This window comes from Dermacentor variabilis, chromosome 1 (assembly GCF_050947875.1).
Source record: "Dermacentor variabilis isolate Ectoservices chromosome 1, ASM5094787v1, whole genome shotgun sequence".
Lineage (NCBI taxonomy): Eukaryota > Metazoa > Arthropoda > Arachnida > Ixodida > Ixodidae > Dermacentor > Dermacentor variabilis.
The window spans coordinates 234,219,244-234,291,332 of NC_134568.1; the positions used below are offsets into that span (position 1 = coordinate 234,219,244).

Consider the following 72,089-nt stretch of genomic DNA (forward strand, 5'->3'; position numbering starts at 1 on the left):
AAGGTATATGTGCACTCTACATGACTGTGTGTGCAGTGATACTTTTTTTATTCGCAGGCGAAATGTATCACACTGTCGCTGGTTTACGACAGGCAACCGACGTCACTCTGAGCGACGACGTCTCGCCGGGTTGCTTTCCATTGGCAAGCAGTTATTTCTTTCTCAGTAACAGCAAGAAACCGAACTTTAACGCAAACCTGTTTTTGCACGGTTATGAGCGCAACAGTTATACGAAAAAATATATTTGTTTTAAGTTAATTAGGTTGTATTTATTATTATTATTATTATTATTATTATTATTATTATTATTATTATTATTATTATTATTATTATTATTATTATTATTATTATTATTATTATTATTCATGGTGTATGGTTAATTCCCTTTTACGCCAGCCTCATCGTTTTCTGTTTCCATAGTTGCTTCTCCATCTTGCATTCCTTTTGCTACCACATATGTCTGTACATTTTGCCTTGCGTGTTACTCTTTAAGTGCACCAGTACAAAGGCTAACATTTTATTTATTGATTGATTGATTGATTGATTGATTGATTGATTGATTGATTGATTGATTGATTGATTGATTGATTGATTGATTGATTGATTGATTGATAATCTAATAATATAGTCGCGATGTTCTGCACAACTAGCTGCCACACATAACAGCGAAAGGAAATTAATAGCCGCCAGCAGCAATTCGGTGTTACGACGTTCCGCGTAAAAATATGTTGCTCATGTAATCTTTCTTGCCTCGAAAGAACCGTCAAGACTGGTGAAGAATATGAATGGCCACGATGTCATAATCATGACGCCATCAACGTATCTAATCTACGTAAGGTTACTAGGCCAGCCCCCCCCCCCCTCGCCCCCGTTTTTTTTTTCACGGTGGATCAATGTGCACAGGTACCACGATTTATTAGCAGTACAAAACACATTCTCCATACAGGCACAGGGACCCCGTATATGTCCAGTTCAGCATATACAGATGCTTCCGGCATAACTGATCTCGTGTATAACCGCTAAGTTATAGCAAGTGCCGCACGCTAAAGAACATGAGTGCTCGAGTTTTTTTTACTGTTTTTTTGTTTTCCCGATGACCAGTTTTTTCGCAGCCTGATTAGAGTTTTGTTGAATCCTAAAAACTACCGAATAAGCAACATATAAAAAAAATTAAATTCTCGTATTTGCCAAAATCATGATCTACTTATGAGGCACGCTGTAGTTGGGGGTTCGGCTTAATTTTGACCACCGGGCGTTCTCTAACGTGCACCCAATGCATATTACAAAGTCGTTTTGAATTTCGCTCCCATGGGAATAAAGCCGCCGCGGCCGGGAATGAAACCGCGACCTCGAGCTCAGCGGGCCAATGTTATATCCACCGGGCTATTGCTGCGGTTTGGTAAACATATCGAGACAAGGAGTCGTTAAAAGCGCTGCCATGCATACGTCTCTCAACGTCAGCTATACGCGCTTAAAACGGCATCGAGCGCCTGCCGTGATATTCTTGAAGCGCTGAGCGGCAATGAAATGATAATTGTTGTAGCCATATGAGGGTGACACTCTCAATGAGGACACTCTCAATGAGGGCACTCACTGACCTTATTACCGCGCAAAGAGGACAGCGCGAACCAAATGATTATGCGTCAGAAAGTGCAGAATTGCTAATATACTGCAACCACTGAATACGCACGCAACTTGGACGATGTGCACGCTGTAAACGCACTTGCAAGCGCTAGCGGCTTAAGAATTATTAAGAACTATGGCCTTATAGGTTCAAATAATTATGGTATTGACAGCCATTTAATGCTGGAACGCGTAGAGCAGACGCTAATTGTCAGCAATACTAAACTATATTTCATTTAATGAAATTCTGAATGCACTTCATAACAGTCCGCATCCTGACATTTTTGGTTTGAGGAGCTTCCAGGGTCTAAAACATGCAGTGCATCCGGCATTTCCGTAGGCACTGAGAGACTGAAACGCCAACCTAGGTGTTCTGCGGCCAAGCACCATCGCAGAGCTATCGTTCAGTACCGCACAGTCCGCGCGCAGCGCCACATGTATCGTTATGGGAAACCTCTAGCATTGCCTCCGAGATTACTAACCTCGTCGGAGAGCATATCCTAGAGGAGAATCGTGCGTGCCGCTGTAGTGCCGCCTGCTCGAATGTCTTCTGCCTGCCAAGGGGTGGCGCCACGATCGTAAAGCGCCAGTGAGAAAGAGGGGGGATGGGTCGGTTAGGGGGCAGATGCAGGCGGCGAGTAACGGGAAAGGAGAAGTAGCGGTTGCAGGGAGGCCGAGCAGCCGTGCGGTGCTTGTTTTGTTGCCGCATCGTTGTGAGTCTGGTCGCTGTCGCTTCGTCCCCTGTCACTTTTGCAACACGGCATGCGATAGCGCTCGCGCCGGAGAGCCCCGCTGTACCAGCTGCAAGCGGGGAAGCTGCTCGTGCGAGCCGGACAAGCATCACGCAGCGGCCCTCACATGGGACAGGCGAGCCGATGGTTTCCTCCGCGCACGGTCGTCTGCTATCGCTCCGTGGCTGGGCCCCGGGCGGAGAGGACGATGTCCCGCCCTGCACCGTCGTCGCTGTCGAGCATCGGCCGCCACCTCCGGCCGGAGAGAAGTCGGCGCTTGCCGCTGTCTTCGGGTGCGATCGGAACTGGCTGCTTAAGGCACTGACCACAATTGCCGTGCTTGGGGGTCTCGTTCTCACCCTGGTATGGGGCAAGCTGTACGTTCGCGAATGCCTCGTCTGGCTGGACAGCCAAGACAGCGAGACGGTGTGCCTCGTCTTCGTGCTCATGTACACCTTGGTGGCCTTTCCGCTTACCTGGGGCTACATCCTGCTCAATTTCGCTTGCGGCTACCACTTCGGTCTCGTCCTCGGAGTCGCGGTCACAGCCGCGGCCGCGTCCGTCGGCATCTCGGTAGCGCACACGGTCATGAAGCGCTTCTTCCTGGGCTTCATCATGGCCCGGCTGCTGTCCAGTGAAGTAGTCCGCTCCACCTTGGCGTTGCTTGACACTGGCCACGCCTTCAAGGTGGTCATCATCTCCAGGCTCACGCCCATCCCTTTCGGCCTGCAGAACGCTATGTTCGCGGTGAGTTCCTCTGCATGTGTCCCTCTCGATCCCGCATCCTGGCAGCGAGTACGCGCGCAACCAACGCGGAAGCTGACCGAGTTGCGCGCAAAGCTCGCACCTTGCTGCAGGCATACTGCGCACCAATGTGGCCGTCGACCGCGCCAGCAGTATGCCTGCACTGGATGCACCTTTGCAGGTCTTCCCGCCCTTGATAACTCTTGGTGTCTGAAGGGTTTTGTTTGCCTCAAGAATACTCGGAGTATGTGAGAAATGTGTAAGCTGCGAACAGATTGCAAGGCGTAGTGTTTCGTACACTGGCGGGAACAGTTAGTTTATGTCTGCATAGAATGTTTTCAAAAAATAGAGGGTAGAGGAGTCTATCATGCATGGCGCGGCGATGTAGAATCTAGTCAATGTACAAAAAAAAAAGGAGAGAAGTACGGAGTGCCTTGGTTTGCTGGTTGTTTTTTTTTTTTTTTTGAAGTTAATGCTTCCGATCAGTCCGCAGTGCAAATTATCGAGACGTGACATTTGGTCGGATGGAGGCCAGATTGTATATCTCCAAGCTGTGCAGAATGTGCGTAGTCACTTGGGTACTCTTCTTCAACATCATGACCGTCATTCACTCTTCGCGAATAATTCGCTATCGTGAGCAACGGTCATGCTTTGGCGGCACCGTGCATTCAGCGCAAATCTCTGCCCGTGAAACTCATGCTTTATACGTCCCTTTAGCATGGGTCTTATTCAAAGGTGTAAGGGACCGCACTTCGCAAAGCAACCAAGAAAAAGCTCTGAGGCTACAAAGTGACGGCGGTGTATGAGCGAGGCAGTAAACGCGCAACTTTGAATATGGTGTGAATGAGTGTAGTGCCCTCCGAAAAGTGACTATTTTCAATATACTTTCAACGTACAATCCATTCTCGTCACTTAAATTGCTGTCGCACTGACCTCCAGGCAAGGAACCCGAAATTTCAGGGGCTACATTTCGGGCCGTGCAACATTAACAAAAATTCCATACCTTTGACGTGCTGTCGAAGCATTCATTAGCAGAGTGTATATTATGAACTAAAACTATTGAAGAACCGAGCATAGTAGTTACTCTCTATAAGCGTTATAGGTCGTAGCAGTCGGCACAGACTCACCAATGAGTACTTATAAGGGTGCTATACAGTAGCCGCTGCTGAGTACTTCTCGTTAACGCAAGCGAACCATAAGCGTATAGTTCAATAAGATTTCTCGATGGGCCAGTTGGTTAGGTCACGGTCTAATAAACGCATATCGGCGAAAAGTTAAGGCAAGACGTAGAATATGGCAAGGACGGGAGGGAGCCCGTTCTCTCTTCCGTGCGTGCTCTTTTACAATATATATATATATATATATATATATATATATATATATATATATATATATATATATATATATATATATATATATATATAACGGCGCCGCGGTAGCTCAATTGGTGGAGCATCGCACGCGAAATGCGAAGGGTGTGGGTTCGGTTCCCACCTGCGGCAAGTTGTTTCTTCATCCACTTTAATTTCCATTAGTTTATCGTTTCTTTATTTCATTTATTAAGCACAAGTAATTTCCCCTATGTTGTCCTTGGTGTCAGTGTTTGTTGGCTTCTTATGATATGACTACTAAAAATCGGGCCCCTCGGTTAACCCCCTTTCTTCTCGTATATATATATATATATATATATATATATATATATATATATATATATATATATATATATATATATATATATATATATATATATATATATATTTCTATCATAAGAAGCCAACAAAGACACCAGGACAACATAGGGGAAATTACTTGTAGTTATAGAAATGATAAATTTAGGGAAATGGTAGTGAATAAAAAAACAACTGGCCGCATGTGGGATACCGACCCACGTATTCGCATTACGCGGGCGATGTTCTTACCAATTGAGATACCACGGCGCCGTTTTCTCATCCACTTTCTACTGCTGCTACTACTACTATAACTAACCCTGGGAGTATTAGCCGGCGCCATCACTCACAAGCCTTTGCGGTGGATGTGGAACATCCTTTCTGCCGCAGGCGTCACGTGTACGTGAACTTTTTTGGGCAACTGGTCAATAAACCCACGCGTGCTACTTGAAGGCATCAGTGTTGCCGGATTCGAGGCCCTCGTTATGTAACGAACGTGAAGAAAGAGGGTTAACTGAGGGGCCCGATTTTTAGTAATGATATCATAAGAAGCCAACAAACAAAGGCATCAAGGCCAGGATGGGGAAGTTACTTGTACTTAATTGAATTAAAGAAATGATAAATTAGGAGAAATGAGAGTAGACGATATATATATATATATATATATATATATATATATATATATATATATATATATATATATATATATATATATATATATATATATATATATAAGTTGTGTTGTATGTGAAATTTAGAAGATGGTTGAACTGCACCGCCTGAGGTGGCCTGAATTCGCACCTGCAAGGTCAGTTTTAGACAGGGAGCGGCCACTACACGGTAGAACTATTACTGCAAAGCACATGACGGGTACAGATCGTGACTCGCACAGCGCCAGAGGCCGTGTGTATGTAGTGCACACTGCACACACCGCCACGTCGAGGGTGGAACGCCGTGCGGCTGCTGTGCGTGCTGCACGCCGCAGCGACCGGGGCTCCACCAAGAAGGCGGCCGCGGCATTTTTTTCCGCGGACCATTTCCACGCACGCTCGTCACAAAGCCTTAAACGCGACGCCGGCCGAGCTACACAGACGAAGATAATGGGGCGCGTATCTTCTACATTGTGTGCCACACGCACCGTCGGCGTTGTCTTTTCCCAGGTGTACGCGCGTGCGTGAGAACGAAACTGTGTAACTGCACGCGACGATACTGACGATGATTACTGTAGTAATGGTAGCGGACATCATTTAAAAAAAAAATACAGAGGATTCGAGACAAACACACTCCTATCGAGCGGCGCTTCTAAGTTGTTTTTGTATATAGTTTATGCCATTCACTGCATACTCAAAAACCTCTGTCGCTGTTGGCGTTCAACTCGAACTGCCGCTCGCGTCGCCTTTAGCCGAGGAGCCACGGACATCCGTCACCAGCCGCGGTTGCTCGGTGCCTATCACGCTGCACTGCTGAGCGTCATGTCGTGGGTTCGATCCCGTGCCCTTCCGACGGGGACGGATGTGCGAAAAACGTTCGTGTTCCGCGCGTTGTGTGCGCGCTGTAAAAACAGCACCGGATGACCGAAATTAGTCCGCAGTTGCTAACGTACTGTACGGCGCGCCTCATAGACAGATCGTGGTTTTGTAACCCGAAAAGAATTTAACGTGTTGTGCTGTGCAGCGATTACAAAAAAATGACAAACTTTACTTATCGAGCTTCGCAGCAAGCGGCGGGCATCAGAATTTGCGCGGTAATCATCGTTACGATTATTAATTAGCAAAAATGTATAGTTTTCCTAATTAATGAATTTCGGGGTAATGTTGTAATTGCAGTAGTTCAAGTCAACAGGCGCTGAATGCACTAAACTGCGTGCATGGCATTGCTATTCCAGTTAACATGCTTCCGCACTGTGGAGAATTTAAGTAAGCAAGACTGTTAAGTATAGGACAGCAGCAGCAACTGGAAGACGGCAAATTTCGAGTCACTGTTTAGCAAAGCCTGTAGCATTTCTTCGTTGTCGCTATTTATTCGCGCTTCTATATAGTCTCGTATATTATTACGCCGCAGCAGCATCGGTTACACATAGTGAAACTTTATAACGTGGGTTGTAACTTCAATGCAATAGAATTTGAAGTTGCCAACAATGGGAAACACTGCGCATTTTTTCTTATACAGGGTGGTCCCAACTATCATGCACCGAGATTTAAAGATATGCAAATGCCACGTAGCTGGTGATGTTGTTTGGCGCCGCTTGGATATACTCAGATTATTTTTTTTTCATTCCGCCTAATGACATAATTGTTCGTAATTAATTAGTCAACTTCTCAAATATCATAGTTAGATTAAAAATGTCAATGATAAAGTTATAGAGCAACATGAGAAACTCGCGGTACAGCTTTATGTTGCTCGATATATACGTGTTGCGTAAAGGTGTTTTTCCGAGCGTTAAAGAATTAAGCCCGCGAATACGCGCAAAAGTGCCGCGCAACTGGCCACTCGAGGCACTTGTATTGGCGGGCTTCTTTCACGCTCTGAATACCGTTGACACGATGCACTTCGTTCGGACACATTGTAGCGCGACGCCAAAGCAAAACGGCATGTTGAATAATCGAGGCACTTTGCTAAACGAGGCTTACGGAATGGCACATAGCGGAAAAGTTTAGCTTTGCCAGAAAATGGCGTAAAAGTGAAAGAATTAAGGGCGGCGACACCACCTTCGCGTACACGAAGTAGCGCCTGGATCATCACAAGCTACGGCTACATGTAACTTGAGGCGGAGTCTACTTTATTACAAATGTAATGATGAAGATAGCCCAAGCGTCGCTGCGGCCGCATGGCTCCTGAAGTGAGGAGAACAGCGACCAAGTGATCGGTGTCGTGGCCTTCCACACACACAAAAATTATTGAAAAAAAAAAGATAATGGAGTCACAATGCAAAATGAAGAAAAGTTCAGCCTGCAGTCTTGTGGACATTTCCTGCAGGAAGACACCAAAATCTGCTAAATCTGTGGCGTTACGTAGCGACGTCATCGACGCCATGGACGTTCTGGGGGCGAAATTCGAAAAGGGAAGCTTGGCCTCCGTTTTATCTGCTAACCAGTCGCCATCTCTCTCTCTCTCTCTCTCTCTCTCTCTCTCTCTATCTATCTATCTATCTATCTATCTATCTATCTATCTATCTATCTATCTATCTATCTATCTATCTATCTATCTATCTATCTATCTCTTCTTGGGGGGGGGCGAAAAATAAAGCCTTCACGGCCTGGATTTGACCCCGAGCATGCAACTTTACCCACTCGACAAGAGCACCTTGGTTCCCTTTGCTGGACCACATTTGCTCCGAGACAGATTTGAACCGGCGTCAAATGGGGAAGAACGATCTTAGCACCAGGTCGCGCCTGTTGGCTGCGCCCATGCAGGCGCTTCGCTCCGTTCCTCCGTCATGCAACCAGTCGTGCAGTCGTGCAGGCAACGAAACCGCTGATCAAGGCGCCAGCCGAGCTGCAAGCTGTGCAGCAGGCGGTGTTTGTTGCTCGCGCGGCCTAAGTGTTTCTCTTTCCGCGACCACGTGCAGGCCTCGCGGGAGGTATACGATGGTGAGCAGCTGCGCACACGAGTATCGTTTCGGAAAGCTTAGGTGATGCCTTCAGCAGCCCAGTACGGCCACTATGTATAGATGCCTGTCTACAGCTCCGTCTTCCATCGGGCCTACCACTGCGTGGCTTTACTATCCCGTGTTGCCGATGGTTGCAGGAACGGCAACACGAATATGTGATCTTGAATGAATTCTGGGGTTTTACGTGCCAGAACCACGATTTGGTCATGAGGCGCGCCGTAGTGGGGAACTCCGGATTAATTTTGGCCACCGGGGGATCCTTAACATGCCCCCAATGTGTGGGACACGGGCGTTTTCGCATTTCGCAATATGTGCTCTTACACGCGCGCACGCGCGCATGCATGCAGGCAAGCAGGCACAGGCACACGCATTCCCGGATTCCCTAGCGTATAGCTAAAAGATCGCGCACCTCTTCTGTGGTTTCCCTCGTTTTAGAAATCTTGACCACCGTCAGCTAAATGAGAGGTCATAATTATTTGGCACGTGGTCTCGGCCAACAACCGCGCGAAAAATAGCCGCTGCTGTGTTTTTCTATAGTAATATAGGCTGACCTTAACTCGTGGCTCTGGTAGTTCTCCCTTTCCAGCCTTTCTTTCCCTCAGCGGCAACCAGATGTTTGCTCTGGTCAACATACATGTATCTCCTTTTCTCTCTCTCCATCTCGCCGTATAGATTCGCTTAGCCGTATTCCACGATGGACTGTTGCTCGCACAATATAGCGGCCCTTACGAAAAATAGAGGGAAACCTGGCGCTATTGAATTTACCTGAGCTGCGAGTATGGCGATCCATCGAGGACGGGAATGGTCGACAGTAACAGTGGCCTCCGAGATGGCACCGCAGTTGCGTTCTCGGAAGCCACGCCTAAACTTCGTGCTTATTCTGGCTACGCAAATGGCCTTGTGACTTGGCAGGCTGATCATATTCGACAAAATATTGCATTCTAAGTGCGACAATCGGCAACGATTATACATCTGCGCAGAACCCTGTTACCTTCGTGCGTTTAGAAAAAAAGAATGACCATTTGGAAATCGAGGCCAGTGAAGAAGGCAGCTAAAGCGCAATAAACGAAGTCACATGAACGAATATTTCACAGATTCACGTATTTCCCGTCATTTTAGTGGCAGTTGAACGAACGTGGCGCCGGAGTTCCCTCGAGTACTTTCAGTAGGAAACTTTATGGCTCGCACGCGTGAGCACGTGAGTGTGGCACAAGCGCTTGCTTTTTTTTTTTTTTTTTTTTTTGCGCCTGCTTGTCACAGCAGCCTACGAAAGTTGTTCCACGGTGTTCCGTAAATGAATATGTGCAACGTTGTGCCAGCTTGCGCCGTTCGCCAGCTAATCAACTGCAGTCCGATCCACAGATATATTCACAAATATTGTAAAAGAAAGCGAGCTCGGATTGTACCGCATCTCGAATATCATATCGTTCTCCCTGGCGGTTGGGACTTGTGCACTTAGATTTCCGTCTCCGATTGGATTTCGCCCGCTGTCTGTAGCGCGCGCGCGCGCTGAAAATTGTCGTTGAGAGAGATCTAGAGATAATCATCTTTATTCGGAAACCGTGTCATGGTCTTACTGGCTCTCTTATATATTATACGCGATGGCTATGCAGAAAGGACTGCAGGGCCCGTTCTTGGTGCGCGCATGCGTTTCTCTGCCAACACTGCGCAGGCGCGCTGCGTGACATATACTGCAGTGCCGCCCCGCTTACAGTCGCAGTCTCCACCATGTTGTGCAGGTCAGCCACGAACACACGGAGTATTCGCCCATCATCTATCACTCGCCACTCTGCTGCACCTGTCACCAATGCCTCTCTCCTCCCCACCGACAGCCACGCAAAGTGCCGTGGCAACGGTGTACCACTCGAATGTGTTCGCTTATTCGTTCTCCTCTCTCCGTTTACCCCAGAAGAGTGATGTGAAACGAGACGCAAGGTGAAAAACGTGCGTGAGCCCATATTGACGCGTGCCATCGTCGCGTGCCTGCAAAATGTCCCATCACATATATGCATGCCGAATGGGGCGGAGAAGCATGGCATCGCGCGCGTATAGCGAACATCGCCTGTCTAGCGTGTACGCCGGTTCACTTCCTCTTTCTTTTTTTCTCTCTCTGAACCCTCGAGTGTCAACTTCGGGTTGCGTGCGTTGCTGGCGTGCGACCGCCGGTACGTTGCATGCCAGCGTCGCCTGCACGAATGAGAAATAAGCGGACGCAGCCAGCGCACGCAACTTGGGGGTTGCTCGCGGGTGTTGCTTAACCAAAATGGGCGTGCATAACGCGATAGAAAAGGGCTTCCAGCCAGACCACCGCCTCTGGGCTCAGCACTTACAAAAAGGAGAAACAGCGCACTGTAAGCACTAAAAGTGACGGCTGTCTGGGGTTTTTCTCTTTTTTTTTTCCTTCTTCTTCTCTTTTGTTCCATGTTGCAGCCGCGCGTGGGTGCGTCTAGTTGAAGTTTTGGTGAGCTTGCGTTTTAAGGGCAGTTATCAAGAAATAACAACAAAGAAAGGAACGTTGCTCTCCAAAATGAGGGCACGCCGCAAACCTAGACAGTTTTAATTTCGCTGCGCAGTGCGACCCAGCCTCAAGCATCCGTGCCGGCTGCGTATATATATTTATAGTATACGCATACATATAATATATCCTCGCTTATCCGAGATGCCGTGCGCAATTGCGGCTTGTGGATGGAATTTCACTCGCGTTTTCTATTCTTTTTTTGTTTTTGCGGTATGAGAACAGATGCATTCAAGCTGCGCTTCTCCCTCTACCAGCAGCACCGTTGAGCCCACTGTGTATGCAAACACTGCACAAAAACATGGAAGAAAGAAAAGCAGTTTAGAAATTGTCTCTGAAAGCGCGCCACCCGCTAGTAGATGAGTAAATAGAGAAGAGAAAGGCGCACGCACGCACGCACGCACGCACGCACGCACGCACACACACACACACACACACACACACACACATGTTCGCAAGAAAGTGGTGGCTCGGTAACCAGGGTTGCCAGATTGTGCTATTAATAGCCAAATTGGGCTGCTTTGTATGCAGGTTGGCGTCGAAAATTCCGAGTTGGCTACATGGCTATATTTGGGCTGTTTTTGCCTTAAGGACTTAATCCGAGTCTCGAGGACACGTCAACACTGATAAAATTCTGGAAGGCCGGTTTATGAAAACTGAAAGCTCATTGCTGCTACAAAGATATGCAGGCAATCTCGAAGGCTATGTTTTTAGCAATGTCGGCGCTGGGAGGATGGCGCTAAGTCATGGCCGCCATATTTATACGTCATTCCAGCGTTAAGCTCTCATCTTTTTGTTCTGGTTTCGGCGCCATCTGCTGCCGCTTCACGTGTGGCTTAGTAAGAAAAACGGGGCGCTGACAGTAGAGTACATTTTCCGTGCCGGCTGCTATACAGCAAACTATTACGCGTACTTTACACAACAGCTCAAGTATTCGCACGCATGTCATAGCGAGTGATTGTCGCCTATGGACCTTCAATGTTTATCAAGGGTTCTTCGAAGCCTATTACTTGGTTTTTTCCCCAAATCACAGCGTTATTTATTTACCCGGTAAATTTACGAAAAAATCCGCAAGTCACTTTACACGAGAGACGCGATGGTTCTAGTCTTTATGTACATGCTAAGCGAATTGCAGTAGTCTCGACTGTCGATCAAAACGAAATATTTTGCTCTATAGTGTGCAAGCATCAACAAGCATCAGGAATGCAAAAAACATTGCCGGAAATCCAATGTTCGCCCTGCTGTCTGAACTCACTTTGTGCCTCCTTGCGCAGCCTTTTTCAAATGCACCAGTCCAACGCTTGTTCAGCCAGGTTTCGTTGACAAAGAATGATTCGAGAAACCGCATGTAGAATGAAACACTGCAAGCTCTCCTTCACGTTAACTTTTGTCTGACAGGGAGTGGGGACTGCTGCAAAGATTTTCAGACAGATTAACTGTATCTATCGCGTTTCAGCTCTGCAGTTCTGTATGGTCCAAGTGGCAGTAGAAGTTAATTCAAATGGGGCTAGATTGTGTATTTAATCCATTGCCGGAAATCCCCCGTGTGATAAGTATCAATTGGGACTCTACGCAATTTTTTTTCGTTCTTTGTTTTAGTCAAGCAGCTACGCATTACCTGAAATTTACGATTGTTTGATGGTACTTCTTGAACGTTGCATATTCTTACAATGATAAGCTCTGTAAATATATGAAAAACGATGTTCGTCCACAGTGAAGATGGCGAGGCAATTGCTCGGCAAAGGTCGGTGAGTGATTGCCTTGCCAACGTCACGGTGATAACTCGCCGGTTTTCATACCGTACTCCTGCGACAATTTTTTTCCCTTTAAATTTTATGCGTACGAGTAATTGCGATTATGGCTTACCTTTTATATGCACGTACTTTATCATCATTGTAATTCCTCTTTGTTCGTGTTAAGTCATTGCCTTGTACTTTTCTCACGCGTATTTTCCAGGTGTAAGGAGAAAAAAAAACTGGGTTCGATATACATAATAGGTGCTTGTGGTACTGTTACGCCCATGTTTTATTTTTGCACGCATCGGTGGTTTGGCAAAGAGTTCTTGCCAGTTTGTAAAGGTAGGTATAGTGTTTTACTGACTTCCTATTCTGATCTATAGTGCTTGAATTTGTTAGACAAAGGGGTTTACTTTGTACTTAACTTCATGACAGCCGTGCGCGATCCATATAAATCGGTTTTGTGTGTTCCCTAGTAGAATTACATTTCTTTTCTTTTTTTTTTCAAGTCGCACTGAAATAAGGTACACAGCCGCCCTCGGAAATTTGGCAAAACACGCATTTGTGCCTGCCTTCACAGAAACTTACGCACGCGTTTTCATATTGACCGAATCTTACCTGCGAATTCCTGTTTAAATATTGCGCAGCTCAACTCTTTTCGATACTAAAACCACCTGGATTATTGCCAGCGCCGTAATCCAGGTATCAACTTCAATTCACCTCTTCTGTTGTGGGCCAGCAGGTCCTTCCGTTTGTTCCCACTCAAAGGCGAATTGCAGTCACAACTTCCGCTTATTCGCACGAGGAAAACGCGAGAAGGTTTCAAGTTTTCTCCAGAGCCCAGTGTGCCTCCAAGCGGCAGCATTTGATTACTCAGCGTTGTTTGGATCGCACCGCTGGTACGATCTGTTGGGAACTCGGCGCTGACGCCCGTGGTTGTACCTGGGTCGCAAGCCCCAAGGGTAGCGTTGGCCTGGCGGCCTGGGGTACAACTGGAAGCATCCGAAGGTCCCGGCAAAGCATGAGTCGACTGGTAACAACAAAACAACTTGTTTATTTTAACATCGCAAAGAGTTGGCGGTCAGGTTGACCGAAGTAGAGAGACGGGAGAGCACTTTACTCAACAGAAGAAATCGGAGCCCTCCTTTTGGCGTCCGGGGGCAGCTGTTTTTATACTCTCGCAGTTGAGGGCAAGAAGGAACCCCTCAAAAGACGAGCACGTGAATGTACAATGGGCTAATGGTGACGCACACTGTCGTAGCGCTGCCGTAGCACCATGTCGAGCACGATCTCGTAGCACCCTGTCGTAGCGCTGCCGTAGCACCATGTCGAGCACGATCTCGTAGCACCCTGTCGTAGCGCTGCCGGTCGGGCACAATGACTGTAATGAGAGGATGATCCTTTGCGGTCGCATCGCCGCAGTCGCGCCTGGAAACACCTGCCGATGAGCGTTGCGGCGACGACGATCGGGCCAAAATGTCTGCCGCCCCGCCGCAGTCGCGCCGGCAAAACCACGTGTCGCAGGCGAAACGCAACAGACCGCCCCGCCGGGGGAAGGAGATCCCGATGGACAGGGGACTGCATCCGCTGTCCGGAGGGATGTCGCTCGATGATGCTCATAACCGAAGTCGGGCGTCCCTCGACGTTTCTTGAGCGCAGCGCACAGAGAAGGCCTCGTTCTCTCGTTCAGGTTCGCACGGGACACTGCAAAGTGACTTCGGGAGAGTTCACATTTTTGTTCTCGTTCCCGGCAAGCGTTAGAACTACGCTGAAACTCAACCGCTCAGTCAGCAAGCACGGCACAACCCTCACTAAGCCCTGCCAGGCTCTTTCCCCTTTTTATACCCCTGCCTATTTCCCTACAGTAGTCTAGCATCACTCAGAACGCGTCCACAAATTGGAAAATTGCACTAGAAAGCATATCATCACTTTGAAACACTAAACAAAAGCAATATGTTAAAAAAAATCCTGCCTCAGGAAGAAAAACATCAGTAACAAACAATTTTGAGGCTGATTCCTACGTTAGGGGCTTCGACTTAAGCCATCGGCGTTACCGTTGAGACTCCCCTTTTTGTAACGCACCTCAAAGGAATATTGTTGTAAAGCGAGGCTCCAGCGCAGGAGGCGGCCATTTTTGGGAGAGATGGTCTGCAGCCATTGGAGAGGGCAGTGATCCGTCTCAATGATAAACCTCGAGCCGGCTAGATAGCATGACAATTTCTGAACGGCCCACACGAGACACGCACACTCTTTCTCGGTGGCGCTATACGCCTGCTCACGACTGGACAGCTTACGACTAGCATACAGGACGGGGTGTTCTACTTCTCCATTTTCCCGTTGGCACAGTACAACGCCCATGCCTCGCTCACTAGCATCGCACTGAACAACGAACCCTTTTGTATAGTCTGGCGATCGTCGCACAGGCTGGTTTGTTAGGGCACTCTTTAGGGCGCTAAAAGCTCTTTCCTTTGTCTCGTCCCAGACGACTGTTTGAGGCTCTGTTTTTCTTAGAGCATCCGTCAGGGGAGCCGCGATATCAGAGTACCTAGGGATGTACCTCTGATAGTAGCCGGCGACACCCAAGAACGACCGAATATCGGTCTTGGTGCGCGGTTGCGGAAAGTCTCGCACAGCGGCCACTTTTATTTCAGAGGGGCGGCGACGACCCTGACCAATCACGTGACCGAGGTAGACAACCTCGGCCTGTGCTAACTGGCACTTAGGAGCCTTGACTGTCAAGCCCGCTTCGCGCAGGCGGGTTAGCACTGCCCGCAAGTGTGCCATATGCTCAGACCAGGATGCGGAGAATATCGCTACGTCGTCTAGATACGGTAAAGCGAATTCTTGCTGTCCCCGCAACACTTTATCCATGAGACTTGAAAAACAGTATGGCGCGTTCTTCAAACCAAAACTCAACACTTTAGGACGGAATGTTCCCATTGGTGAAATGAACGCCGCATACCTACTAGCCTCTTCTGTAAGTGGAACCTGCCAATAACCCCTGACAAGATCTAGGGTGGAAATAAACTGAGCGCTACTAACTTTCTCAAGGCGCTCCTCGATGTTAGGGATCGGATAAATTTGATCCTTAGTGATGGAATTAAGCCTGCGGTAGTCGACGCAAGGACGAGGTTCCTTGCCTGGTACCTCAACTAAAATCAAAGGGGAGGTATAATCACTCTCACCTGCCTCAATAACACCGAGCTGTAGCATTTTCTTTACCTCAGCCTCCATAATATCGCTCTGGCGGGGTGACACCCGATACGCCTTGGATCGTACTGGCTCTGTGGAGGTAAGTTCTATATCATGAGTAAGTACAGAAGTCCTACCAGGCCTCTCAGAGAACAGACCTTGAAACTCTTGTAATAGCTGGTGTAGTTCGGTTTTCTGCTCGGGCGACAGCGGTGCTTTACTGATAAGGTCACTAATGACTTGACCGGTGTCTTCCCTGTTCGTCACTGAGCCTAGTCCCGGAAGCTCGACCCGAAGCTCTTCAGGAACGTTTACCATCATGCACACCACTGCTTCCCTTTGTCTATAAGGTTTGAGCAGATTACAGTGGTAAACTTGCTGTGCTTTCCGCTTTCCTGGCAGACTTACCACGTAGTTAACGTCCGACAGTTTCTGAACAATTCGTGCTGGGCCCTCCCACTGCACGTCTAGTTTGTTGTTTAGCGATGTGCGCAATATCATGACCTCATCGCCAACCTCAAAACGACGGGCCCTGGCTGTCCGATCATAATAAACCTTGGCCCTCTGCTGGGCCTTTGTCATTGCTTCACCTGACAACTCCTGTGCCCTTCTTAAGCGTTCGAGGAGCTTAAGCACGTACTCCACCACGACTGGGTCGTCGCCCCTGCCTTCCCACGATTCTCGAAGCATGCGAAGCGGAGATCGAAGCGAGCGACCGTACACCAGTTCAGCTGGCGAAAACCCCGTAGCCGCATGCGGCGCGGTCCTTAAAGCAAACATCACCCCAGGCAGACACAGCTCCCAGTCAGTTCGATGTTCAAAACACAACGCTCTCAACACGCGCTTCATGACGGAGTGGAGCTTCTCAACGGAATTCGACTGTGGGTGGTACACTGAGCTGTGTAACAGCTTTACCCCACACCTTTCGAGAAAAGTTGTCGTCAAAGCGCTAGTAAACACTGTGCCCTGATCTGATTGGATTTCCGCAGGGAAACCAACTCGCGCAAATATGGACAGTAGTGCATTAACTATCTCAACTGAGCTGAGTTCTTTAAGCGGCACTGCTTCAGGGAACTTTGTCGCTGGGCAGATCACAGTCAAAATGTGTCTGTACCCCGTGGCTGTTACCGGCAGAGGTCCCACAGTATCAATAACGAGCCGTCTAAAAGGCTCCGTAATGATAGGTACCAATTTCAACGGCGCCCTCGATTTGTCCCCTGGTTTGCCCACCCGCTGACAAGTGTCACATGTCCTCACGAAATGGTCTGCGTCCCGAAAACACCCTGGCCAATAGTACTCTTGCAAGAGACGGTCCTTAGTTTTCTTAACTCCAAGGTGTCCGGACCACGAACCCCCGTGTGACAAGCGCAACAGATCCTGACGATAGCATTGAGGCACGATCAGCTGATCGAACTCCACTCCTCTGCGGTCTAGATACTTCCGGTACAGGACTCCACCTCTTTCCACAAAACGCGCAGTTTTCCTGGCGATACCTTCTTTGACATTGCAGCGCACGTTTTCCAGGCTGCCATCCTTTTTTTGCTCGGCTATCAAAGCCGTCCGGCTGACTTTTAGCAACCTATCAAGTCCGTCTGACGTAGGCGCGATGAGCAAATCAGTAGATAGCTCTTCTAACTTTCCCGCGTCGGGCGTTTCCTCTCCAGTATCTGGCGCCTTTAACGTTACAGACTCAAGTTTATTCAGTTCGGGCGTGCTCGGAATATCAGCTTGCTGCGCCTCTGACCCTTTTTCGTTGTTTGATAACGTCGGCCCCGCAACTACCGCCTTTGCAGCGAGCTCCCGAACCTTCGATCTGGTTAAGGCCTGAACACTAGCTTCACCAAACAAAAGCCCCTTCTCGCGCAGGAGGTGATCGGACCTGTTTGAAAATAGGTACGGGTACTGGGGTGGCAGCATAGATGACACTGCGGCCTCCGTCTCAAGCGCTCCGAAAGGTCCTTCAATAAGCACTTTTGCTACCGGCAGACACACGCTATGAGCTTCCACGGCTTGCTTGATCCATGCGCACTCGCCCGTGAACATATGGGGTTCTACGTAAGACGGGTGAACTACATCCATCGTAGCTGCGGAATCGCGAAGCACTCGGCACTCTTTCCCGTTCACGAGGAGGTCTCGCATGTAAGGCTCGAGAAGCTTCATGTTCTCGTCAGTGCTGCCTATTGAAAAAAACACAACTTTTGGTGTTGTTTCCGGACACTGCGCCGAAAAGTGACCCGGCTTCTGGCACGTATAACACAAGCGCGCTCGCCTCATCTCGAACCGCTTTCTGCGTTTGGCTGCCGCCGTCTCTTTACGTTTGGTCGGACTGCTTTCGCTCGCATCCGCACTACGCGTGTCCCCCTTTAATCTCATGGGCGTGAACTTCGGCCTCTCAAACTTCGAGCCAAATTCACCCTTTTGACCGTCCTTAGCTCCGCGAGCCCGACGCGTCACAAACTCCTCGGCTAGCTCAGCGGCTTTAGCCACCGTACAAACGTCTGGCCTATCCAAGACCCAGTATCGCACGTTCTCCGGTAACCGACTATAAAACTGTTCTAGCCCGAAACACTGCAGAACTTTATCGTGGTCACCAAACGCTTTCTCTTCTTTGAGCCACTCCTGCATGTTCGACATAAGCCTATACGCAAACTCTGTATATGACTCACTTCTGCCTTTCTCATTTTCCCGAAACTTCCGACGGAACGCCTCCGCAGACAGCCGGTACTTTTTTAGCAGACTCGATTTTACTTTGTCGAAGTCCTCTGCTTCCTCTCTATCCAAGCGAGCGACTACGTCGGCCGCCTCGCCGGGTAACAAAGTGAGCAAGCGCTGTGGCCACGTTTCCCGAGAGAACCCCTGCTTCTCGCACGTTCGCTCAAAGTTAACCAGGAACAAACCAATGTCCTCTCCAAGCTTAAACGGCCGCATCAGGTCAGTCATTTTGAACAATACTCGTTCTCCTGCACCGTGTGCCTGACTTCCATTACGAGCGCGTTCCATCTCTCCCTCAAGACGCTTCATTTCCAAAGCGTGTTGACGGTCACGCTCTTGTTGCTCTCGCTCTTTCTGTTCTTTACGTTCACGCTCTTCTTTTTCTTTTGCAGTCTCCCTCTCTTCAATGGTCTCAAGGCATTCCGACAGCTCGTCATCCTCAGCCTCTAACTCAAGAATAGCTTTTAGCAGTTCTGGTTTTCTGAGTTTTTCTGAGACATCCAGACCCAACTCTCTTGCAAGCTCCAACAATTTCGGTTTGCGCAACGACTTCAAATCCATGGCTGCTCTGAATGCTGCTTTCTCTACTGCTTACTATTGTCTTGCCGCAAACTAACCCGGCAGCAACGACAACCACAATTACCAGCTCTGTTTCTGACACTAACAAAAAGCCTGGCAAAGCTCAGAAGAAGAAAGTCCCGCACTCACCAAACCTCGCAGGCAAGAGTCCAGCGCAGTCGTTCCGCTGCAGGCAACCAGTCATCACACAGGGCTCGTTGCACTGCTCCCGGATCGTCGTTGAGCTGCTCAGCATACGGTCAACTGCATCTCTTCGCTGCTGGCCTCCGTTGTCGCGATCTCACCGCTGGCAGACAGTTGTTTGAAGTCGGAGGCGATCTCACCGCTGCCAACCAGATGTTTTGGATCCCACCGCTGCCACCAGATGTTTGGATCGCACCGCTGGTACGATCTGTTGGGAACTCGGCGCTGACGCCCGTGGTTGTACCTGGGTCGCAAGCCCCAAGGGTAGCGTTGGCCTGGCGGCCTGGGGTACAACTGGAAGCATCCGAAGGTCCCGGCAAAGCATGAGTCGACTGGTAACAACAAAACAACTTGTTTATTTTAACATCGCAAAGAGTTGGCGGTCAGGTTGACCGAAGTAGAGAGACGGGAGAGCACTTTACTCAACAGAAGAAATCGGAGCCCTCCTTTTGGCGTCCGGGGGCAGCTGTTTTTATACTCTCGCAGTTGAGGGCAAGAAGGAACCCCTCAAAAGACGAGCACGTGAATGTACAATGGGCTAATGGTGACGCACACTGTCGTAGCGCTGCCGTAGCACCATGTCGAGCACGATCTCGTAGCACCCTGTCGTAGCGCTGCCGTAGCACCATGTCGAGCACGATCTCGTAGCACCCTGTCGTAGCGCTGCCGGTCGGGCACAATGACTGTAATGAGAGGATGATCCTTTGCGGTCGCATCGCCGCAGTCGCGCCTGGAAACACCTGCCGATGAGCGTTGCGGCGACGACGATCGGGCCAAAATGTCTGCCGCCCCGCCGCAGTCGCGCCGGCAAAACCACGTGTCGCAGGCGAAACGCAACAGCGTCGAGCTGCTTTCGAGTAAATTCAAAAAGTAAGCGAGATAGCGGGAGATAAACAACATGTTTATTTTGTGAATCAAGCCTATAGGAAAGGCATCCATATTTTAATGCATTGAGCTCGGACCACACCTTGGGCACACGATCGTGAACAGCCGAAGCTGATCCTCGAGGTTGGAGCTGGCAATATTTTGCCCGACTCCTACAGAAAAATGCCTCGGCTACAGCGAGGCGTGAACTAAAGTTAACTATAACGTGGCTCAATAAATACCGATAAGGTCTTGAGTGAATCGGAAAAGAAATCCTTCGGTTCATTGTAGCAATAGGTGGTGTCCAAATCCACGTCTCGCTCGCAGCTCTCACTAGAATTCTTTACGTAGATCTTGCAAGGCCAGTATTGTGCCGGTTGCATGCGGCGGAGGTAATTTTGGGGATGGAAATACGCGGTGAGATTTCGACACCAGCTATAAAACAGCTGCAGAACACCATCAAATGTATTGGCTATGTTTTTGGCTACTTTTCGCTCACGAAAAGTTTGGGACTGGCTATTTTTGGGCTACATTTTGAGATCATTTGGCTATTTTTTTTTTGTTGGGGCCATCTAGCAACCCTGGGGACCGGTAACGGGAAGGCATCGCCCATTATACGGCAGTTCGTCCGAACCTATTCGGTAAATAAATAATCTCGCGGGTGGCAGCTTCGCGAACAAGCGCGCGCGTGTGTGCTGTGGCCACCAGATTCACAAGGCCGTTCTGCCGAGAAGCAGAGATCATTTTTGTGAATCCGCTCCCATAGATTCGTGTGTGCTTTTTTACGACTACGTTACATTTCAGTCAACTTGCATGCACACAAGCGCTGCCTCGGAACAATACCAGCTTCGTTGAACAATACACGCTGTACGCACATTGGCGCTGCATTCTCTAGCATTCGTACACGACCACATTGCCTCCCATGAAGTGACGAGGTCGCGACGCTGCGTTCAAGATATCTTTCGTATGATATGCTAACAGATATGATACGATATGATATGATATGATATGATATGATATGATATGATATGGTGTGTCCGCGGAGAAAAATCGCAGTTCAGAACTTGCTCGTAACGAAGGTGATTCCTACTTTGAACTTGGTCCTTATTCTTGCGCATGTTTCCTGACAACGTGCCTGAATGCTGATAAATGGCTCACACAACTGAATCCAACAGTTACGTATCGTAATGCTTGGGCTACGTATACAACGTATACAGTACGTGGGCAGTTCCTACGGCGCACTGAAGTTTCTTTCTTCTTCTTTTCTTTCTTTTTCTTTGCAATTTGGTTAACTGTTTCTAACTAAGCCGATTAACGCACATTCAAACAGGCGAAGAGAAACGTAGCGCGAAGCGCTAAGTTCCCTTCGCGTCGACACGCGACTTGAGCGGTGTGCATGGCCGTGCTCAGACCGTGGCGGCGTCCTGGTTCTGAAACGAGCTCCACTAAGGCGCTTTGTGCGTGCCACAGGCCTCGAAGGATTGTAAACAATTTTTGTGGTGGAACATTTCGCGCATGCGCATTCCCTAATATGCGTACCCATTTTTAAAAATTTTATACTACTCCCTTTTGTTCAACCCTCACCATCGCACATAGAGTAGCATGACAAGCATGTCGCTATAGTTAACCTCACCAGATACCATTAAAAAATCTATCTATCTATCTATCTATCTATCTATCTATCTATCTATCTATCTATCTATCTATCTATCTATCTATCTATCTATCTATCTATCCCTGTGTTTGCCTGTTTGAGTGTGCGCTGATCCAGCGGAAGTGAGTGTCCCTATTTCTTATTAGCGTCAAAGAATTAAATCGCTTTAGTTCCGTTCTACTTGATTCTGCATCTTATAATTATCGTAGTTCAGCACAATTTACCTGGTGCAAACTTTATTGCCCCCGCCACCTCTCTTATATTTATTATTTTTCTGTCGAGAATGATAATACGTTTCAAGTATCAAGTATAGTGTCAACACGCGGTGTTTCGTGCAGCGAAGGGTTTGTCACCGACTCGAGCTTCGCGCAATGAGGCGACACACGACAATGCAGAGTGAGGGGACGCAAGTGTCCCTGCGCACCCAACAACACGAACGTTTCCTCGGATTTCGCTGGCACCCCAGCGGCTGCTGCGAACGCAAGCGGAACGCCAAGCCTCTCCTTGCGCGTCCCCTGATCCAAAGCTCTCTACGATAACCTCGCTCCGCGTTGCGTGACGCGGACGGCTGCGGTGGCACTCGAGCGTCGAGCCAACGCGAGCGCCACTGGAGACCTCGCAATGAGACGTTGCACAACAACCAAGCCGCCGATTATACCGCATTCGGCAGGGCCGGTGAACCGCCTCGAGGAAATCGTGTTAACGCGTATTGGCGGGAATGTAACTTTTCTTGCGCGCGCGCGCGTGTTGCGCAACTGCGCCCTGGCCGTTCTTGCTTGTACACAGCGCGATCGCTGTCCCCGTTTCCGCCGGATCGCGGTGTTGCCTCCTTCCGTGCCAGTTCGCTTCACCTGGCCGTGTTTTTCGCGCGCGCCGCACTGGGCGCAGTGGAGCGCGTGGCACGCGTCCAGCTCGCGCTTCCGCCCGGCTGACCCGCTTCTCGATGGCTGCGGGATTTGGACGCTATAAAGCTCGCCCCCCACCCCTTACAACCACCCACCCTTAGCGCTCCTGTTTTTTTTTTTCTTCCTTTTGTTTTTCTACCCGCGCCCGGCTTTTACGCGTGCACGCGCACTGGACGGTGGAGGAAATGCAGTCGCTGCTGCTTCCGAGATTCGCCAGGCGAGTCCGCGTGTTATAGCCGCGCATATATTTATAACCGAGCGCGGGAGTCCTCGCCGCGCGCGCAGCGAACGCGAGTCCTCGCCTCCTTCCAGCGGTGTGATGCAGCAGTATATACCGCCGGGCCGGCTGAATCTGTCGCCGCTACTCGTCGACGATTTTGGCCGTAGCGAATTAAGCGACGCCACTAATGCGGTAGTGATCATACGGCCAACACTAACGCAGTACGCGCTGCTACCAAGAAAAAAAAAGAAAGAAAGAAAAGTAAAAATAAGCTAGATAGATAGATAGATACTTGTGCGCAGGCATATATATATATATATATATATATATATATATATATATATATATATGCGTGTGTGTGGAAAGTGCTGAAGTATGCTAATCACATCGAGCACAAACGCATGGGCTTACAGAGAGAAGATTCTGCACCAGCTGCTTCTAAGACTGGAGCAGGGGCGGCAGGTTGTGTAACGCAGCAGTGTATAATAACGGTGAGCGCCGAACCGGCATCCTCACGCTGCGCATTCGGCGCGCCGCCCCGACGAACGCTGCTCGCGCTCTGGCAACGCAGACTGGAAACCGCAGACCCTGCTGCCGGTTATACCGCATCCGGGATGCGGTATAACCGGCAGCAGGCCACGCGAAATGTAAAGTAAGAACCAGGTGGTGCGATGTCATTACGGTTCGCAAACAAAACCGTTATAACATCGTGCCCCGAATCAAGGAATGATATTTGTGCTTGCAAAGCAACACGTTTACATAAATCTTTTCGAAGCAAAGCTATGGCCAAGAAGGTTTTCTTTATAATATAATTCTGGTGTTGTACGTGCCAAAACTACGATACGATTACGAGGCTCACCGTATAGTGGGGGCCTCCGGATTAATTTCGACCACCTACGTTTCATTAACGTGCACCCAACGCACGGCAGGCGGACGTTTTTTTTGCATTTCGCAGCGAAATGCGGCCGCCGAGGCCGGGTTTCCTAAAGCCCCTCCATACAAGCGGCGGTGGCGCGTGGATGTAGGGGCTTTAGGGTTTCCATCGTACGCCCTCGTGCTTCGCAGCACAACGCCAAATAGGCACCACTACGGCAGATCGGGAATGCTGAACCTCTTGTGCAAGCCGTATTTCGATGGGGGCGAAATGCGGAAACGGCCGCGTATACCGCACGTGCATTGGGTGCACGTTAAGGAACCCCAGATGGTCAAAAGTATATCCGGAGTCCCGCACTATATAGGCGCGCCTCATAATCGTATATTGGTTCTGGCGCGTAAAACCGCAGAATTTAATTTTAATTCTTGTGCAACACTTTCCACTTAAAATGCAAACCGTCATTCATGTAACTTGCAGTACACGTGTATGTTCGGTACTGAAGAGAAAAGCGATATAAGCGTGCCAATAGTCCGCGTTTCTTAAGACGACTGCGCATGCTTGGTGCAAAAAGCAGGACTTCGTTATAAACAAGATTCTGTTTCAGCCCGATATATACACATAGTACGTGTTCTCTATAATGTAGCTTCTTTATGTGCGACCCCCAAGGAACCTGCGGCCAAGTTGCAACACGTGTGGATGCGTTTGTCCATTAGTTTGCTCCATTTGTGACGTCGGGATCGTTCACGTGCACTGAACACAGACAGCGCGCTATAGCGCTGTCACGTTTGGACGCCATTTGCAACTCAAGACATCGCCCAGATTTAGTGTCTTTAATTATTAGAATGGAAAGCACACGTACTCTCACTAACTCACACTCATTGGAACGATTTGGTACATTTGGAACATTGGAAGAATTTCGATAAAATTGGACTGCTTTTGGTCGGCCTGTTTCAGCGCCGTTAGAGGTGCGAGGTCGAAGCTGCAGGTTCTCGCGCGGTTCGGCGCTGTAGGTTTATCGCGGCTTCCTCGACGAAAACACGCGCGCGGTCTGCGCCTCAGCTGAGCGACCGTGCGCTCCGCGTCGGAATTTCTGTCGCAAGCAACACCGCGTTGCTCCAAACACCGCTCACGTAATAGCGCGAGCGAAGATTTGCCTCTTTTTGCCAAAGTCTCCGGGAGTTCAATACTCCTGTGGAACGAGGGGTCGGCTGCCCTGCTTCGTCTTTCTCCCTCTCGGAATCCAGTCGCGTAAAGGTCAGTGCGTCGTGTCTTCTTCCGGGGTGTCCTCCGTATGCCGCCCCCCTTCCCCTCGAGTTCAGAGGGTCGTCGGAGACCGGTTCCCGGCCGATCGGGCCTGGGGCGGCGCGAGCATGTTTCCCAAACAGGCCCGACCTCCAAGGCCGTCGCCGCCCGTCGTTCCAGTAACCTTTGGCGGCCGTGCTTCTCACTCCGGCGCGGCACACGAAGCGCGCGGCGTCTCCTCTGCCCTCTTTGTCTCGGAGCGTGTTACATTCAAAGGTCAATGTTATGCATATTTCTTTATTGTATTATGAGCTCGGTTATCGCGTATAGTAACCGAGTTGTTGTAGATACGCTTCTTTCTGTGCACGGAATGAAGTATGTCTGCCATTTGACAGGTATGTACATCAACTTCAGCAGCGGAGGCCTGCATCCGATACTTTGTTAAAGGAGGGTGGGAGTTATCAGGGTAGCGAGGATAACATTGCGGCCAGTTTTGGTGGCGCTGCTCTACACACATATAGGGAAAAATCGGCTCACAGCGCCCGTTCCATTTGAGGGACCGCGCACTCTCTTACACCGTCAAACACAGCCGAGGGGGTGTGGGGACTTCAGTGCGTGGCATTCACACCTTGCGCTGTGTCCGCCTCAGTAAGCGCCACGGGCGCGCTGCAGACTGATCACCTCAAGACAAGCCTCACCAAAGCGTGTTTAGTGACGGAAACACGAACAGAAAACACTTTGCGCCGCTTGACGCTTTGCGTCCAGAAATAGTGCGTTCACCCTTGAGCTGGCATAGGAATCGCGTAATGTTACTTTTTATTTAATTATTGGATTTTACGTGCCGAAACCACTCCGTGATTATGAGGCACGCCGTAGTGGGGGACTCTGGAAATTTGGACCACATGGGGTTCTTTAACGTGCACCTAAATTTAAGTACACGGTTGTTTTCGCATTCCGCCCCCATCGAAATGCGGCCGCCGTGGCCGGGATTCGATGCCGCGACCTTGTGCTCAGCAGCCCAACACTATAGCCACTACGCAACCACGGCGGGTCGTAACGTTACTTCAGCTGATCATCCAGTCCTTGTCGTCACTGGCAATTAGCTGTTTTTCTACAGATACATTCTCTGCTGTAACCTGGGGCCGAATTCACAAAGCTTTTCGGTTGGCAAATCTGTTTTCCATTGGCCGGCCACCTTCCCTAATAATATTTCGAACATCGCGATTGGCTCACGCAGTGCCCTCTTGAAAAGCTTGTGCGTGTGTGTGTGCGTTCTCAGTGTGATACAATTTCTTCGCCGAACGATGTCCGTCTGTCCCGTTAATAAAATATCTTCCCTGCCCACTTTTGAACGCGGAAACTATCGAACTTATTGTAACGTATCCCATATGTTTAATATTCTGTTACCATGCGCGTAGTACATGTATTTATAAATATAGGTAGGTATTGGTAGGTACCTACCCATTTAGGTAGGTAGGTGGGTAGGTAGGTAGGTAGGTAGGTATTGGTATAAATGGGTAGGGTAGTGGCACTGTTGAGGTCCTTCACGTTCCGGCGTGTCATTTACGCAGAAATAGTTTGCGTGCAACAGGCAGCATGTGCCGGCTACTTGATCTGGCGACATTCCTCGCACACAAGTGCGTGGTTGATGACAGCTGTTCCATGAGAAACGTGACTTCGCCGATTGCGTCACCACCCTCCCCGTCGCTTTATGCATTATGACACGAAAGAGACAATTTTCTCTCATATATATATATATATATGTGTGTGTGTATTCCGGATCGGATTTCTTAATCGCGATCGACAAGGGTCGCTGTTACACGGCCCTAGCGATCCGGATCGAGTTATTATCGTCTGCTGATCGTCAGCAGGTCTCAGAACTGCATAATGTATTGGCTACATATTCAGATTTGCAAAATGTAATTAAATTCGGACGGTGCTACAGCTTATTATTGCTGGTAAAAGATTCTTAAACCTTTTCTTTATTGAGCTGCCTTCACTTGTTGTTATTAGCGTTTTCAGAACACTGCGCTAGAGGGCGCAGACGTCAACCTGCGATCGCGATCAAGGTGCCTGATCGCGATTGTCGGATCGCGATCGCCCAGATCCGGACCCCGCAGGATCGCGATCGCAAATGACCGTGTAGCAACACCCGATCGGGATCAAGCTCGATCCGGATCGGCCGCGATCGCGATCAGAAGTGCGCGTGTGACACCGGCATAAAAAACTGCAATCTTGGCTGGGAAATTTGATTAAAAAAGAAGAAACAGTAAACGCTAAATCTTTCCGTAAAGTTGGTTAGAATTAAAACGCTGACAACAGCATATTGAGTGGATGAACCTTGCCAGCACACGCGCAGTCACCATAAATTATGAAATATCACGAAAAGAGAGGTGTGCACACCCGTCACGCGGTGACGCTCGGGTGGCAGAGAGCGCACATATGTGCCACCAGCGCATGCGCACGCGTCGATGGCGACGTGACTTGCATGACCCGCGCTGTGGGCTACGCGGCCGAGCGCGTCTGCAAGCGCTTTCGTCGGCGACGGCACGCGCTTTGAAAGCGCTGTGTCACCGAGCGACGACGGGGCGGGCTTCCGGATTCGCGAACCGCGCGCCACAGACGCTCACAACTATAAAGCGTCGTCACGCTGTCGCTTGTGCCCTGCCGTATTTATATATAGGAGGCTTCACGTCCGCTTCATCCTCGTTGGGATACCACTTCGGCTCTGGGTATATACCGCGCACTTCGACAGGAGCACTAATATGTGCTACAGCGATTTTATCAGGTGAACGAACTTCTCAATTCAGCGAATAGTTACAAAATCGGCGTACCTCGTATGTCCTGAACGAACTTTCGCCTCAGTCAGTTTCGTGAGTTCGTTTGAACAGTTCGTTCAAGTGATGTTTTACTGCAGATAAGATCCGTAAAGCTTGCTCAATGGCTGTGGCGCTCCGGCTTCTGAGTAAACTATTTCCGATTACGATCCTAAGCTCGCTTTCCGGCCTCCGGGTAGCCTTGCACCAAAGGGCGCGGAATGCAAAAAAAAATGGCCATGCATTCGGTCGGTTAGGATCCCCAGATGGCGAAAAAAAACAATTGTGAAGCTTTCCACTGCAGCGTTTCAGTGTGTAGCTGCAGGAAGTAAAACGTCATACATAAAATCCCGAGCGAACGCGCATGCTGCTGAGCGCTGTAGTCGCAGAGAGGCTGAAGCTTCGACTCTCGACTTGACGCTATGAGGTGCAGAATTTGCTTCCCCTGGCAAGTGGTGTTCATTGCAAGGCTTAGCTCGCCGAGGCATGGTTTAGTATATTTTGATATTACGGCGTACTGCCACCAATCTGCAGACGACCTCACGCAACAGTCAGGTAGCACATCAGAAGCGTGAATTTTCGTCGTGACTCGCGACTCGTGAGTGAGCGATTGAGTGAATGAGTGAGCGATTGAGTGAGTGAGTGAGTGATTGAGTGAGTGAGTGAGCGATTGAGTGAGTGAGTGAGTGAGTGAGCGAGCGATTGAGCGAGTGAGTGATTGGGTAAGTGAGTGAGTGAGTGAGTGAGTGAGTGAGTGAGTGAGTGAGTGAGTGAGTGAGTGAGTGAGTGAGTGAGTGAGTGAGTGAGTGAGTGAAATGCGCACAGACCAAGATTGCGGCAGGCGTCGGCATTGCTCAGCCCGTATGCATCACGACGTGTACGTGCACGCGTGACAGTTTACAAATGTCATAGATATCGATGAGCGTATTAAGCAATCGTCACCCATCGCCTGGATGTCTTTAGCCAAACCCTGTCCGCACTTTGGAGCTACCGCATTTTTAGCCCTGGAGTCAATGACGACTACCTTGCTTTTAACATATATCTCTCTTTCCGCTTCCAATTTATCTCACTATTCGTAAAGGAACGTTTAGCTTTCGATTAGATATTCTAAGCCTTTTTATTCTTTTTGTTCGTATTTGCTTCTACTAGAAAATTTTGTAATGTAATACCCCTATTCGAAACCACTCTATTCAGGTGGTCAGCGCAGATAGCGCCAATGGAGGGTTCCCAGAAACTCAGAACTGCAGCAAAATTATTTGCCTGTAGACAAATACATATACGGGTGTATGATGTTCTGGCGTCCATTACGGAGGTGGCTGGGGGGGGGGGGGGTCGTGCAAAAGCCCTCTGGTCTGCAAACCATAGGCAGCGCCAGTTATGGACTGTTACAAAGGAGACTGTTACAAGGAGCTACTTTTTCTGCAAAGAAGTGAACCATGCGTAAAATAAATTTGCAAATTTTGATCAGAACAGTGACTGATTTATTTTGTATGCCTCCCTCAATGCACAGTTAGTTCGGCTTCCACGCGAACCCCGCCACCCACCATACTGTACCGGGAAAATGGGAACGCTACGCCTGTGCGTCCAAGTGCAAAAATTTCAGTGGTTCTAAGATCATAGATTTTTCCCTCGGCCACAGGTGTCGCGCGCAAGCGTATGCTGGTTACGTGTACAGAGTGCAGCTTCAGACGGAACAAAACCGACGGGTGTAGTGGCAACGCAATGCACCGTCTAATGTTTTCAAAGCTGCCGTAAAATGTGAACCGGCTCTCTGGACGAGGCCACGTGAAAGATTTCTCTCCTACGGTTGGTCTCGCCCAGGCGTCGCGCTCGAAGCAGTACTGGCTGTGACCCTGTAACTGATCACGAGGGCTGCGTATAGTTGCGCTTCTCTCACTGGTTTTTCATTTTACGCAGGTTGCGGCTGGCGCATTAGAGAGGCCCCCATGCCTCTCTATGCGCCAGCCGCAACGTGCGTGAAATGAGAAACCAGTGAGAGAAGCGCAACTATACGCAGCCCTCGTGATCAGTTACAGGGTCACAGCCAGCAGCGTCTCCTTGCCTCGACATCCGCTCTATTTAACAGACGAACGGTTGTATGCTCTGCACATTACGTCAACTGCCCGACTGCACTCCTTCCTCTTCAAGTGCAACTGCAGCTGTATACCCGCCTTTGATCCATATACTGTCGCGTTCCTCTCCTCAACCTTCTTCGTTATCCACCCAAGTAAGCTGTCGGTCAAAACTTGGGATTCCATGCACCCCCCCCCCCCCGCTCCAACCAATTTCTTATTCGCCTCAGAATTTCTGTTTTTCAGTCCAAGTATACCCTGTGAGCGTAGATATACAGTCTACAATGTATGTACTCCAGCACAGCCCTCGAAGAGGCCAACTACCCGGGGCTTTGACGGCCCTTAGACTTCTCCGCTGCGTCATGCACCCGGGGATGCCAGGAAAGCACGATGTAGCTCATCGTTAGATCGCCGAACGTTATCGCGAACCCAGGGCCCAGCGAACTCGGCGGTCATCGGGTGGGTATGCGGCGCCGCCCGGTTGCTGCTCGCGCGCTCGGAGTATGATCGGATGGTGGTGGGCGTAGTACGCATATACACGCTCGTCCATCGCGATTGATTTACAGCGGCGTCCCCGTCCGTACTCGACCGGCGTTTGCCAACGGGGATGCGTATCCGAGGGGGGGGGGGGGGGCAACAGCTGTGCGGCGCCGCCAGGCATGGCACGAACATCGACTGCACTTTGTGGCATTGTATACGTGGAAATAATAATAATAATAATAATAATAATAATAATAATAATAATAATAATAATAATAATAATAATAATAATAATAATAATAATAATAATAATAATAATAATAATAATAATTTAATCAATCAATTTTTTATGCGCCCAGCAACAGCCGGAGCGCTCTATATACTGACGCACAAAGAAATAAAAGTAGAACTACGATTAAAAGCCGATAAAGAATACAATGAAAAACAAAAAAGAACAGAATAAACAGGTACGCAATGAGGAAGAATCCAACAGCAGCAACAAGAACATTATTATTATTATTATTATTATTATTATTATTATTATTATTATTATTATTCCTTCAGAAGTTGACACAACTTGATCTGCACCACTCTGTCACTGCGCTGATAAGAAGCTACCTACGCGACCGGCACTGACGTTAGCGTGAATGGTGAGTCGTCAGAACATTATGCGGTTACAAGTGGAGTTCCTCAAGGGTCTGTCCCGGGCCCTCATTTCTCGCTGTTGATTAACGACGTTCCGGCAGTCATTCAAAACTCTTCAATTTTGTTATGACGCGAAACTTTTCAAAGCGGTAAAAATGTTAATGATTGCGCCGCTCTTGGGAGGGACAATTCAAATTTTGCGTCATGGTGCGCTGAGGACCAAGCTGGTCATAAATACATCAAAAACGAAAGTTGTAAGCTTCACGCGGAAGACTAACAGGTCCTTATTTCCCTGTAGCGTTAAAGACGTTCTCCTGCCAAGGGCTCAGGGAACGAAGGACCTCGGATAGCTCTCCGAGTTTCTCGCCCGGCGCTCGACAGACGAGGCAACGTGCACTTCGTGCGCTCGGCACGAAGACTTCAAACAACCTGGGCTACCTTTAACTTTATATAGGAGCGCATGCCTTCCAGATTTTGAGTACGCCTTCGTGGTTTGGGGCGGCCCTTGTAGATCAAATTGGGAAACGTGACGATTAAAAACACAATCAAGTTCTACATCGACGCAAAGAAAAAAAAATACACGAAAAAAGGACGAAAGAGGACGTGGATGCTTCGGACAACTCTAGAATAATCGATTAACGACTTCGCGTAAAACAGTCACGTACCGATGCAGAGAGCACGCGGTGGCTTCCCAACAAAATGTCAATGTAATCACGCTTTTTATTACTGACGCGGAAGCCGGCTTTATCTTTATGTATCCCACGTGCTTATTGCCGAGAACAACGTCGTCGCAATGTGGCATGCACTCCAAGCAGTCAGGGATGTCTTAAACAGGTGTGCGAAGGAATTTTTCTCAGCCGCGTATCACTTCGCAGCAGGGCTGCTGTACGCGTATAACCCTTTCGTTCCCTGCATCGCGTTTTCTTCCATCATTTGACTGAGCCTTCGCGCACCACGTTCGTTTCATTCCCTGCGCTTTTCGTTTGTTCCCGTTTCAGAGCTAGTATTATGCAGTGGAGCATACGTCACCTCTGGAACCGTGGCCTGGCCTCGATCCGCGAGGTCGGGCCGATTGAGCGGATCGCGGTCACGCTAGAACACATTTGAATCGTTAACTTGGCACAGTGACTCCAAGTTCTTCGAAATGCCCTCAGAACACGCATCATCGATCACACCTTCCGTTTTCAACCGAGGCGTTGGTTCTGTGGCTATGGAGTCCCGCCGCCGAAATGGAGGTCGCGGGTTCAATTCCCAACCGCGGCGACAGCATTAATTTTGTTGCCGGCGAAAGGCAAAACCGTCGGCCGAGCTTTCTGTGCACGTTAATGAATAACCCTGTGTGGACAAATTCAATCCGGATCCCTCAACCACAGTCTCTCACGTAGTCCCAGTGTTGTTTCGGGAAGTTAATTAAATCTCGGGGATCTTCACCTACAGTTTTTCCTTTTTTTCCTTTGTTGTTTCTTTGGCGATCGTTGATCCGTTGCGTATAGGGGTGGTGGCTCGAAGTCGACAGCATGCGGCTTCTGCCACCTCGGTGCCGCCTTCTGTCCTGCGCCCAGGCAGCGTCCGCGTATCTCGCCAGGTGGCAAAGAGAAACCTGGGCCGAAGCATACTGCGCAATCGTGCTCTGCCGCGTCAGTGCCTGCGAAGCGATTCTGCAACCCGTAAACATGTTGCTTCCTCCGCCATGACCGTTATCTCGACTGTGAGAGCCGAGTCACAATCGCTTGGGTGGTAGCCACAGGTTACCAGATATGGGTCTTATCGGCGACCCTAGCGCTCTTGCAAAGGTGTGAAGAACCCGTCCTCAACGTTGCAGAGCTATTTTTGCCAACGTGATTTTCTAACCGTACGAAGAGACAGCGGGCGTCTGCGCGCAGGAGGGCGCGGTTGTGGAAAAGCTGGGTGGCATGATAGTTTGGTTCTTACAATGATGGTTTCATACCATTCAGTATGTATGTATGTATGTATGTATGTATGTATGTATGTATGTATGTATGTATGTATGTATGTATGTATGTATGTATGTATGTACTTCTCAGCAAAACTATACGGACCAGTGATTTCGCGATAAAGCCGATTTCCTTCTCCGCCTATGAGTGTAACTCCAAACGTCGCATTGCGAACTTTCGACTTGTCAATTTCAGTTTTTCCGCCGGAATGACGAAAGAAAATGCAGTTTTTTTTCGGCGTGCCTGTGGTTCGCATGCGTGCTCTTCTTGCTCACGGAGTTACGCACGGCACGTGCGCAGGTGAGTGCGAAGAGAGCAAACTTCGCTCAGCCGTGAGACAATCACCGTGTAACTGTAATACCCGGCCAATGCACTACGCACCGGCCAGTATACGTTAAAACGCCTCTCTCGCGGGCAAAAACGTGATTTATTTGTCCGAAATTCTCGGCTAATGTCATTTTGCGTCTCGAGCGTGTGTCGGGGTGCTGCAGTCGCCTTCCATTACTGCGGACTGGGTCGACCCGAGCGCCTCCGAAATGTCTTTCCTGCAGCCCATCTTCCCTTGCGCCCACGCTCCGCTGGCTCCAAGAAGCACGCAAAAGAGCGGCTGGTGACCTTGAGAAGGTCGGTTGGCGAGGGCCGCTGACAGCCGCAGACGGTGCCGGCCGTGACCGTGAAGCGGCACGGCGATGTACCACCCGCGCCGCTGTGTGCGAGGCCGCACGGCGACGTCCAGACACGGCCGGGCGCACTCTGCATGCGCGAGGATGTATCGCAAGACCCAGAGACACAGTTACCCGCACGGGGATATCGCGCGCTGTGGTGACTGAGCCAACTGGGCGAGGATGCCTCCGAAAGAGGAGCGACGACGCGAGCCGTCACGCGAGAACGAACCAGCCGTGGCGGCAACTCCGCGAGACGCGGAAAGCGTGAACGTATGGAGGCGTCATACCGTCAGGTCGCGTGATGGCTCGGCGAATTTCGCCTCAGAAATGAACACGTCGCGCGGCCGGACGCCGAAAGAGAGGGCGGCGCGATGTATACGCACAGCGTTGGCAGTTTTGTTTTCATCGCGCCGTGTTTCTCAGCTATTTTACCCTGTGCGCTTCGCCCGCTTTGCGGTTTCGGTCGCCTTCGCGGGAATGAGCAGAACTCGTAACGTATGGTCGATATGTGCGTGCGTTGTTTGGCTTGACATAAAAATTGTTACAGCGCAAACACATGCAACCACAAGTATCAAGGACGGGACGCAAGCGCTGTGGTTGTGGACACTTGTGGTTGCATGTGTTTGCGCTGTAACAATTTTTATGTCAAGTATGCACCAACTCGCCCAGAAAGAAGTTTTAACGTTGTTTGGCTGTGTGTATATATATATATATATATATATATATATATATATATATATATATATATATATATATATAGAGAGAGAGAGAGAGAGAGAGAGAGAGAGAGAGAGAGAGAGAAAATTTCGTGCATGCAATATGTGAACAATTTGAATAAGGCAACTTCAGCGTCTTTTTATGATGTGATATTTGTGATTGCGTAGACGCTATACAGCGCCGCCATCTTTGAACACGTGACAGCGACGCCATCGAGTGCCTTCTGGTGTCTCCTGACTGCTCCTGACCTCCCCTCCCCGATAGCAGAGTACGCGCTGAGTAAATGCAGGAAAGCGCGGTTTTCGCGTGCTAGTTGAATAATTCATTCGCCAGTGACGCGAGGCTCTCGACCGAAAGCGCATAATTAGTCCTGGTGATAATTCACGGAGGGTGATGACGAAGTCGCTTACAGCACTGCGTCGCAAGGGCGTTCGCAGCTCGTGCGAACTACAGAGACAGCTACGCAATCAGCGCCATCACAATAGCGGGTGTTCAGCCGGAGAAGCGCTGCGAACGATGCTCCAATCCACGGCTAATAAAACTGATCGACTCGGAGGTGTCAACCGGCTCAGCCTGCGCGCATGCGTGACCCAATATCCAGCTCCCCCCCCCCCCCCGCCTTGATTCTGTTAGAGATGGCATGCACAGGAATGCAGTTCCTTCAAAGCTCTCCAATTACTTTTGTCCATATACCTATACGGAACGAATTACACGGTAATTAGTTACTCGTAATCAGTTGCATGTTCGGTAGTTTTTGCATTTGATCGATTATATTTTATTTCTCGGCATACGCTCACTGTAATTCAGATGTTCTTTTTTCAGCAACCAATATTATATATAACCAGTTTAGTGACGAGACAAGCTGTCATGGGCGATGCAGCTTCGAGTATTTGGATTTTGCGGGTATATACTGCACAAGCGCCCGCGGTCGCCCCGAGCAGCGGCCTCGACGCGCTCGTTCGGACAGGCGAACCCGGGCGCTCGGTAGCTGCTTCCTCATCCCCACACTCCACCAGATGTGGCCGACGAATCGAACCGGCGCTACTACGTGGCTGAATAGCGATGGCAACTTGGGACGTTGATATGCTGCAGGAAATCATTTACGGCCGATTTCTTTATTTCTTTTTACTTTTTCATCAGCTTTACCGGTAGCGTCTTCTTGGTGCCCCAGCAACAATCAAGCGCAGCGCTTCATAGAGGACCCAGACTCGCTCGTCGCAGCATTGAGTAAGCAGGCTCTTTTGTGCAAGGCTTTCGCATATTGCGTCATCGCCCTTTCGTTGAGCGCGCATGTCGAGCGAGTTTTCAGGGTCGCTGCTGATATCACAAGAACATTAGGAAAGACGAACTACGAAGATTTTGAGAAATAATTGTTAGTAAGCATGAACAACGTGTCAAGGGTGGCATACAGAGAGCGCACTGAAAGTGACAGGCCTGCTAGTTCTATTTTACTGTACATGTACAATGTTAATAAACGTTGGCAAGAATTTAACGTGAAAATACTCCACTACATTTTTTAGTAATTGCTTAATTACGTCGCGCGATAATTGTAACCGATGACATTTAACTTGTTCAAGTGTGGTCACGGCTCTATATGCGCAGTCCACTGCGAGTACACGCGCGTACAGACCCTGACTGGTCGTCTCAGTCTGTTAATTAAAATGCGCAGCAACGTACGCGAAACCCTCGCTAAGAAGCACGGCACTGCGGCAACACGACAAGTGAACGAAAGGACACTCAGTCGTTCCTTCACGCTCGTAACTGCATGCTGATAAAGCGTTCGTGTCGGAGCTGAGTATCTTTCTTTCTTTAAGCGACGTATCCAGTCTTATGAAACACCCATTCGCAATGATGGTTAGCCATTTATTTATGTCGCAGGTATCTGTTAATCGCGATCTGCACCAGCTAAATGACACTGTCTGCACAACACGAAAACAGGGGCATCGGGGACTGCACAGAGTCGCAGCCTATACTTTCGTCGGTGTATGCACCAAGCCACACTTTTCTACATACATGCGCCGTGTGCTTTCCTATATTGTCAATAGTTTACAAAACAAGCGGCCCAAACTACAGAATTCTTGCGGTTGGGTCAGCGCTCAATCTGTCGTTTCGCACTCTCCCTCCCAAGCCTTTATTTTCCTTTTTTGGCGCAACAATGTATTCGTTAAAGCCCATGGCTTTCTTGCGGCGATTCAGGCATTATATATAGAGTTCACTCAGAAGGCGAGCAATGACTTCGGAGCCCGTAGCGCCCTCTCTTATACAGGGTGATTATTTCCTAGTTTTACGGAATTTTTTTGAAGATCGCCTGTTGCAGATAGCCTGTTGCAGATAGTTGCAGAATTCTTGTTCTTAATTGAGCTGAATTATTAGATGAGGCGGACACTACTAGCACGAGAAATCGAAACACGCATTCAACTTATTAACACAAGCTCACTAATTAACTTCTTCATGGCGCATGTAGCTGATTACGAATTGTAGCCGGTGAGCTTACAAGATGTATCCACTTGAAATGAATTTCCAGGATGACACCAGTTTCGAGATATTATTTCCCAAAGTGGGACGAAATACATGGGCGTTCCAGATACTTTTGTGCTTCAATGCATAAAGGTGCGTGTTCTTTAAAAGGTGGAACAACAATGCATTTTTACGGCGACTTTGACGGCGCATACTTCTGAACTGGCGTTATTCTAGAAATTCGTTTTAAGTGGGTATGGCCTTCCGAACTTACCTGCTGCAGTTCATAAGTTGCAACATGTGCCGTAATGTAGTTAATTACGAAGATAATTAGTGATATTTTGTTAATTCGTTGAGTATGTATTTAACTTTCTCGTGCAAGTAATGTCCGCATCTCTGAATAATCCAGCTCAAGGACTAGAATTGGGTTATCTGCAACAGGCAATTTTTTAAAATTCCATAAAACTTAAAAATGACCGCCCTGTATATTACGCCGCGCAAGCTAACCGCTGTGGTGGCTCCGACGGTGACGTCAGCGTTTTCTTCACCCAATCACGACACTCTCCTGTCCTCTGTAATTTTTTTTTTTTACTCTATCTCCCCCTTCCTTCTCTCGGAGCGGCGCCTTCTGTGAAGTTCGACAACAGTACCTGCCCACTAAATCCATGACGATCCCTAGAATGCTACCGCATTCAAGAGACAGGAAGAAGTCGTCGTAGGTTCGATTTGGTGTGTTAACTGTACCTATACCGATCGGCGCCACATTTATGATACACAGCTTCTAGAAAGACTCGTATATGTCTTACAAAGTAGCAATGTGTGACCTATACAGCATTCGATAAGATTCCTTTTCGCTCTATTCTATTCCTTTCTCATCATCCACTGCTCAGGACCGCGGCCGATCCAGGTGATACCATAACCGAAGCGCCGCTCTGACCACTGAGGAAGTGCGAAAAGGAATAGCATTTGGAATTGGAATCGTTACGTGAACCTGCCCGCGGTTCTCGCAGTTTTTCCGAAAACATTTGACGAATAACGGAGGACTGTTTGCAGAAATGGCCTTAAAAAGAACACTTCGGAATAGTTCTACATTATAACGGCCATAGTCTGAGTTTATGTTCAATATATATATATATATATATATATCCCTTATGTTTGATTGTTGTGTTCATAGGAGGTTATGGCCAAGTTCTGCACCAGGGTGGCCAATCCTGCTCTGGTGAGGGAGTGCGTTACCGGTTCTGGTCACCGGGATCAGGCCACACTCCAGGCCTGTTTGTGCAATTTTATCAATACGCGGATTTTTTTTTTTTTTAATCCGGTGGAAAATTGCCGGCACCGGGATTCGAACCACGGACCTCTTGCACGCGAGGCGGGTGTTCTACCTCTACGCCACCGCGGCACCACCTAAGGAAGTATAATACATAAGGAAGTACATAAGGAAGTATAATATGGATAGAATTGAACATGCGCTCAGGAACGGAGGAAGCCTAAAAACAGTGAAGAAGAAACTAGGAATTGGCAAGAATCAGATGTATGCGTTAAGAGACAAAGCCGGCAATATCATTACTAATATGGATGAGATAGTTCAAGTGGCTGAGGAGTTCTATAGAGATTTATACAGTACCAGTGGCATCCACGACGATAATGGAAGAGAAAATAGTCTAGAGGAATTCGAAATCCCAAAGGTAACGCCGGAAGAAGTAAAGAAAGCCTTAGGAGATATGCAAAGGGGGAAGACAGCTGGGGAGGATCAGGTAACAGCAGATTTGTTGAAGGATGGTGGACAGATTGTTCTAGAGAAACTGGCCACCCTGTATACGCAATGCCTCATGACCTCGAGCGTACCGCAATCTTGGAAGAACGCTAACATAATCCTAATCCATAAGAAAGGGGACGCCAAAGACTTGAAAAATTATAGACCGATCAGCTTACTGTCCGTTGCCTACAAAGTATTTACTAAGGTAATTGCAAATAGAATCAGGAACACCTTAGACTTCTGTCAACCAAAGGACCAGGCAGGATTCCGTAAAGGCTACTCAACAATAGACCATATTCACACTATCAATCAAGTGATAGAGAAATGTGCAGAATATAACCAACCCTTATATATAGCTTTCATTGATTACGAGAAAGCGTTTGATTCAGTCGAAACCTCAGCAGTCATGGAGGCGTTACGGAATCAGGGTGTAGATGAGCCATATGTAAAAATACTGGAAGATATCTATAGCGGCTCCACAGCCACCGTAGTCCTCCATAAAGCAAGCAACAAAATCCCAATACAGAAAGGCGTCAGGCAGGGAGATACGATATCTCCAATGCTATTCACAGCGTGTTTACAGGAGGTATTCAGAGACCTGGATTGGGAAGAATTGGGGATAAAAGTTAATGGAGAATACCTTAGTAACTTGCGATTCGCTGATGATATTGCCTTGCTGAGTAACTCAGGGGACCAATTGCAATGCATGCTCACTGACCTGGAGAGGCAAAGCAGAAGAGTGGGTCTAAAAATTAATCTGCAGAAAACTAAAGTAATGCTTAACAGTCTCGGGAGAGAACAGCAATTTACAATAGGCAGCGAGGCACTGGAAGTCGTAAGGGAATACATCTACTTAGGGCAGGTAGTGACGGCGGATCCGGATCATGAGACGGAAATAATCAGAAGAATAAGAATGGGCTGGGGTGCGTTTGGCAGGCATTCCCAAATCATGAACAGCAGGTTGCCATTATCCCTCAAGAGAAAAGTATATAATAGCTGTGTCTTACCAGTACTCACCTACGGTGCAGAAACCTGGAGGCTTACTAAAAGGGTTCTACTCAAATTGAGAACGACACAACGAGCTATGGAAAGAAGAATGATAGGTGTAACGTTAAGGGATAAGAAAAGAGCAGATTGGGTGAGGGAACAAACGCGAGTTAATGACATCTTAGTTGAAATCAAGAAAAAGAAATGGGCATGGGCAGGACATGTAATGAGGAGGGAAGATAACCGATGGTCATTAAGGGTTACGGACTGGATCCCAAGGGAAGGGAAGCGTAGCAGGGGGCGGCAGAAAGTTAGGTGGGCGGATGAGATTAAGAAGTTTGCAGGGACGGCATGGCCACAATTAGTACATGACCGGGGTTGTTGGAGAAGCATGGGAGAGGCCTTTGCCCTGCAGTGGGCGTAACAGGCTGATGATGATGATGATGATGATGATGATGATGATGATGATATATATCCCCCTCGAACAATAGTTGGTACGCCACTGCTCGCATCGCCCGCCGCCGACCGAGAGTCGCCTTCGCCTGCGCGGCTTTCGATTAACTCCTCAATCTGTTCTTCCGCCACGCCTTTACTGCACCAGCGAATGCGTGTCCGTTGCTGCGGTGTCGTGACCCTCTACAATCACTTTATTGCTGTTATACGCTGCTTTAGTATCTTATCATGTGCCAGTAAGGTATATCGGGCGCTATCGCGCCTAATTTTACATTCGGTGGACTACAACCTGCGCCCGGATCAATTTTTCCCCCAGCAATATCCAGATAGTTGCAGTGGCTTGTAGCAAACTCACAAAAGTGCACTGCTGTCCAGGGCCCGTTTGCTGGAACGCATTTACCCCGCATGGGAAAAATTTACGTCGATGCGAAGTATGGGGAAAAGTTCGCGAACGACAGCTCCGGGTCGTCCCTATATACCTGCGATACGACATGATTTTTGTATCGCCAGACAAGCGCTGTACCAGTTACAACTGTTTATTCAGAAGCAAACTGAATCCTGGGCAGAAGTAAATATAAAACTGCGGGGGAACTGTTCGAAGCATTTCACATTCAAATCAATGGCCTAGCTCGTGTTAGTCAAACCTTAGTTTTCTTATGCGATGCGGAATGGAGACTGCGAAGTTCTTGCCGTTGATGATTCTCCTCCTGCTCTTCGCGTTGCTCCTATCGTTATCGCGTGTTTGCGCAGTATACAGTATATGTAGCAAGCTTCGCTCCTCAATAAACAGTTGTAAGTGTAGGGCCTGTCTTTCTGTCTGTTCTTTCGTTTCCCTGGTTTTTCTTCCTTTTCTGATTTTTTTTTTAAAAACTCGCCCAAGAAGTTATTTTGCTATACCTGTGACTTCGGCGCCGATTTGGATAGACACACTATTAAGTGAAGCCATGTTGAAACACATTCTTTAGTGCCGCGGGATGCATACAAGGTTGGTGAGCCTGACGGCTAGTCGAAGAGAGAGAGAGAGAACAGGAAAGTCAAAGTTCTGAAGCCAAGCTAACTTATTCGGCTCCTGATTATTGACAGGACTACATGGAGCAACGATTCTGGGGACGAATTCGCAAAGCTTTTAGGTACTCATTGCCATATTGACCAGCTGCCTTCGCTAATATGTCCAAAATCATGATTGGCTGAGTTTTTCTCTTACGCACAATTCTACAGCGTAACGGTTTTGTCATTACGGGCCCTGTTCCGGTAAATAATGTATTGCTTCGAAGTAGTTGCAACGATGACACTTTTATTTAAAGAAATTGCTTACGCGTTGAGAACTGGTCTTAAGAGGAAGCTTTAGCTCGGGTGCTCCTATCTAAATACATGTAAAAGGAGAATTCGCTTTTCTCGGCAACCACTGCACCAAATTTGACGAGGTTTGTTGCATTTAAAAGAAAAACTTAAAATCTAGTGTCTGTTGGTTTCGAATTTTTGAGTTAGGTCGTCAATTCTTTATTAAAAATTGGTAAAAATCGAAAATTTTCGAGAAACGAAACTATCAAGTTTACAACTCTGTACCTCAACAACGAAAAATGATAATACAATTCTGTGATTTGCATCTAATAGTACATCTAAAGCGGACAAAATTGATATGCTAACATAATTATGAAAAATCTTAGTAATATGGAAATACAGTTTTTGCAGAGCCCTTGTAACCAACGTAACAAATTCACGTAACATGTAAAATGACATATCGAATTTGCCCGCTTTGAATGATGTAATGTTTGTCGTTTAAAGAATGGCGATATTAGTTCTTGATGTAGAGCTATGAATTTGCAAACTTCGTGCTTCTATTTTTTCGAACGGTCGAATCTTTGAAAATCTTTTTAACAAGATTCAAGCCCTAAAACGAAATTCCGCTTCCAATAGTCACTAGAATTTAACTTTCTCTCTCAAACGCAACAAATTTCATTAAATTCGGTCGAGGGGTTATCTCAGAAAAACGTTTTTTCGTTTTACATGTATGTGAATAGGCCGCATCGGAGTTGGGCCCGAGCTAAAGCTTCCTCTTAACAATGTACTTAATGAGCCCGAGTTTCCTGTCCTCTCAACACTGCCTCCATCGTGCCCGTGGCGTCAGCGTCAAGGCCACTACTGCAAGGCCCAGGTGGCGTTGTTCAAGGCCGGGCCACGTGCGGCGCGAGTGAGGCACTCGCGCGTGGTTGACTGACAGGCGTCGGAAACGTCCTGCAGTAAACAACGCTGGTGGTGGAGAGTCGCAGCGCCTTGTCCACGTGACAGGTGTTTAGCCGAGATTCTGCTGGGTGTCTATATATATATATATATATATATATATATATATATATATAGTCACAGTATATATTATCTTTCATTTAAATTGAAGTAAAGAAATGATAAATAAATGGAAATGAAAATGGATGAAAAAAAAGCTGGCCGCGCAGATGGGATACGAAGCCACGTCTACGCATTACGCGTGCGATGCTTCTACAAGCTGAGCTACCGTGGAGTTGTCTTCCCGCACACTTTCTGGTGTATTTTCGCGTGTATTCTAAACTAATACTGGGGGTGTTGGCTGGTCGTCCCGCCACTTGCAGCCATGACTGTGGATGTAGGACATCCTATCTACCGCTGGCGCGCGTCACGTAGTACGTGAACTTTTCGGGTGAAGGCAACTGGTCAGTAAACCCACACATGCTACACAAGCTGCCGGATTCGAGATCCTCGCTATGTTATAAACGAGAAGAAAGGGGAACAGTGGGGCCCGATTTTTATTACGTCGCATTATGCGTAGGCGTCAACTACAGTTGAGTCTTTCATATTGTTTTGCGTGTCCTCATGTCTGTTCCCGCCCATCCGGCATTTGACAATAGCTCCTACATGCGAGAAAGAGAGAGAAAGAAAGAGAGGACCCCCCTCGCTCTCTTTGTTTTTGGGGGGTGTCTGCTCCTCCTGGGGAGGTGTTGGGGGGTGGGGGATGTGTTAGGGGTATGTGTATAAACCACTGTTCTACTGCCGCTATTGTATCGCTAAGTGGCGATCGAGGTTCTTAGCGCTTGCAACGTGCAAAACGGTCAGAAACTGAGGGAAGGGTCTTTTAATTAGTGCACTCTGCGAGCGTAAGGTGGCGTACAGTATACAATGTAACGCGAGGAACGGCACAGTGGGACGACCGCCACAGCACCCCACTTGACCCTGGGCATCAGAGCCAATCATAAACGAATTTTGTACTTTTCAAGGCTCCCGGCGACGGCTTTCGAAAAACGATAGCGGTTGTATAGGGAAGGTGGGTTGAGGAGATTTCGCAGTCTGTATTTTTTGACGCTCCGCAAAGCTCTTCCACATGAACACACTTTAATGGTGTTGTTCGTATGTGTACACTGCGCATGAACGCCTGAGCATTTCGTAGTATTACGTGTGCATGTATATACCGTCGCCATAGACTGCACGGCGTTCCGTATTGTACCTCTTGCTCGAAATTATATATATATATATATATATATATATATATATATATATATGTTTATATATGGTGTTTGAGCGAACACTTTCAACAATTTTTAAGGGTTGCCTGTGGCAGACAGCTCAATTCTAGTTTATGAGGAAGTCTACTCGAAGCGGCGGATACAACTTGCACGAAATATTGAAATGCAAAATCGACTAATTTACAATAATTCACTAATTAATGTTGGCTAATTATCTTATTACCCATATTACAATTTACAAATTGTAGCAGGTGACGTCGCAAGGCGGATCCATTTGGAACGAATTCTCAGGACGACACCTGTTTCGAGATATAGATTGCCAAACTTTGCGGAGACATGCATTGGCGTTCTTGTGTGCTTCAGTGCATGAAACGTCGTTTTGTTAACAAATTAGTGTGTGTGTGTGTGTGTGTGTGTGTGTGTGTGTGTGTGTGTGTGTGTGTGTGTGTGTGTTTACGGAATAGAAGTATTCGTCTGCATGCTAATCTGCAACGGAGGGAAAGAAAAAAGGCCCTACAAAAGAAGGACGGCAGAAGCACTTAAAAACAAGAATAGCACAATTTGATATCTTGATTTCACTTTTGGCATTAACGATATTACATATATACTTACGTCGCTTAGTAAATTGGCTAGCAAGCTCGTGTCACCTTGTGGAGTCGCCGATTTGCATTGCGTTTTCGTCGTTGCCCTTACCATGCGCAGCTCTAGGCACATATGCTCCACGCGTATGGACGTATAAGCAGCCCGGCCACGTGAAAACTGCATTTTCGTTTTGCGCATCAAAGGGCTAAGCGTTTTTTTTTCTTCGTACACTTCTGAGCCTTACTTTTAAGAAAAGGTAAGCAGCAGCAATCGGATGCGAAATACGTGGGAGAGAGAGAGAGAGAGAGAGAGAGAGAGAGAGAGAGAGAGAGAGAGAGAGAGAGAGAGCAAAGAGAGGAAAGGCAGGGAGGTCAACCAGACGAGCGTCCGGTTTGCTAGAAACGAACGGGGCCCAATGAGAAACCGCTCGCGCGCGCCGTCAGCTGTGGTCGCTCTTGAAGCCTTCGGCGCGCACGGGACGACGTGTCGGGGCAGCCGACCTCCGATCCGCGCCGAGTGGAGGCCGTGCCACGCGCGGGGCGCCGTTCACCACCGCGGTGCAGCGCGCGAAGAAAAAGGCGCACCGCGAGTATCGGCGGCTCGCGAAGCGGGCGGGACCCCGACGTAGAGCGCGAAGCGGTGCGAGGTGGCTAGCGATTCCTGCTGGCGTCACGCCCTTTAAGCAACGCTGCCGCGGTTAACGGTCTTTCTCACGCGCCTGCTCTAGAATGCGTCACATGCCGCCGGAACTGTGTCCGCGTCACCCGCTTGCGCGTGTGTAAAGCGTGTGTATGGAGGCTGTATACAGGAACGGGCGCTTCCGGAGACGACCGCGCGCTTCGTTTTTTTTTTTTTTTTCCTCCTCCCTGTAATTGTCGCGACCGGCTGGCTCTAGCAGGTTTATCCATATGGGTTATCTTTGCAGAACACCGAGGGAGCGTCGCGCTCACACAGGCTGCCCCGTGCTTCCCGTAACAGCTCTTGCGTGTGTTTGCCCGTCGTCCGCCGCGACCCCGCACGTACACCAGCGGTCAGCGTACAGCGCAGCACTCTTTTCCATCCGTGTCCTGGCGAAGCTGCAGATTGAAAAGGGGTAGCTCGGAAATGTGGGCGTACGTGTGCGCTGTGTCCTACTTCAAATTTCAGGCGTTAGTTCGCACCACCGCGTGTGCATAAAAAAAATCTCCCTTTTAGATGAATTTCCCGTTAAAACAAAAACAATCGCAAGCTTCTGGTTGTTGCTTCCGACAGTTGCGTCTCCATACAGGTGGATCCATTCTCTGACATCCGGCTCACGCAATAAGCCAGCTTCTGACGTCATCACAACGGCCGCGGACACGTGTGCATGGTTTTTGGACGTATGCAAATGAAAGCCAGACCTAAAGAACCGGCTTGGACACCGACGACTACTCGGTCAAGTCGCTCAATTCGTTGCATCGAAAGGCTCTTGAAATGTTTAAGTCAAGGAAAAGAAGAAGAAAAAAAAAATGTCTGCCACCCTGTCTATCCGAAAGAAAAGCTGCTATTCTTGTCGGCGCGAAGCTTTGCGTACGACGTATCGATTTGTGTCCGCAGGTATTGCACGGTTCGGAAGGGCCCTTGGCCTCTCATCGCCGCCTCTCAGCGAGTAGCAGCAAATCGTCTCAGGAGGTCGATAGCATCCAAAACCTGACTTGATGCCGACACGGGAAGTTCGGCAGCGTCTGCATTTTACGTACCAGCATCATCTGAGTGACAGCACCGTTACGTATACATTTCTGTAAAGGGATGATAACAATAAGGTGCTTCATTGCGTCTCGGCACACTCGCCAGTGATTATAATTTACGAATATATATTTCAACAGAAATAGACATGGCCGTGACCTCAGTGCAGTAGTCGTCGTTTTATTTTCCCGTAAGATATTTACATGCATGGAGATATAAAATCAATTCGTTTCTACCTCTCGACATTATGAAAGCATCGTATAGCTTTCCATCTCCACCGTAATCATAATTTGTCCGTTAGATCAAAGATTTTTTTGAAATCTACATTAGTTAAAAAAAGAAACGGTGGTTGGGGGGGGGGGGGAAGTCGACTGTACTTTGCAGCTTTCCGCTCACAATTTTGCGTTAGTATAAGAAGACGAGTGGTGAGGTGATACTGTCGCGTATATCTGCTAAGGGAACACTGCCGTAAGGTATACACTGTTCGAGAAAAACATAACGAGATGAAAACTGCAGGCGACCACTCGCATTCCCTATGCAATTCCAGTTCGTAGACTCATTTCCTGGAACGGTTTGTGCCACAGGTGACAAGCCGCTGCGGCCAACGTGATTGCTGTTCGGCATACCGTGCGAGCGGATGGTCAACAGAGCGAGCACACGACATGGATGTTGTGATGATGATGTGTCGGGTTTAACAGCGCGCGGATGTTGATGAGAGGTTCATCATCATTGCAACCGGCTGCATGCGATATTATGTGGGTGGTAGTCGTAACACGGAAGCCACAAAGAAGCTTAACTTCAATGTTTCACCATCTTCTCTGTCCCCAGAACTTCTGCGGACTCTTGTATAGTACTTAGGCTTCTGCCGTACGTTTTACGTTTTGGTATAATACAGGCATTGCTGCTGCATGTCAGGAGCTCGATTGTACGTGCTGAGCAACCTGTTGTTGACGTCGTTTGTTAGACAAACAACGGTATATATACTCGCAACGGCATACAGGGTGTGCCAACTAGCCTGCACCAATATTTAAATATATGCAAATGCTACGCAGCTGGACAGAGCCAAGGTAATGTCGTTTGCCGTCGCTTGGAGATACTCAGGCTACTTTCTTTTTGCATTCCGCCTAATGGCATAGTTAGTCTTAATTAATTAATCAACTTCTCAAATATTATGATTAGATGAAAAGTGTCAATGAGAAAATTGTAGAGAATCATGAAAAAACTCCCGGTACTGTTTTCTGTTGCTCGATACGTGTTGCAGAAAAGCGTTTTTCCGAGTGTGAAAGAATTAAGCCCGCGAATACACGCAAAATTGCCGCGTGACTGGCCGCTCGAGGCACTTTGCGTGTATTTGCGGGCTTCTTTCACGCTCAGAAAAACACTTTTACATAGAACGTATTAAGTAACAGAAAGCTGTATCGGGAGTCTTTCACGTCGCTCTACAATTTTACCGTTGACACTTTGAATCTAACTATAACATTTGAGGAGTTGATTAATTAATTAAGACTATTTATGTCATTCTGCCGAAAGCAAGAAAATTAATCCCAGTATCCCCAAGTGACGGCGAACATCATTACATTGGTTCTGTTCAGGTATACGTGACATTTGCATAGTGTTAAACCTTGGCGCATGATAGCTGGCACAGTGCGAAGCTCGTCTGTGCCGTTCAGATGGAGGCGGCTTGCGCAGTACGTGTTTTTACTTTTCCGCTCACTTCTTGTTGGTTTGTTGCGGTCGAGCGGGCCTTGGCCTCTGTGACGGTCCCAATGGCGGTGGCTGACGAACGCGTCGGTTGCGCGCAGGTGAGCCAGATGAGCCTGGGCCGGTACGTGACGGCGTCCGCGCTCGGCCTCGTGCCGACGCAGGTCATCAACGTGTACCTGGGCACCACGGTGCGCTCCATGGAGGAAGTGCTCGACGACGACGCCACCGCGGCCACCGGATACGCCGTGCTCCTCGCCCAGGTGCGCCCCCCGCTGGCGGCGAGAGTTGGTTCGCGCGCTCAGCGTCGCCTTCCCTCCGCGCAGGTGGTGCTGAGCGCGGTGCTCATGAGCCTGATCGTGCGCAAGGCCCGCCAGGAGCTGCGCGACGCCGTCCTGTCGTCGGGTTGCTCGTCGCGGGCCTCCCTGGACACCGCCTTCTGCCCGCACTTCCCCTGGGTGCCTGTCGCGCCGATGCAGACCGCGTGGGCGCGGCCTGCCGTCTGAGCCCCCCGAGCACACGCTTGCCTTTGCTGCGCGCATTTTTCTTTGCATTTTTTTTTTCTTTACGACGGATGGGTTGTCCCGCCGTTCCCGAGTGATATACCGAGCCCATGTAGATGCACTCGTAGACGTCGCTGCGGTTGGCAGAGAATGGTTCAGGTACTCCTTTGGGAGGGGGTGTTAATGTCGGGAACCCTACAGCATTGCACGATATACGCCGCCTTGCAGCCGTACAACTGGGGGAGACGTGCTTACGATGTCAGAACTGCCTATCCAAGCCTGTCACTGACAGTTGACGGGGCAAGCTTATTACGACCAACGGAGCTCTTTCTGAGGCCTTGTCGACGTGTACGAGCACACCTTTTTTTTTTTTTTTTAAGGCTGGTGCGCAGACAGTAACACGACAGTGCAAAAACGACTCATCTTTCGTCACTCGATAAAACAACTAGGTGCGCACGTTCGTGCCGCATAAAAGGTCGCCCAAGCGTACTGGGCACTGTAGTGTTTTATAAGACACGGACAGGAGAGTGCGCAGTTGCTGCCTTTTGAAAATGAATAAATAAATAGAAAACGTCTGACTACAGTCACGTGCCTAAAACCGACCTTGTCGATGGACGGAGGTTGAAGAACGAAGCCACGGATGCAAGTAAGTGATGCGGATGTCCAACTTCCGCGTTCGGGAACGTTCGAGTGCATCATACCATTAGCGTCGGCGCACCTCAACGTTGCTTCTAAAAATTATAAATAAAGAAAGCTCGTCCTGTATAGCATTTGATACTTTTTTATCTTGCGTATGCATTTGTATTATCCTGTAGGACACTGCTCCCAAATTGTGTAGTAGCTACGAGATGTGCCGACCATTGCTTCACCTGCAGCAAAATAATGCCAGATAACAGTTTATTATCGCTAGCGCAAAGCATGGTGTACTTGTTATTCCTTGCTAATGCGTACTTACGGTCGTACGAAGTTACATTCTTATTAACTTGTCAGAAAATACATAAGTTAGACAACCACTTGCTTTTCAATGTTCATCTATAGCCCTCACCTCCAGCTGATATATCGCTCGCGAGTGAAATCAAGGGCGCGACACCTGCAGCTGGCCCAACTGTACACGACCCCGGCAGAAGATGTGCGACATCTGCTGCGGGCTTGTGTGTCGCCCAGACGCGGACATATACGGGATGTGCTTTGCTTAAAAAGTCTGGTCTCCGCAGTGCGACTGGGATATGCTGACTTATATATAAGACTAGACAGGTTAAAAACAAACAACAACAAAACTGGCCTTACCCGGCACGAAGAAAAGTTTCACAGGCACCGGTATCGAGTGTCGTTCACGTCGCATCACTGCGCCACCCGACAATCAGTTGGAATAAAGTGAACCAGATTATTTGAATTTCCTGCTCACCAACTTGAGTGCTTTCCCATCGCGTGTGTCAAGGCAGACTTCACTGGCCCCAATAAACAGCGTCAACTGGCGCACGGGGTCGCTTATTTATCGGCGTTTGCCCGCGTCGTACACTAATAATTAAACAAACAAAAAGAAACATAAGAAGACGAAGAACAAAGCACCTCCGTGAAGCGGGTCTTCGGTGCGCCCTGAGAAGTCGTTGCTCCGGCGCATTCTCGCACCTCTGCGGAGGCCTACTCGGGAAGGTAACTCTGCCACAGTATTGCTTGTGCGCGAGCACTGAGTTGGAGCCGCTCTGCAAATTGCTTAAAATGCTAAGACGTGTTCAGAGGATGCTGGTAATTCGGCAGTTTCCCCTGGACAGAAAGTCGCATCGAAAGAATTCACTGTATCGATGTACTGCATAATGTCCTGGGCAGATTGTCTGCGTGCGGACATGCGAACGTGTTTGCATCCATGCGCACGGCTGCCACGTCACTTGCGAACGTTACTTTGCTGTAAACCTGGACGTTCCCTTCAATGATGTCATTCAATGTCGACTATAACCGAGCTCGTATGCTTGCTGACTCGTGAGACGCGTCACAAGATATACGAGCCTAGCTACTCGCCAACTCTCTGCAAGTTGCGAGGGAAATTGAGAATGTCTAAATTTTTGGCGCTGTAATTACGCAGCATCGCTAGAGAAATGAAAACATAAATATACTTTCGGACCTTTTTTTATATGTCTAGAGATCGGGTCATGTGATGACATACTCGGATTTCATGTATATCGAGTCAGACGCTGTTTCTGACACGCTTGAGGCAAAGTTTTGCGATGACTATTAGCCTACCATACCTTTAAAGATTGTTCATATACATTGCCTCGCGTTATGTATATCTGCAGTTTGCTGTTCATTTCTTTCTTTTGCACTCGGAACAAAATAATGCAATATGTTCTTGCACAAAACAGACAACCGATGAGACGAGATAAACCTGGAGAATTTTGACCGAAATCGGAGATGAATTTTTTTTTTTTTCTCCCGAGAGCTCAAACTTTTTGACCTCTTGCGATTTCTCAGAATTTTCTGCCAAATTCCGAGATGATGGTACAAAGAGGGACCAAATATTCTTTGCTGTGCATTTAGAAGGTAGCAAAGAATGCGCATGAAAAAGTCCGAGAGGTACTTACAGTTAAAGGAAACGTGTATTAAAAATTATTGCAGAAAAGGCCCATTTAAAAACTAGAACTAGTTTGTCAATTTTTCTTGTTTGTGTGTTGTGATCCTGTGGAAACAAATGAAATTATGTTATTTCTATTTACAAAGTTGTGTATACACGGTTGAAGAATTATGAAATAGAACATTTTATTAATTTTCGACAACGTTACAAAGTCGGATTGTCGTGCATTTGTATTAGCCGCACTTTTCATCCAGTCTCCGTTAATGTTTTTGCACGTAAACAAAGGCTTGCGCTGAAAAAATGAGCACGGTTAGGATGTACGGAGGGATTTTACTATATCATAAAAAAATTGCTGAAATCAAGAAAATAGTCGTACCTCCCTGTGATTATCCTTATTTGAACGCACCCAGCACAATCATTTTGAATATAGTCACCACTAGCATCTTTCTGCCAGAAAATCAAATAAGTCCTTATTTACCCTTCCATTTGGACAGAAAAAAAAACTGTTTGAGAACTTCGAATAGTGAATTTCTCGTACCGAGTAGCAACGATTAGTCGATTCATACATTTGAAATACGTACGCGTCTACTTCATGTGCATCGCCGCTTACGTTCGTCTTGGAGTCGGAAATACTGTGGTCATGTAACGAAGTGGCCACTTTCCCTGTTGGAAGTATCAGCGGTGGAATAAGCTGAAGTGCCTCGGCGACATTGCGTCTGATGGCACTGCTGTGGAAGGGACCCAAGTCATGGCTGCCGGTCAAGCCGTCGTGCCCAATGGCGGATATCGTAGGTTCATACTCACACTGTGCTAGCAATATGCTGTACGGCTGTTCAGCGTGCACCATGAGAATGACGGGCAGCAAGACATTCATCCGCGCTTAGCCATTTTATTGAGTGCGCGGTCGCTTTGTATAGCTAGGATATAAGTTTTCGATTTCAGGACAGAAACCAGGAGGCTTACGAAAAGGGTTCTACTTAAATTGAGGACGACGCAACGAGCTATGGAAAGGAGGATGATGGGTGTAACGTTAAGGGATAAGAAGAGAGCAGATTGGGTCAGGGAACAAACGCGAGTTAATGACATCTTAGTTGAAATCAAGAAAAAGAAATGGGGCATGGGCAGGACATGTAAGGAGGAGGGAAGATAACTGATGGTCATTAAGGGTTACGGACTGGATTCCAAGGGAAGGGAAGCGTAGCAGGGGGCGGCAGAAAGTTAGGTAGGCGGATGAGATTAAGAAGTTTGCAGGGACGACATGGCCACAATTAGTACATGACCGGAGTAGTTGGAGAAGCATGGGAGAGGCGCCTTTGCCCTGCAGTGGGCCTAACCAGGCTGCTGCTGCTGCTGATGATGATGATGAAGTTTTCAATTGCGCCACAGGAAAGTGGGGGTCACGACAGATGGTAAGCAACTGCGGCGCCAGATTTTCCGCTGGTCATCTTTAGTACGAAACTGTATGACTGAAAAGAGGCAGGAGCAACATGCATTTCGCACTGCATGGTTATGAAATCAGCATCGTTGTGCAACGCTACAAGAAACGCGCGAAAAATTTTCGACACCACACCTCATAAATCCTTTTCCCCGTGTAAAGCTATCGCATCTATTTATCTCTCTCTCTCTCTCTCTCTCTCTCTCTTGTGTGAGTGTTTTATACATGGGCAAGAAGGGATAACTGGACCACTAGGCGGCTCACGACGATGTTTTGACAGATAGAGAGAGAAAACAAAAGTTTAGTCATATGTAAGGCAGAAAGGCCTGAACTACATTCCCCTAGCCAGCTACTCTGCGCTGGGAAAGGAGAAGAAGGAAGCAAGTAGAGGTTAACGTAACGTGGTTATCATAAGGGCGCGATCCCTTCGTTCAACCCGTATCCCCGAGCACGCCGCCGGCCTCCTCTTCGTGACGTCGCTCGCTGAGAGCTCAGGCCTTCTCTTGTCTAGGTGGTGTTGGTCAAAACCGTCCATCGCCCTTTCCAGCAAGGAGCTATCCTTCTTGCGTAGAGATAGGTATTTTCTGCGGGCGGCACACACGTGATGTGTCACAGATTCTGCTATGTATATGTGGTCACTTGCTTAAAAATAAAACAATGTAAGTCCGCGCTCGTGTGTCTCAGCCTCTTCTTCGTCCTCGTCTTGTGTGCAAAAAGCTGCATTCATGTCCTACCATCATGCCCAAACAGTTACCTTAGTGAACTCGCGTGAACCACTGCTGTTTGCCTGCGTAGTGCAGTGCAGAACACACAGGGAGAGGTGTTTGCTTGAGGCGTTGTTGTACGCCATATTTCATAACCTCTGAGAGGGTTGAGCATTGTCATTACCTCATGGCACAACGCATCGTGGCGGAAGTAGTAAACTTGAACTGGATTATGGGGCTGTACGTGCCAAAACCACAATCGGATTATGAGGCACACCGTAGTGGCGGTCTCCGGATTAATCAAATCCGCGACCTCTAGCAAAGCCATAGCCACAAAGCTACCGTGGCGGGCACAGAAGTGTTGATTTGACGGTCGACTGTTTGACATATCTGCATGGTGTTTATTTTTCAGAAATAGCACGAACGTACTGTACCGTACCTTGGCTTAAATTTATCATGTTTCCCCTTAAGCGCTGTCGTGTCTAGTAGTAGCGTTTCCTTGCTTTCTCGCGTCACCTTTTCTATATCCCACCCCTTGTATGGGAACTGCGAGCTAAGTGTGGGAAGGCTGTTATTCACTCGTTTCGCGATTGCATCGGTTCTACCCATTTTCTGCCTTCTCGATCTCCCCACTCCTCCTACCATTCTATCTAGCTTCCCTCTGGACTCTAACGTTGGTAGAAAGGTGAGCGCTGCAATTTCTGCAATACTTTTGAGGGGGTTCACGGATAATTACAGCTGTCAAGAGGATAATGTGGCGACGACGAGGGAGCTCCAGAGTGTATTGTGCACAGTCGACACGGTTTTTTCTAAACGAGTTTCTCGCGTCGCCTTTCCTCTCTGTCTTGATCCTGTCGTGTATACACATGCTCTGAACCACCTCCCGATGCGGTGTGCCAGACAGCAACATCAGCAGTGGGAAAGTCGAAGGAAGAGGCAAAGAAAGCCTCGCTTTAAAATTAAGTTGAGCATATATCGACATTTCAGGTTCCTCCAATAGACAAATATGATTTTTAAAAAGTTTACTAGTTCTTCTTTCTCACTAAATTGTTGTATTAATAGTCGATACACGACTATACCACGCGAACGTACGCAGTGAAGATTCTAAATTCAATTGAAAGCCGGCGCTCTGTGGATCGCTTTCCCTCCGCCGTGATAAACGATCACGCCGCAGCTGTCGCCTCCGTGTTGCACCGCGCAATTAGACATCCATGCAGCAGGGGGCGCCACGTAGGGCCATCTGCTCTGATAATTGAGAAGTATAGTGTTGTAAAAGTTTAAAAAGGCAAGGTAAATATATGTAGGTATACATGTACAGGTAGGTAATAAAATACTTATTAAACGGTCTTACCATATGTAGGACGCACACCCTGAACGGCGCTTCCATGGACGTAACCAAAATTTCTGATGGGGCCATAGGGAGGGGTCCTTGAAGACGATAAGAGGATATTCGAAGGGCTCGATTCTTGTGTTAAATTTCAGTGGCAGATCCAGAGCGGTCCGGAATCACGGTTAAGCGCCGTCCTTCGGCGGAGAGCACTCGCTGCGAATCCACGTTGGAACACTACCAGAGCAAGCATGGGGCACATCGCATGCGAAAGTATCGGCATTATTCGCACCGAAGTGACACGTTTTCCCTTCTTATGAACGGCAAACGTTTCTGCCGCACTCTCATGGCATATTTGCGTGCGGATCAGCTTCAGGTATATTGGTGCATAAAAACTCAAATGTGAACTCTGAGAATGTGCGCTATGTCTCTCTTGCGTACTTTTCATCTAAGTGGTGGCCTCCGCTGTAAGGTTCACTAGTTTGGAATTGATTTGGCGAACAGAAGAGATCGTCTTTTTGAGTACCTGCAAGCACTACCTTGTTGTCGTCCAGGACGATTTCCTCACCCTTGAACCCGAGATGCTGCTTTGCGATCCACAATTTTCTGAAGAAGCATGTCAATATATAGTGCCGCGGGAACGTTTTATTTTAGAGCGCAGCCCTAGCGCCCGTTCGTGGGGCGAGCGTCGGCGTAACCGAGCAAATGAGCACAACGAAGGATGAAAGAGCGAACGCGGAGCGCAGCGGCGGATGAAAGACGGCGAAGAGAGCGGGAGTAGAATAGCGGAGGAGGTAAGAAATATACAGAAATATATATTTGCAGAACAATCACAGTTCTTTTGGATCCCTCGTTTACTGCTCTAAGAAGTTAAGTGCCACAACCGACTCTTATTGTTATTTGGGAAGTCACGTAACGATGCGTGGCCGCCAGTCGCATACAACCGCGCATGGCGCACGAAGCTGCGACTCTACACGTACTGCGCCCACCGCGGAAGGTTAGGAAAACATCTACATAAGCACAGCAGAGAAGTGGCAACGTTAAGCGGCTCGAATGATAACTGTAAAAGCGTCATTCAGAACACACGGGATTGTCCTCCACTTCCGGCGGCGTTCTCTCTACTTTCTCTTTAAATAAAAAGATGTTGATTCATGAATATTTTCATAAACAACGGTTACATTTCTTAATTTTTGCTTTTCCTTCCTGTTTGGCTTTTGCCTTGGCTCTGTCCCTTCGTAGATCGCTTAATTTATCAAATCCTTGCGACTCTTGTTTCCAGTTGGCAATTTTGCACGAAAAGAGCTGTACAATTAGGGAAAAACCAGAAGAGTTAACAGGTGACAGTCATATTGCCTATGAGTTTCAAGGTTATTCCAGGGATTGATGATGGATGCTATCTCGCATTATTTTGTTTTCCACCTTATCAAACCCATATCACGGGTATATGGTTCCGAGGATCTGTCAGCGTCGCGGCGAGCCCTCACTCGAGGAAATAATTAAACAAAAAGAAAAGTTAAACGCAACTGGCATTTTCTCTGGCCGCAACTCGTTCCACGTGCATACAGACCAGCTGACCATGAACTGAATCCCTTTCCTGGTTCCTGGATCAGTCTAAACGAAGAAGGTTGAACTTACGAAGCAACAACGATGGGCGTGACCGTTGAATAGACGGTAACAACTGAATGCATCTCGAGGTAATCGCACGGGCGCCGAATTGATGAGGAAACTCGCCATCACATCCCAGGAGGCGCCTATAACTACCGCCATCCAAAAGGAGTGAAAAAGGCAGCAAAATGTTGACCACCGAATGGCTGTCAAGTCTCAACATTGATTTGGCGGCGCTTTAGGAATGTGTGTGAGAAATGGTGGCGTGGGCGGGGAGTGGGGTGGGGGAGGAGTATGCGTCTTAACTTCGGGAGGGGGGGCCGGGCCCCCTGGGCCCCCCCTTGGGTACGTGCCTGAAAGAGGACCTTTTCATCGCGATCCTGTGGGCGCCGCCATGATCGATCACGTGGTGACGCGTCCATTGATTGCCTCAGCTGCCTCCACGTTTACATGTGCATGTGCATGACACCAATGCGGCTCAGCAAATTTCGCTTGATGTCGCTGACGGTGAATGGGTGGATGACGCGAAGCTTTGGCAACAGCTTCAGAGACATGTGCGGTTTCGAAGCTCCAAACAGTGCGAGCAACGTATACGATGCGTGCATACTAGAAGCGGCGCTAGAAATTTATTCCAAGTTGTTCGAACATTTCGCTTCTGAATTAAATCAGTATCAGTGTCTTTTGTTGTTCGTTCTTTACTTGCTACTCACTTTGAAGCAGCGGCTTCTTTCTGACTCAGTAACGCTCCTCGCTGCGGCCACTATTTGTTTGTTTATTTTCTTCCTAATCCCTCGCGGCTGTGCTAAGTTGTGGTAGATTTGTTTTTGCTACGCACAAGGGGCTTGGAGTGTAAATTTTTCTCTACTTTGCAATAGCTTCTAGCAGAGACGAGTTGTCGCTAGACACTCCATTTCTCTGTGGACCGTCACGAATAACTGAGCTTCGTGCATTCGTGTGCTGTCGGTGTAGTCCGTCACCACGCTTCGGCGGATTCTAAAGTGCGCCTATTCACCTATTGCCAATACGTGGGCGATAGAGTGGGCGTAAGTTTGAGTTGAGGTGGATGTGTGTAGGTGACGTGCGAGAAACTTACGTACTATGCCAGGAAGCGATGCTGCTTCCTTTATCGGTGTGAAACGAGCGGTACTCATTCTTACCGACGTTCCGGAATTGAAGTCATTTGTTAGAGCTTAACGATAAAACGGTGGCGGACGAGGTAACTTTTTTTTTATCCTCGAGGAAAGTCGTGCATAGCGAAGGGCCGGCAACACAGGCAGTCCTTGCGTAGCAGTGGTCCGCGAACTTGGGTCCAGAGATTCATTCCATTTCTGATAATGCCATTCAGTATTGTTGCAGCCCACTACAGCAGACGTCTTCCCTCTACCGATCCACACTTTGCAGCATGAATGGAGCACAGTGCGTTAGCAATCACCCATCTGCATTCCAGACAGCTGATTGCACAGTAGCAGTGTGGAAGCAGTAATGGGGTAATGGTTTCGCATTCCTTAGGTAACGTGTCACCCGACGCAGGAAGCGCCATCTCGTTCTTCTATGGAAAAAGACTACTCCGCGAGAAGGGTTTATGTATACCAGCTCGAAAACTTCAGCGGCCACCACGTTACATTTCGATATACTCTCAGTCACTGTGGTGCACATGGCAACGAACTGGCCGATGTCGAGGCGCTGAATGCACTCGAAGAAGCCCAGTTACTGCTTTTAATTCCTTTTTTAAGAGCGGACGAACTGCTTTCTCTCAAGTATCATCCGAAAAGCGACAGAAAAGCGCTGACCATCGGGGAAATCGCCACAGACAACTTCAGAGACTGGCCCCTAATATGAAATTTCGGCTACCCCAAAAAAAAGTAAGCGCAGCTGTGCCCGTCTTTTGCACAGACTTAGGCTGCGAGTGGCGTTTACGCGTGGGTACGTGCACCTAATGCGACCCACCGAGATTACACACTGTAATATGTGTCATATATATGAGGCTATAGTACATGTGCCGTGTGACTGCCCTCAGTACGTGAAAGAGCGACAAAAGTTGAGCAATGATCTTGCGTGCCTCGACAGTCCGCCGTTGTCGGAGGACGTCATTTTAGGCTCTCGACAAGACGTTAAATCTCGTCTTCAGGCCATCCAGGCCTTACCAACGTTACTAGATTATTTTCAGTCGTGAAACTCCGCCGCGGCCCCTGGCCCCTTTCTGTCGCGCCCGCGGGGTGGCGCGCGCGACACTGTCGGCCTAAAGCCCCTTGATAGTTTGAAAGTAGCGACACTCTCCTCCTCACGGCGCTTTCCTCCTCGATTCTTCTCGCCCACCGGCTGCGCACGGCACGCTATTCCTCCAGGGCTCCCGCGGACGGGCCGCAGGATTCTATGGAGGCGTGTTTTAGAGCGCAGCTCTTTGGCGTCCGTTCCTGGGTTTCGCGTCGTCGTCGGCGTTGTCGTCGGCCTCGTAACCAGCTCCGCCCCCCTTTCATCCCCCCAGCGCTAGCAGCGACCGACTGATACCGCTGGATGCCGCTGACGCCGCTAGAGAGTCAAGATAACGTGACTGCATAGAACACCGTCGCCGCCATGCAGAAAGAGGAGGAAAGGGTCCCCCCCCCTGTTCTTGTGTGGCGGATAGGGTGCTCTTCAGTTGCCGACGCGCCGGTTATTTCACGTAGGCCCCGGCACGTCGACGAATACGTGACCACCTTCCCACGGCTAGACCTGGTTCTTAGCGCTGCGGAAGCGAGGGTATCATATTGTTTGTGTCGGCATCGGCGGCGTTGTCCCTGAAACCAACTCCGCAGCTGGGGTTGACTCACTATCGGCGTCAGCGGCATCAGTCAGTCGCTGCTATCTCTTCCCTCCTCCCTTTATCGTGTTGTCCGCTTGCTGCGCGCGCTTCTGCCCCCATCGTTTGCCGCTGGGTGTACACGCCGCACCCCTCCCCCCTCTTCCTGCGAGTCTCCGGTTGTCAAAGCGCCGGCTCGAACTTAATTCCTTTCTTCGCTCCTCCTCCAATGCAACCCCTGTGCGGTGGCAATCAGAGAGCCAGATCGGTGGCGGCGGATCTGTATATGTGCACCGCCCGAGCCGAAATTGCCGCTGCCGTTCGCCCTGTGCGGTGGCAATCAGAGAGCCAGATCGGTGGCGGCGGATCTGTATATGTGCACCGCCCGAGCCGAAATTGCCGCTGCCGTTCGCCACTGCGAAATTATCTGCCAGTTCTTTCTGAGCCATGAGCGAGACGACCGATGGAAGTCCTCCGTCTGCTGCTGCTGCTGCTGCTGCTAAACGAGCTGCCAGAGCAGAGGCCCAGCGCCGTCGCCGTCAGAATCCAGAGGTGCGTGCCGCCGAAGCAGAAGCTTACCTAGTGGAGTCTTTGTTAAAGGAATACGTGTGAAAAATAAAAAAAAAATTCTGTGATAGCGCATACATGTGTTGCTCGATTTCTTTGCCTCAATCTATCGAAAAGGTGAAACAGCTTATTTGCTGCGCTCAAATTTCGCATTAGGAAGTAACGTAATCGTCGGTAATTTTTTTTTAGGCCAGTTGCGCGCTCCATTGTGGTTGAAAATTTTGAGAAATGCTAATAACAGCATCGATAATGCTAGAGGCAACATTTATGAGGAGTTTGGTTTTTTCCTAAAGCCGTATAAACGGGGTATACAGATGTAAAGGGAACTTTGAGGCGAGTTCTATACTCCAGACAATTTTTCTGCCGCATGATGGGATGCTTTACTTCATGCGTCTGATCTAGTATTGCTTGTGACACATCCCTTTGTGTGTGACTTATTAAGCGAAAGCCTTAGACCTAGGTCCCGTTGTGAGCTACAGAAAATTTCACGTGACCGAAGGAAGGCAGGAAGCGAACCAAAGCATGTGCAGCCGCGTATAAGAGATGATTAATAATTAGCAAAGTAATGATTGATTAATGATTTGATTAAGATGAATTCGGGTGAATTAAGGTGGATTAAAGCCGATGAAGGTGCATTAGGGTGAATGAAGGTGAATTAAGGTGCACACAGGAGTACTAGGTTAAATTAAGGTCGATGAAGGTGAATTAGGGTGGATGAAGGTGCGCTGAGGTGCATTAAGGGCGGTTATAGTGGATTAGGGTGGACTAAAGTGCATGAAAAAGGATAAGGGTGGATTAAGAAGGATTAAACTGCATTAAGGAGGATTATGGTGGGCTAGGGTGAATTAAAGTGAATGAAGGAGGATTAGGGTGGATTAAGGAGGATTAGGGTGGAATAAGGTAGATGAATGCAGATTCGGGTGGATTAAAGTGAATTAAGGACGATTATAGTGGATTATGGTGGATTAAAGTGAATGAGCAAGAATTACGGTTGATTAAGGAGGGTTGGAGTAGATTAAGGTCGATGAAAGTGGACTAGGGTGCATTAAGGAGGACTTTCGTGGATTAAAGTGAATGAAGGAGGATTAAGGTCGATGAATGTGGATTCGGTGGATTAATGTGCATTAGGAGGATTATGGTAGACTAATCGGTCTTAATACTCAATGAAGCCTAATTCACCTTAGTCCACCCTAATCCACCTTAATAAAACCTAGTCAACCTACATCGCCCCTAATGCACCTTAGCCAATCATATACGGTCTTAATCCTCCTTTATCAACCCTAATCCGCCATAATCCTCCTTCATCCACCTTAATCCTTATTCATACACCTTAATTCAACTTAATCCTGCTTAATAGTCCCAATCTACCTTAACACCCTAATCCACCTCTATCAAACCTAATCCAGCTCCATGGTCCCTAATCCATCCTAATCGGCCTTAATCCTCCTTTATCAACCCTAATCCACCTTAATCCCCACTAATCGACCTTAATCTTGTTCAAGCACCCTAATCGGTCTTAATACCCTTTCATCAACCCTTCACCTTAATCCACCATAATCCGTCTTAATCTTCCTCCACCCACCTTAATCTTTATTCATGCATCTTGATCCTTCTTAATGCTCTCTAATCCACCTTAATCTTCTTTAATACCCTCCAATCAACCTTAATCCTCCCTAATCCACCTTATGTCAATAACTGATGATTCATTAATTAACTTGGGTAATCATTCTCTTATACAGGGGTGGACACGCTTTCAGTCACGTGATACTTCCAGTTTACAACGCGACCTTTCAGTGGACTTCCAGTTTACAACGCGACCAGCCACTGCTTCCTGCGCAAGCCGTCACGCTTCCCTTGTGGTATCATGAAAACGGCATAACCATCTTCGGGCTTCTTGCTGCAGTTATATGCGCAACAGCCCGGCATATCGCTAGCACATAGAGCAGGAAAAACAGCGTACAACGTTCGCTACCCCGAGCTAAAGCGCCGAGCCAGCCGTGCTCAGGAGGAAAATGGCGCGAACGAAAAAGAAAAACACAAGCAAAACTCAAGCTCCGCGCGTATCCAAGGGCAACGGCAGGGAGACCAATCGTCGTGCAGGAAAACGGGGGCAAAACTGGTTGCCGCGGGGGAACGCACAAGGGGCGAGGAGGAGGCGAGGAGGCCGCGCGGCGGCGGCAGAGTTCAAAGAGTGTCGCTACTTTAAAATTATCGAGGGACTTTATGTCGGCCCGAAGGCGCGCAGTGCGAGCAACGTTTGTGCAGGCGGCCAGAGACCCCGATGCGTGCAGCAGCGTGCCACGATTTGCTCGTGTTTCTTATTTGTGTGCCAGGAAAATGCTGCTCGCCTTGTGAGCAAACATGCCTGCAATGGAACAATCAAACGGCAATGAAACGAAAAACCACGAGAAAGAGACAAAGTGATAGCTAGGGAGGGTGCAGTGCCCTTCCTAACTATCATTTTGTCTGTTTTCACTTCTGTTTTTTCGTGTGTGTTATTAAAACCTTGAGAGCATTCGACGACGAAATAGTGTACCAGACCACCACCTTTGAACTTCGCGCGCATTTTCTAAGGGCTATAAACTTGTTACACTAATCATTTCAGGTCATCAAATATTTTTTGGAACTCCTAAACTTGACAGAACAGAATGCAATTTAAAAGAACCTGTAGCATTTTGCATCACAACAAACGACAAAGTCGCTGCGAGTAACTGTGATGTCGACTTTAGACATTGTCGATGAAGTGCCGCGTCCAGGTGCGCTCTATGTTTCGACAGCAAAGTTAAATCAAGATCCACTGGAGGTAAGGCACACTGTTCACATTTGTTGTGACTGCATTCACATTGCCCTGTTTGCTAGTAAATTCCCTCACTCATGTTTCTTTCAGCAATACATTGGACTAGTGCGTTCCTTCGGTTGAGATCAGTCCCATCCTACTATAATCAACTTCACGCAGATATTCCGCCTTCTAAGCCTGTATACACCTGTTAAAACAGCGCACCGTGGTAGTGTGGAAAGTGCGCCAGGCCCTGTGCTCGTCGGCGTCAACGACACATTCAAGCAGAAGAGAGAAGCCTGCAAGTAAAAAAAAAGTAGTCTTCGCATTGCCATTGAGGCGACGTTGATAAGTTGCCTGGAGCCAGCAGCTCATCAGAATGTGCTTGCAATGAGCACACTTATGCTTGAGGAAACATAGGGCCAGGACAATGTTGTTTATTATCTGTGTGGATATGTCATTCATAAAGTCAGAAAGGGCGCACCATGTGATCTATGCATAGCAGACATAAGCTTTGAAATCCCAGCAGTTGGCTGCGACAGTTACATAACTGAGTGCAGAAGTCTCAAGCAAGGTTCCTTAAAGCACCTGACGCCAAAGATGCTGGGCTTTATGAAGACTGCTAACAAAAGTGTGTCAGCTTCCCTGGATGAGGCAGGCCTTTGCGGAGAGATATTTTGGAAGGTTTTAGATTATCTAGAGGGATGCTGCCTCCCTCTTCTTGGTTGTGCAGAGCATATGTTCGCATTCACACGCGAAATACTGAATTTCCTCATTGTTATTCGGATGCATTTTTACTCTAGGGATCAAAACTGTCAACTAGAAAGCAGTCACAAGGTAGCTGTAGCAACCAAGAAAGCGCGTCTTTTGTGAATGTCGATGCAGCATGCTTAGATTCATCAATCCGGCGTTGTACCGGTCCTATACTTTTTTTTTTCCATGTATACATAAAACAACATGCCACAAACGAAAAGCCTCACTGTCCTCTTCATTCACCTATTAGCTGCTTTTTACAGAGTGCACAATGTAAAACGGCTATTCTTTGAATATTTAACGCCACGCAGAGCAGCAAAAAAACAAAAAAAAATCTGGCATTGAGTCGGCGTCGCGCTGCTGCCTTGGGAAGCTTCCGTAGCCAGCCGGGCATGGATGGATGGATGGATAGATGTTATGAGCGTCCCCTTTGGAACGGGGCGGTGGGTTGCGCCACCAAGCTCTTGCTACTATGCTGCCTAATATCCTACCTAGGTTAACCAATGAGAAACAAAAAAAAAGACACTATGAACTACCACGTCCAAATTTTCTGATACCCTATTGCGAACTGTGCTTTTGTACGTCTCCGTCTTTTGTCGTTTCCCTACTTTTCTTCCACCATTCCTCCAATCGCCTCTTACTGATGTCTATTGCGGACCTGTTTGCTTTACCATTGCTCCCGCTGAACCCAAGGGCTTCAAGGAGGCCAGTGGTGCCTAAATCGACCGCTGGATAGACGTCTTCACATTCTAATAAAATATGCTCCGTCGTTTCCCTAGCTTTACCGCAGCAAGGACATGCTTCTTCTTCATTCTTATATCTCGCTTTATAGGTGCGTGTTCTAAGGCATGCCGATCTCGCTTCGAAAAGTAACGAGCTTCCCTTTGAGTTATCATAAATGGTTTCTTTCCTGATTTCGTTTTTTCCCCTTAAGTAGTCACTCATGCCAGGTTTCTTTTCCATTGCCGCCACTCATGAGATTAATTCAGCCTCTCTGACTTTCCGCTTGACCTTCTTTGTTGCTGTGTTGCTCACCCCACAGGCCGCATACTTGCTGGTAAGCTTCCTAGTTCTTCTCCTCCACTGTGAATCAATGTTTTGCCTGTACAGATACCTGGACACTCTCCCAGCCCATTTACTTTCTTCCATATTTCTCAGCCGTTCTTCATAATCAATTTTACTGCGAGCTTCTCTCACTTCAAAACTAGTCCAGCCCATATCCCCCTGCACAGCTTCATTTGTAGTCTTCCCCGTGAGCGCCCAATGCGAGGCGACCCACTGACCTTGGTTCCCGTCGAGTCCTGATTGTACCCCTGATTTAAAGCAAACAACCGAATTTCCAAAATTAAGCCCTGGAACCATTACCCCTTTCCATATACCTCGGAGGACCTCGTACCTATTGTATCCCCATAGCGCTCTGTGCTTCATTATGGCTGCATTTCTCTTCCCCTTGACTGTTATCGTTTTTTACTGTGTTTCCATATATCCATTGCCTTCGTTTATCCATATACCAAGGTATTTATATTCTGTTACCCGAGGTATCTTTTGGCCCTGTATCTACACTGTCTGTTCACTGTTTTCATTGAATACTATAACACGTGATTTTCTAACACTAAATTTCAAACCTAAATTGTTGCCTTCCTGTCCACAGATATTTGCCAGACGTTGCAAGTCACTTTGCTTGTTAGCGAGTAACACAATGTCGTCCGCATAAAATAAACCTGGGAGTTGCTGCTCTATTACTGTACCTGCCTGTTTGTATGAGAGATTAAACCCGATATTACTTCCTTCAAGCGCCCTTTCCATCCTCACCATGTACATCATAAACAGCAGCGGGGATAAAGGGCACCCCTGCCTCAGTCCCTTGTTGATATGAACTTTCTCCGCGCTCGTCATCCCTTCCCATTCAACGCAAACGGTATTTTCTAGGTAAATCTCTCTGAAAAGCTGTACACAATCGTTACCTAAGCCTTCCCCTTCCAGAATATCCCACAAAATGTTGCGGTCTACGTTGTCGTAGGCTCCTGTAATGTCCAAAAAGGCCACATACAACCGTCTGCTTTCTGCTTTTTATATTTCAATACACTGAGTAAGAACAAACAAGTTATCATCCAAACGCCTACCTATTCTAAAGCCATTCTGAAGCTCTCCCAAAATGCCATTATTTTCTGCCCATGCTTGAAGCTTTAATTTGATTGCCTTCATTGCTAGCCTGTATATTACCGATGTAATGGTCAACGGTCTATACGAGTGAATTCTGTCTTTCTCCCCCTTACCTTTATAAATTAAATTCATTCTACTTTGTCGCCAACTGTCTGGTATTCGTCTATCTTTTAAAGTTTTTTCCACTGCTTTCACCAGAGCTTCCTTACTTTTTGGTCCCAGTTCATTTATCAGCCTAACGGGAGCCTCGTCTAGCCCTGTGGCTGTGCGCTTAGGAATTTTCTCTTCCGCTTTCTTCCAGTTTAAATTTGTAAGCACTAGCTCCTTTCCCCCTTGGGTCTCTTTCATGCTCTTTTTTTCTTGAAATACAACCTCGTCCTTGCCTTGGAAAGATTCGGCTGTTACTTTTTGGATGTAATTTATTGCCGCTTCTCCTTCCAGTCTGTTTTCATCTTCGTCTAGGATATGTTGTTGTATTGTTGACTTCCTGCCTAATAATTTTATGTGATTCCAAAATATTCTAGGTGCGGCCTTCTTTTTCTCACGTATTTCTGACAACCAACCTTCACTTTCACCTTTTAATTTTGCTTGCACCAGTATTTGAACCATAGACTTTTTCTCCCGGTATATTTCCCATTTACTGGTTACTTCATCCTGTGGCAACTGCGCCTTCTTTGCCTGCCTGTGCTCTCGAGATGCTTTCTGTCGTTCGGCGATCGCTTCTCGTATCTCCTTGTTCCACCAGCTTTTCGGTTTCCTTTTTCCTTTCCAACGAACATGTTGTTTCTCTTTCCGTATTTCTGTCGTTATTACACTTAGAAGCTCACCATATTCCCACTTTTTTAATTGGCCACTTGCCAAGTTCTTCCTCAACTCCAGTGACTATATTTGCTATTTGTTCAGCGTTCAAATTTGGACTGGCCATTGTGCTTTCCTTGCTCTCTTTCCCAACTACATATCCCATATTCAAAATGATGCGTTTATGGTCACTCCCTATGCTGCTAAACACTTCCTCATCGATGACTATTTCTCTCAACTTATCATGAATTCCTTCTGTCATCAGACAGTAATCAATGGTCGATTGCCGGTTTCCCACTTCGCACGTGATCTGTCCTTCACACTTAGGCCCTGTATTCACGATCACGAGGTTATGTTGCTCGCAAAGGTCTAGCATTGACTTCCCGTTATTGTCGGTATAGCAATCTAAATCCTGTATATGTGGGCATTCATGCCACCTAATAGGCCAATCTCAGCACCATTCCCGAAACCCTTAATATCAGCGCTTATGCATTCCACTAACTCTTTATTCTTCTCTGTGCAATTTTTTCCGGTTCACAAATACGTAACTCCCAGCCAAGTTTCTTTCCCACTCATTGCACCTGATAACCAAAGATGCTCTTGACATTGTGAATTTACTCTTTTACATTTGGCTCCCTCATGGATGAGCATTCCGACTCCCCCTCCCTTTCTTTCCGACTTAGTTCTGCTGCACCCTTCCCATACATAATTCTCAATAACTGGCCAACCATGACGGGCCAACCTAGAGTTACTGTATATGCTATCAAAGGTAGCAGAGTTGCGCGTAGGTCCGCCATCTTGCATGGGAAGCAACCAATTCTATGCGGTAAAGCCGCACTCCGTTTTTGCAGGCGGCATGCCTACCGTATCGTCGATCGACCGTGGGCGCTTTTGCATCGCTTGTGGACCGCTTTTCCGCCTAATCGCAAACAAAGCGCATCGAAACAGCTGACTGCATAAGATCGTCAAGAAAAAGGCGCCGAGATCGGTCCCCACCGAAGCTTAGGCCTAGCGTATCCGCCGAGTCCGTCTGCACGCTAGATCTCGACGCGCCTATAGGCTCAGGAATCAAGAAGTCTAACAAGGATAAATCACTATATTTCAGCTTTCGCACCGGTGTTCTTAAATAAACCATTTTTTTTTCATGTTTACAGTGCCAGCACAAGTAGCGATGAGCGCCGATGTGACGCGTCATAAACACAGGTATTTATGTACTGTCGCTGAAGGCTCCCGGCACTAGCCTGCGCTTCTCTGATGAAGATATATGACCAGACCGACGTGTCGACTGAAAGGCATCACTGAACTAAGAAAACGTTGCATATCCTTCGCGTGAAGAACAAGAAACAGCTATCCAAATCAGTAGTAACAGCCCATACAGCGTCCCGGGTCGGCGGTTCATTTAGGACTTTTTTTTCGAAGTTAAAATGCCAGTCGCAAGTGAAAATCGATGTTGTGGAACTTCCGAGCATGCTACTGAACACGGACAGCAAAATTTTCTTTGTGGTACAGGCGTGAGTTTTAGTTGCTGGGCGATAGCGCATCTACCATGACACTCAGCGAGACGTATCAGATCTGCGAAACTGAAACTGCTTCTCGATCCTTGACATGGCAAATTATCCGCTCATGTTAGCCTCCTGGCGTGGCGTAGTGGTAAAGTACCGGGCTTGGGGTCTGTAGGTACGAAGATCGAATAGTTGGAGCTTTTTTATTTTTACTTTTTTTTATTGCACCAAAACGCTCTCCGTTGATTTCTGTGTCCAGACGCCGCGTATTTAACGCGCTAGAGCTATATTTCTCACCAGTACCCAGCGCCTCCGAGTACGCCGCGCCTGCTCAGCGCCCCAGCATTCAGCGCGCGGCACGGGACCCATAATCCAGCGCTGCACTGAACACTGGATACTTGGTACTGGGTTTTGCATTAGGGATACCTGCTTATGTGCCAAAGCTCTCAACGTGTAGGCAGTCTAAAATATTACAGGTTATTCAATGACCAACCATTGGTATTTCGGCACTGGTACCCCATTAGACTTGTTGAAGAAACGTACCCACCTACTAGCAGGCACTGGATATCAGCCACACCTTATATCAGCCACACCAGCAAGTGCCACTCCATTATGTGCCTTTTAACTGCAGGGATTCCAAAAGTAACCTTCTGTGGGAGTGTAGTGAAAGTTTTTCTCTCGCAGGATTGACATAGCTACATAGATAGCTCTCCGCAGCTAGCCCGCACGCGAACAGCGATCGCCAAGATCGGCCGGATTCGCTTTGAATTTGACTGGCGATAACTTGTGTCAATCCAGTTCGCTGCAGCGGCGGCGCCGGGAAATACAAAAATTGGCCCGAGCATCTACTTCTCCGCAATGCACGGTTGCTTGACTCCCACGTGATGACTCTCTGCCAATAGAGGCGCTAGCGGTGAGATAAAACAGACACGCAACTCTGCTACTCTATGACCGCTACCTTTGGTAGCATATACAGACTACAGTAACTCTAGGCCAACCTAAAGCCCCTTGATAATTTGAAAGTAGCTACACTCTCCTCCTCACAGCGCTTTCCCCCTCGATTCTCCTCACCCGCCGGCTGCGCACGGCACGCTATTCCTCCTGGGCTCCCGCGGTATGGTGGCTCTAGCCACCATACCCGCGGACAGGCCGCAGGATTCTATGGAGGCGTGTTCTTTTGGGCCAGTTGCACCCCCCACATGGGGTTCGAAATTTTGAGAAATGCTAATAACAGCATCGATAATGCTGAAGGCAACGTTTATGAGGAGGTTGGTTTTTTCTTAAAGCCGTATGAACGGGGTATACCGATGTAAAGGGAGCTTTGGGGCGAGTTCTATGCTCCAGACTATTTTTCTGCCACGTGATAAGATGCTTTACTTCGTGCATCTGATCTAGTATTGCTTGTGACACATCCCTTTGTGCGTGGTTTATTAAGCGAAAGCCTTAGACCTCTGTTTCAAGGTCCCGTTGTGAGCTACAGAAAATATCACGTGACCGAAAGGCGGGAAGCGAACCAAAGCATGTGCAGCCGCGCATAGGAGATGATTAATGATTAGCAAAGTAATGATGATTAGTGATTGGATTAAGATGAATTCAGGTGTATTAAGGAGCGTTAAGGTGGATTAAAGTTGATGGAAGTGGATTAAGGTGCATAAAGGAGGACAAGGTTGGATTAAGGTCGATGAAGGTGGATTAGGGTGGATGAATAAGGTGCGTTGAGGTGCATTAAGGACGATTATAGTGGATTAGGGTGGATTAAAGTGCATGAAAGAGGATGAGGGTGGATTAGGAAGGATTAAGGTGCATTAAGGATTATGGTGGGCTAATCTGAATTAAAGTGAATGGAGGATATGGGTGGATTAAGGAGGGTTAGGGTGGACTAAGGTAAATGAATGCGGATTAAGGTGAATTAAGGACGATTATAGTAGATTAGGGTGGATTAAAGTGAATGAGGGAGCAGTAGGGTTGATTAAGGAGGATTAAAGTGCATTAAAGAGGGTTAGAGTAGATTAAGGTCGATGAAGGTGGATTAGGGTGCATTAAGGAGGACTCTCGTGAATTATGGTGGATTAAAGTGAATGAAGGAGGATTAAGGTCGATGAATGTGGATTCAGTGGATTAATGTGCATTAGGAGGATTGTGGTAGTCTAATTGGTCTTAATACTCAATGAACCCTAATTCACCTTAGTCTACCTTAATGCTCCTTCATCCACCTTAATCCAGCTTAGTACTCCCAATCCACCTTAATACAACCTAATCAACGTACATCGCGCCTAACGCACCTTAGCCTACCATATACGGTCTTAATTCTCTTTATCAATCCGCATCCATCATAATCCGCCTTAATCCTCCATCACCTTAATCCTTATTCATACACCTTAATCCAACGTTATCCTGCCCAACAGTCCCAATCTACCTTAATACACCCTAATCCACCTCTATCAAGCCTAATCCAGCTCCATGGTCCCTAATCCATCTTAATCTACACTAATCCAACCTAATCGGTCTTAATTCCCCTTTATCAACCCTAATTCACATTAATGGACCTTAATCTTACTTCATCCACCTTAATCCTCCCTAATCCTAGTTCATGCACCCTATTCCACCCTAATCGGTCCTAATACCCTTTCATCAACCATTCACGGTAATCCACCATAATCCTCCTCCACCCACTTTAATCTTTATTCATGCATCTTAATCCTTCTTAATGCACTCTAATCCACCTTAATCTTCTTTAATACACTCTAATCACATGAATCCTCCCTAATCCACCTTATGTCAATCACTAATGATTCATTAATTGGGTAATCATTCTCATATACAGGGGTGGACATGATTTGGGTCACCTCTGGCCTTCCTTGGGTCACGTGATACTTCGTTTTTACAACGCGCCCTTGAAATATAGAGATCTAAAGGCTTTCGGCTTAAAACTAAAAAAAAAACTCAATGTTGACTAGCTAACGCTTATCACCTGCAATATACGGGTATATTTGCCACTAATTTTTTCAGGGCGCAAAGCAGAATCTATAATGCTGCACTTCCGACTGAGTAACAACAGTTAGCGACGTGTGAGGGGAATATTAAGCATACTGAGGACAACCACAACAAAAGCGCTGGTGAGCAGGCCAGAACGAAAAAAAAATGCAGCATTACGGGATGCTGTGCTACGGCTCAAGCTCTAAGAAAGACGCCTCAGCTCGCAAACAACGCTGTTCTTTGTCGGAATAAAGTTCTTTCGGCTAATGTCACGCTGCCACTGCTTCCTGCGCAAGCGGTCACGCTTTCCTTGTGGTATCATAAAAACGGCATAGCCATCTTGAGGCTTCTTGCTGCAGTTATATGCGCAACAGCCCGGCATAGCGCTAGCACAGAGAGCAGGAAACACGGCGTACAACGTTCGCTACGCCGAACTAGCCGTGCTCAGGAGGAAAATGGCGCGAATGAAAAAGAAAAACACAAGCAAAACCCAAGATACGCGCGTTTCTAAGAGCAACGGCAGGGAGACCAATCGGCGTGCAGAAAAAACGGGGGCAAAACTGGTTACCGCGGGGGGAACGCACAAGGGGCGAGGACGTCGCGCGGCGGCGGCAGAGTTCAAAGAGTGTCGTTACTTTCAAATTATCAAGGGACTTTAGGCTGGATGGATGGATGGATGTTATGAGCGTCCCCTTTGGAACGGGGCGGTGACTTGCGCCACCAAGCTCTTGTTACTATGCTGCCTAATATCCTACCTAGGTTAACCAATGAGAAACAAAAAAAAAGACACTATGAACTACCACGTCCAAATTTTCTGATACCCTATTGCGAACTGTGCTTTTGTACGTCTCCGTCTTTTGTCGTTTCCCTACTTTTCTTCCACCATTCCTCCAATCGCCTCTTACTGATGTCTATTGCGGACCTGTTTGCTTTACCATTGCTCCCGCTGAACCCAAGGGCTTCAAGGAGGCCAGTGGTGCCTAAATCGACCGCTGGATAGACGTCTTCACATTCTAATAAAATATGCTCCGTCGTTTCCCTAGCTTTACCGCAGCAAGGACATGCTTCTTCTTCCTTCTTATATCTCGCTTTATAGGTGCGTGTTCTAAGGCATGCCGATCTCGCTTCGAAAAGTAACGAGCTTCCCTTTGAGTTATCATAAATGGTTTCTTTCCTAATTTCGTTTTTTCCCCTTAAGTAGTTACTCATGGCAGGTTTCTTTTCCATTGCCGCCACCCATGAGATTAATTCAGCCTCTCTGACTTTCCGCTTGACCTTCTTTGTTGCTGTGTTGCCCACCCCACAGGCCGCATACTTGCTGGTAAGCTTCCTAGTTCTATTCCTCCACTGTGAATCAATGTTTTGCCTGTACAGATACCTGAACACTCTCCCAGCCCATTTACTTTCCTCCATATTCCTCAGCCGTTCTTCATACTCAATTTTACTGCGAACTTCCCTCACTTCAAAACTAGTCCAGCCCATATCCCCTTGCACAGCTTCATTTGTAGTCTTCCCGTGAGCGCCCAATGCGAGGCAACCCACTGACCTTTGGTTCCCGTCGAGTCCTGATTGTACCCCTGATTTAAAGCAAACAACCGCATTTCCAAAAGTAAGTCCTGGAACCATTACCCCTTTCCACATACCTCGGAGGACCTCGTACCTATTGTATCCCCATAGCGCTCTGTGCTTCATTATGGCTGCATTTCTCTTCCCCTTGACTGTTATGGTTTTTTCCTGTGTTTCCATATATCCGTTGCCTTCGTTTATCCATATACCAAGGTATTTATATTCTGTTACCCGAGGTATTTCTTGGCCCTGTATCTCCACTGTCTGTTCACTGTTTTCATTGAATACAATAACACCTGATTTTCTAACACTAAATTTCAAACCTAAATTGTTGCCTTCCTGTCCACAGATATTAGCCAGACGTTGCAAATCACTTTGCTTGTTTGCGAGCAACACAATGTCGTCCGCATAAAATAAACCTGGGAGTCGCTGCTCTATTACTGTACCTGCCTGTTTGTATGATAGATTAAACCCGATATTACTTCCTTCTAGCGCCCTCTCCATCCTCACCATGTACATCATAAACAGCAGCGG

At 48.0% G+C, this 72,089-nt stretch overlaps 1 protein-coding gene across 1 annotated transcript; it reads left to right on the top strand.

Annotated features, from left to right (window-relative positions):
• The first annotated feature begins 2,241 nt into the window (after positions 1–2,241).
• Positions 2,242–48,613, top strand: LOC142559571 (transmembrane protein 64). The gene is made up of 3 exons (XM_075671154.1): positions 2,242–3,101; positions 47,637–47,798; positions 47,862–48,613. Exons 1-3 carry the CDS (start codon positions 2,499–2,501, stop codon positions 48,039–48,041), a joined length of 945 nt encoding a protein of 314 aa, XP_075527269.1. The 5' UTR covers positions 2,242–2,498; the 3' UTR covers positions 48,042–48,613.
• The last annotated feature ends 23,476 nt before the right edge of the window (positions 48,614–72,089 follow it).

Coding starts and splice junctions, on each gene's coding strand:
- LOC142559571 (XM_075671154.1), top strand. CDS start 2,499: ATGGTTTCCTCCGCGCACGGTCGTCTGCTATCGCTCCGTGGCTGGGCC. Junction 3,102..47,636: donor TGCAGAACGCTATGTTCGCG/GTGAGTTCCTCT, acceptor GGTTGCGCGCAG/GTGAGCCAGATGAGCCTGGG. Junction 47,799..47,861: donor ACGCCGTGCTCCTCGCCCAG/GTGCGCCCCCCG, acceptor CCCTCCGCGCAG/GTGGTGCTGAGCGCGGTGCT.